General features: G+C 51.7%; 1 protein-coding gene across 1 annotated transcript; it reads left to right on the top strand.

Annotated features, from left to right (window-relative positions):
- Positions 1–696: 696 nt before the first annotated feature.
- Positions 697–33,780, top strand: CHRDL2 (chordin like 2). The gene is made up of 11 exons (XM_062578538.1): positions 697–769; positions 10,698–10,810; positions 11,302–11,395; positions 12,768–12,910; positions 16,586–16,679; positions 18,470–18,525; positions 19,903–20,071; positions 21,032–21,226; positions 24,453–24,635; positions 30,926–31,018; positions 33,701–33,780. The coding sequence occupies exons 1-11, from the start codon at positions 697–699 to the stop codon at positions 33,778–33,780; spliced, it is 1,293 nt and encodes a 430-aa protein (XP_062434522.1).
- Positions 33,781–68,507: the final 34,727 nt, after the last annotated feature.

Below are 68,507 nucleotides of genomic sequence, written 5' to 3' on the forward strand. Positions count from 1 at the left end.
CGGGACGAGGCACCCTCGAGCACCGGGACTGAGACATCCCCGGCACCGGGACCGAGACACCCGCAAGCCCCGGAACCGGCACCGACACACCCCCGGCACCAGCACCGCGGTACCTCCGAGCCCCCGGGACGAGGCACTCTCGAGCACCGGGACTGAGACATCCCCAGCACCGGGACTGAGACACCCACGAGCACCGGGACCAGCACTGACACACCCCTGGCACTGGCACCGAGACACTCTCAAGCACCGGGACCGGCACGAACACACCCCTGGCACCGGCACCACGGTACCCCTGAGCATTGGGACCGAGACACCCTCGAGCACCGGGACTGGCACCGGCACACCCCGAGGACCAGCACTGCGGTAACCCCGAGCACCAGGACTGAGGAATCCCCAGGGCATCCCTGAGCACCGGGACCAAGACATCCCTGGGACCAGGACTGGGACAGGGACCGAGGCATCCCCGGGGCATCTCTGAGCACCAGGACCGAGACATCCCTGGGACTGGGACCAGGACCAGGACCAAGGCATCCCCAGGGCATCCCTGAGCACTGGGACCAAGACATCCCTGGGACTGGGACTGAGGCATCCCCGGGGCATCCCTGAGCACCAGGACTGCGGTACCCCAGGCCCAGCACCACAGCACCCCTGGGTCCTGGGAGTGAAGCCCCTCCGGGCCTCGATTTCCAGGCTGCGATGCTTCCCGGAGCGGGCGCCCTCGCCTTCCTCCTCCGGTGCCTGCTGCTGCTCGTCGCTCCTGCCCGGACTCGTAAGTAGGCATCGGGGTCGGGCTTCCAGCTGCACTTGGGGGGTGTCTGCGGGGCTCAGCCTGGCCTCCGCACCCCCTGGCCCGGCCAGCCCCTCCATGCCTCAGTTTCCCCATTGCCAGGCTCCCCAGGGCTCTGCAATGGGACTGGCCTGGAGGGGACCCCCATTGCCTTCCCATCACCTCTAACCTCTAGGCACGGGACTGGCAGGGAGAACCCGTGTGGGCCAGGGAGGGGATGGGCAAGCCGGTGTATTTTTTTGTGGGGATGCAGTGGCAGCTCCCCCAGGGGTACCAGTCTTCCTGCTTGCCTTGCAGACCCTTCAAGTGGACCACCCCCTTGTCCCTGCATCCCCACGAAGGTGGCTGTGCCCCCCTCCACCTCCTGCTGGCCCCGGCCGCTTTCCAGGGATGTACAGCACCGAGCACACTGCTGCGCACTGGCAATGGGACCCAGTGACGGCACAGGGCTGTGGGGTTTTGGGAGCTGGAGGGGGAACAGACTGCAGCTCCAGGAAACCCTCCTGCTGGCTAAAAATCGTGCAGGGCACAGCATTGAATTGCAGCCCTTCCCCTGCTCGGTGCATCTTGCCCCCTTGGGAGCAGAGGGAATGAGCTGTCTGGGGACACGAGCCCCCAGCTGAAAGCTGGTAGATCCCTTGTTCTCCTTGTGCATCCCTTGTTCTCTCCTGCTCCTGCTCCCAGCTGGCAAACTGGGGCAGAAAAGATTTGGGACAGGGAACGGGGAGGGAGATTCAGCACTTATACGAAAAGGCTTAAAGGACTCGGCCAGGGCTGTTTAGTAGTTTGGAGGGTGATGGAGGTTGTTACTCAGGGCCAGGAGATGGGTTTGGCTTGGGCAAGGCACCGGGACCCTGCCAACAGGCACTGGGCACCCTCACAGCATCGCAAAGCTGCCCGAGTGCCAAGCAAACAAGTGCAGACCCATTGTGTCCCTACATTTATTCTCCCCTTTAATCTGTCAAAACCCCTGTGGAGCCCACTGGAACGGTCGCTGTATTAGGGTGATTTATGACTTGCCTGGTGCCAGCAGCGCATTAGGCACTAGGCAAATAATCGTCCTTCTGGAGCGCGAACCCAAAATGCAGAGCACTGAGCTGCCTTGTCCTGAACACCGGGCAAGCTGGGGGAAAGGCAGGCGGCAGTTTCGGGCTGCAAGGGGGCAGGAGGACACAGCAAAATGTGATGAGGTTTCCAGCCTTTGCTCCCCAGGGCTGTGCGGAGATCTGGAGAGCAAATTCCTGGTGTGCTTGGCTTGTTTCTCTTGCCTGGACCCACTGAAAGCTGCTGAGCTCCAGCCCGTGGCACCCGTTCCTTGTATGAGAGTGGTGGGTATGATTCCCCGCTCACCCCAGGGAGCTGCAGTAACTCTGGTACCCATGGTCAGAGGAGGATGGAGACATCCCTAGAAGGTGACTTGGATGCTGGAGATGCGTTTGCTCTTAAGAGGTGCCTGCTGATGGTGGCAAAGCCTCTAAGTTGGGCACAAGGCAGGATGAATCGAGTTTTTTGTGCTTTGGGGGAGCATGAGCCAGGTGTGTTTTGGAGATGGATGTAGCCTGGAAAGTGCTGGAGTCTGTTTGAGACAATATGAACGGTGATGTGGGCACCGCACAGCAGCGGGATGGGGCCAAGCTTGGTGGGGAGGTCATGGACTGTCCCTCAGCTCTGTGTCGCTTTGGCTTGCCTTTGGCTGTCTGCCAGACAAGCCCGTTCCCACTACGCCGAGGACTCGAGTGGGCTCCAGGTGCCAAGCGGCTGAAGACCAGAAGGTCTTGCTGAGAAGCTCCTGAGCAAATTGTGAACTCCACTGCTCACCTTGGGAACTCCCTGCTGCACGGTTTTCTTGTGGCTGAGTGCTTAGAAAGAATAAATACAGGAATAAATCAGTTACAAGCAGGCTCATCAACTGGGAGACCTACAGTGCTAAAAATAGGTGAGAAGCAGAAATGCTTGGGCTTCAAGGCAAGCCAGAGGAGAAGAATTTGCCCATAGAAACAGTCTATTTTAGGGGATTTACACTCTCAGCTGAAAAAATATCAGAGGCATAAGTTACTGGGCTGAATGTGCTGCAGGTCATCCACTATGAGTAATTCAGCAGCAATCGTTTAACGCAATGATATTTTGGCTGGAGGCATTTAAACACCGGCGTCTCCAGAGAGCACAGAGTAGGGCTTTTCCCCGGGAACTTGGAAGCTGTCTTTTCATTTTTAACTCAGCTTCCTGAGAGATGGGGCTTGTGAGATTGCCCACTCTGTCTGTCCCGCTCGGCAAATTCAATCCAACGTGACGAGGGACTCGGATCTCCAGGAGAGGAAGAACTGCCATAAAAAGCAAATCGTTCCGGCAGCCACGGTAAGGGAGAGATGAGGGCTGCCCACCTTGGTTTAGGCATCCAGGCATCACCTTGGGACCCAGCCCTCATCTGCTCTGCTGCGGGGATGCTCTGAGTGCGGGATTTCACTCTCAAGGCCATTAGGATGCAACATGCCAAAGGCCCGGTGTGTTCTAACTAATCCCTTCGCAGCTAAGTTGCATTTTAAGCCCTTCATAAATACTGGGCTGTGATACAACTGTCTGGATTTTCTGTAGTCAGACAGTGCTTCTTGCTCCTTATTTCTAGCGGCTCTTAAAACTCGCAAACTGGTTTGCGTAAACACACTCCTGCACGCTGGGCACAACACTGGCTGGCAGGTGCGTGATTTCCGAAAGGGCCATCGGAGCTGGGGACCCAGCTCGGACATGCCCTGCTCAGGGGAGGAATAAACCCGGGCTGCAGAAACGGAGGAAATCTCTGCGCCTGGGGCTAGCGGGGGCACGCGTGGAGACCGGGGCTGCGCTGCAGAAAGAATTGGGGGAGAAGCAAGGCTTCGTGTCTTTAGGCTACAGCATGTTTTGGTAGCATCTGTGCTGTGAAATCTTGGATCAGCTGGAACCTGTTTGATAGCCGACGTGCAGCTCTCCGCTGGGGAAACCGAGGCATGTCCTGTGAAGGCACCGAGCCCTGATGAGGCACCTGGACAATATCCCTCCGCATCGTCCACGATGCCCCCTTGGGTTGTGCGACTCCCTGGCCTCAAGGCTGCTCTGCGAGGCAGACTGTACAGCAGGACTGGCGGTGGCCTTCTGCGGTGGGCAAGCAAAGGAGAAGAGGTTGCTTCGCTCATTTTCTATGCCTTCAGGTCTTGCGGGAGCATTTACTCCTGCCTAACTGTGACTCAAGGCTTTATGTGTGGTAGGGGATTCACTGGTGTCTTGTAGCATAGCTGAGCTCATGGTTTAGCCCATGGTGATTTGTGTGGGTTTCTCTTTCCTCCATGCTGTTCTTTCTTGCCATTAAACAACAAGTGAGACATGAAACTAATGGAGAGAGTCCAGCATAGGGCTACGAAGATGATCAGAGGGCTGGAGCATCTGCCCTATAAGGAACGGCTGCAAGAGCTGGGCCTGTTCAGCCTGGAGAAGAGAAGACTGAGGGGGGATCTGATCAATGTGTACAAGTACCTGAAGGGAGGGTGTCAGGGGGATGGGGCCAAACTCTTTTCAGTTGCCCTGTGTGACAGGACAAGAGGCAATGGGCAGAAATTGAAGCACAGGAAGTTCTGCCTGAAGGTGAGGGGGAATTTCTTCCCTGTGAGAGTGACGGAACACTGGACCAGGTTGCCCAGAGGGGTGGTGGAGTCTCCTTCTCTGTAGACCTTCAACACCCACCTGGATGCAACCCTGTCTAACATGACATAGGTGACACTGCTTGAGCAGGGAGGTTGAACTAGATGATCTCCAGCGGTCCTTTCCAACCTCAACCATTCTGTGATTCTGTGATTTTGAACCTTAATGCACTTGCATCCTGGCTGAAGCTGGACAGGTGAGAAATGAGTTGAGGGGGACAGTCAGACAGAGAATACAGATGTGTATGGCTTGTCCTACATGAACCAGGCTGAGAACATGCAGCTGGCAGAACCAGTGGGTCAAACAGGCCCTGCACTTATCTGCTGGGATCCGGTGTAAGTCAGGAGTGATCTCCTGATCCTGCCGCTGTGATCCCATGTGTGCAGAGACTGGGCCTGGGAATAGGTGTGTGGAGAGGTGCAGTCCCCTGGGGCTGTTTGAGACACAGTGTAAATACAGCTCTAAACCTCACACAACCCATCGGGGCCCTCTGGTCAGGTCTGGAGAATCCCAGTCTCGGGGCTGGGGACGGAGGAGCAGGATCTTGTATGCATGTGTGAAAGCATACAAACATGTAGATCTTTTGCCATGCACATGTGTGTGTGACCTGACTTCCCTGGGCGTCAGTCCCTCCTGTATCCACAGACGAGTGACGTGAACATAGCTGAACCTGAGCAAGACGATGATCTGGCAGCCAGAGCCTAGTATTTCAGTAGCAGTCATGCATGCAGATTTAATAGTTTGCTTTGGTTCCTGTTAATAAACTGGCCCACCAGGCTCAAGAACAGTGTAGGAGAGCACCTCCCATCTGCCAGGAGGATTCCCAGTCTGGGCGTGTGAGTGGACCAGTACTGGGGCTACTGCTTGAGTTTGGCCAACCCTTTTTTCTGGGTTCATCTGGAAACTGAACATATTTGTGCACTGGGATTGTTCACACTGGCAAATGTCCCTGGTGGCCAGGGGATCTGTGGTCACTCCCTGTTTTGGCAGGGCAGAGTTTAGATGGCACAAAAGCTGTGCTATACTGCGTCTGCAGTTTTGGAAAATGGGCTCTAACATGTTTTAACTCCTAATTTAGTTGTAGTTGAAGTCCTCAGGTAGCAGGACAAGTTGCATGATGTTGAGGGACCTGCAGAGATGTCCTTGTCCTTACTGCCTGATGCAAATGTGGAGTATGTGCAATGAACTGGTTTGAACGGGCTGTGCCAGTGGGCAAGAAAGCTTGGAGGGACATGTCCCATGGATCTGCTAGCCTGAGAGGACTTGTCTGTGTCTGAGCCCCAGGAGATGTCTGGGGGTGGTGTGACCAACATCAGCCAGTCTGATGGGTAAGCAAGAAGTCTTGCCTGTTGTCGCTGTCCTGAGTCAGAATTAATGACCCATGAACCAGTAACCCGCCAGCAAGTTAGTAGGACCATTATGAGCACCTTGAGCTTTAGAAAAGCTAGGTCAGAGCTCATGCTCTGGTCAAGACCAGGAAACCCATGGCCATGTAGGAAATCTGGCTCCATTGCTCTTGTCTGCTCACCAGCCTGTGTTGTCCTTGGGAAGCTGAACCAAGCAGTCCTTCAAATGCAGTCATGCTGGGAGAATGCTCTGGCTGACTAACTCTTCTTTGTGCCTGTCTAAATACCCTCAGCAAAATATCTGGAGCAAATGCTAGATTTCCTTTTGTTCTACCAGAGAAATCTACCTTGAGGAATATAGATCTGAAAAAAAACATGGAGCTATGAAAAGGGAGACAGTGGGGTCTTCAGTTCATTGTCTCTCACTGTATCTAGAGTGGGAGGACAAAGACCTGGAATGGTGTCTCTTCAGCGGCTGAGGCACAAAACCATTGAGACGTTTGACACAAGGAGGCTTTGGAGGCAATTCTTGCGGTGTGAGGGAGACATCAGTGATCACCAGAGGCAGACCAGGAGGGGTTTCTCTAGGCCATTCACTTTCGATCTAGCGCATCTCGGCCATCCCTAGGAGATGCTACTCTAGCCGCTGTGTAGAGCATCTCAGAGCCTCTGCAACAGCCTACTTTGGTGCTAAATCTCCTTGTAGCTGGAAAGCTTCCTGTAATATCTGCCCTAAATCATCCTGGCTGTGCCCCACGTTGATGGCTTCTTGTTGTCCTTATTGTGGCTGGAGATTACCCTTTCGTTTGTAGCAGCTCTGTGTAGCCTTGTCCTCCCTGTTGTACTATTTGTCTCATATTACATGCCCTTCCTTTCTGTCCAGGAGGCAATTAATGATAATTGATGATAATTAATGACAATTAAAGTAAACTTGGGCTTGAGCACAGCCTCAAGTATTGTCCAGGCATGTCCAGACTCTTCATTGCTGGCACACTCCCCAGCATGAGTTGGGCTGTGCCAGCTTGGGCTTTGCCAAATGCCTGGGCATGGTCCGGGGACAGTCGAGGCCAGGGCTCTTCCAGCAGGCAGGTACAGACATGAGCTAGGCCAGACCACTTGCTCCAGGCCCTAGCCTGTGCTATTTACTGGTCTGAATGTAGCCAGGTGGTCCTCCCTCAACAAAAAAAACCAGAGCCACTGCAGAGAATGGCTGTTGGAGCAGGGGGCATTGGGGAAACCTTCCTCTCATGCATTGTCCCAGGAAAGCCCTAGGGGTGAGCAAGGTAGAGTGGCTGCTGCCCGGAGTGGTCACTCTCCACAGCATCTCCCACCCTTCCACCAGGCACAAGGACACAGGACTTGCTTGCGTGCCAGACGAATTATTTCCATGGCTTTTAGTTATTTTTTCCAGCATATATAATACATAATAACTCTCTTAAGAATGCAGTCTGTGCTGTAGTGAGAGCTCTTTTATTTGGGAAGAAACGAGCTAGGCAGGACCTGTTCTTGGAGACAACCACGGCAGATGAGCCCGTGTCCCGTATGAATGAGAACAGCCCATGTCCACTGTGGTGACTCTACGACTGCAGCCTACTTCTAGGAGCACCCTGGGCTCCAGGCTCCATTGACCAGCTGCACCAAGAAGAAACATCCACTCTTCAATAGACCAAGGAATAGGAAGGTGAGGGCTTCACCCTTGTCTTGCTTTTGTGGATAAAAGGAAGGAAATCTCTCCTTTTGCAATGGGGAGCTTGTCCCTTCCCAACTCTGCTTCCTGCTTCTGGCTCCTGCAGTACCAGCCTCAGATGCGGAGCTTCTGGATTGAGCTCAAACCCAGCCTGGGCTGTGTCTCTGCAGATGGTGTGAGGTGGGCTGCTCTGTTGTCTCCTCCTGCCCCAGGACTGCATGGAAGGAAACCCAAGACAGTAAATTTTTGGTACTGCAACCTTGAAAACGCTCTGTAGCTCAAGAGCCCTCCTTGGAAAAAGAAAAGTAAAACAACATGACTTTTGTGTGCGTGCTCATGCTATTGCTGTCGATGCAATAAATAAGGAGACTGAAAGGCACGGGAGCAATTTACTGCCACAAATGGCTTTTCACTCAGAGCAAATTGGGAAGATATCCAACGTTTGATCTCTGAAAATGAAATTAGTAGCCTGGCATGGGAAAAAATGATCCGGAGCCTCCAGCTTTTAGGCCTCTTCCTTCCATCCATCCCCAGATTGCTTTTAACCAAACATGCATGTGCTTCTTGCCAAATATGCAGCATAGTGCTGCTGAGATGCGGACAAGTGTCTGCTGCTGCCCAGTGCTGCCAGTCGTCTTTAATTTTACCAGCGGGCCCTTTGCAGACGTGAATCAGGCTTGCTTTCAAGGGCTGGATCCAAACCAGGGTTCCACTTGTGAAAGGCAAGTGATTAAATGTTTTATCGAAGCAGCCAGCTGGCATGGGAGCCAGCAAGCTGAGCAGGGCCATGTCACATGAAGGCAACTAGATTTCTTCATCCTCAGCATAATTCATGAAGATGCTGCAAGCAGGGAAAAATGAAGTCATTTTCTCACCCATTTTGCAAAATGATGGTGAGTTTTTCTTTTTCCTTTTTTTTTCTTTTTTTCCTTTTTCTCCCTGGTTTCTGCTGTTCCTAGCCATGTGCTCCCTGTTCTGGCTAGGTTTAATGGAAGCTCATGTTGTGCCTAGGCAGGGAAATGGGTTTGCTCACCTGTCAGAAGCTGGGACCGGCTATGGGAACAGTGTAGAGAGCCCTCTGCTCTGTGCTTGTGGTAGTGGAGGTTTCTGCTGGTGGTGGCAGTATCTCCTGTTAGCCAGGGATGCGGAGCCTGCTCTTTATTCAGTGTTCAAGGGATGCACCACTGTGCTTGGGCCAGGGAGTCTGCACCACTGGTGGTGGCCTCGTCTGAAGCTGCACCCTGGAGAATCACATGCTTGAACCTATCAGCGCCATGAGGACTGCTATCCTGGTCATGGTAGAGGATCCCTTGGGTTCATCCCGATGAGCAGATGGTCAGAAGCCTTGTGGACCTACACAGTCTATCTGCACAACTTGCTGGAGGTGGGGTGGCAGCACATGATGATGATTGTACGAGTTTTGCCTAGCTGATGGGAGAAACACTTATATTAAGGTGGCAGCATCTCCAGCTTTGGCAAAGTGGGGCAATGCTGGCCAGGCTAGCTCAGCCGCTGCCGTTCCGCACACGCTTACCCACAGTGATGAAGTGGGGCATGGGATGGGTTTTAGCAGCACTGAAGTGGTGAGCTCCACCAAGGTAGCTTTGGGGACCCTCTACTGCTCATTGGGGAGTCTAAACAGCAGCGTAGCAGATTCAGCACCCCCCTGACTTGCCCATCCCCAGGTTTTGTGTGATGTCCGTAGGCCGCGGGCTCAGTGGCTGGGCAGCAGCGAGGCACCCTGCCCTCCCACGGCGGGCGGTGGGAGCTGGGCACCATGCCTTGGAAAACAACCGTGTCAGCCCGCTCCCCTTCTCCCCACAGTGCTGGCGGTCCCCAGGGCAGCATAAGGTTTTAAAGGCCTGTAAATGCTTCAGGGAGCATAAATATCTCAGCTGCCTTCGAGCAACATGATCGCCCAGACTACCTCAAATCCCCTCGATGACATAACCTTTTAAATCACCTTAATTTTTTAGTGGGACTGTAAGCACTTAAACCACTAATAACATACACGGACAGGCATGTGCTTATTCACAGAAGAGCTGGAGCCTCAGTGCATCTTCTCATGATGATATGATTGGGAAGGAATAGAAAAATGGATGGTTTTGTTCAGTTCAGGGCAAAATTTGTTTTTGATCAGGCTGCAGTTTTTCAACATCCCAAGAAATATTTGTGTTAAAAATTGGGTAGTTTAAAAATCCCCTTCCTTTGCCACATGGGTATGGGATGGGTTTGTGTGTCTGCCGTGGGAACCCACGCTGGTGTCTGTAGTGTCCAGCTGTCCCCACTGGGCTTGCTGGCTGTTTAGAGGTGACAGCGGGTATTTCATGGGCAGCAGCTGGCAGGGGGAAGGTTGGCAGTGGGTTTGAGATTATCCTTCCTGCAAAAGCCACAGTTTGTTCTAAGACAGCAGCGATAAGAAGTGACTCCCGATAGCCAATAGCCACTGTATGTAGCTTTATGGTCTCAGTGGCCAAGGTGGACTTGCCATCCCCTTTGACAGACTCATAAACTAGGAATTTGGTACCAGATTTGTGCTGGGTTGAGCCCTGTGCAGCCAGTGGCTCCCTGGGGCTTACACTGGTGTGATGGGCAAGCCAGCACCACCCTGCTCCTTAGAGCAGATGCTCAGCTGCTTGTGTGCTGGCAGTGCTGGCCAAGAGATCCTTGAGAGAACAAGCTGAAGCTTGTAAGGGGAGCAAGAGGTTTTCCTTCAGAATGCTCTTCTACCCCAAAACATCTTTTTCTGGATAGCTGTGAAAATGTCCCCTAAACTCAGCTCCTTTTCTCCCTGCCACTGTTCACTCTGCTGGTCTTCCTGAGTGAAATTCAGTCCCATAGCATCACCCTGAAATCACCTTCAGATGAGCATATCTGACCTATTTGAGAGGGGTGACTTTAATTTATGCTTCAGAAATACCTGTTCTCTCCCTTGCCTGAAAGGGAATCCAGTTTGAATACAGGAGCTGCCATTTGGTCGGATAGGTCCCAACCCAAAGAAAAAAATCATAGCCAAAAAAAAAAAAAAAAAAAAAAAAACCAGAGAAGAAAAGCGTTGGAGTTGAGTGGGCAGGATACAGCCGTCAGCTTCTCATAGGTGGCGGCATGAATGCACTGAGCCATCCTTGCTCTGCTCATTATAGAGGGAGAAGAGCTCTTCCAAGGACTATCCTTTTCTTCCACAAAGCTTCTCCCCGTTGACTTTCAGGGCCAGATATGTTCTGCGATTTCAATGGCAAGAAGTACAGCCCAGGAGAGAGCTGGCACCCCTATCTGGAGCCTCAGGGGCTAATGTACTGCATCCGCTGCACCTGCACCGAGGTACGTCTCTCCACGCAGCCGTGGCAGGAGGTGGTAGTGATGCCACTGTGTTGGTGTGCTGCTTCGGCAGCCTTTAAACAGTCTGATTCTGGTGTCAAAATTTCATCAGAGAAGCCTCTTCTGGTACCAGAGGTACAATAGATTAATCTGTCTCCTTCTGAAAACCTCCTGCATTTCCCCCCATGAATATTGGGTAGGCTTTGGGAGGGACTTGACTCAGCGATGTAGGTGGGCTTTGGGTGGAGGGGGCTTAGGGCTGCAATGGGGCCAACGGTGATCTTTGATGATGAGAAATGAGCCTGTAGCCTGGCCTGGCAGGCAGGTGTGAAGCAAGGATGGTGATGTGCTTGGCTGGGAGAGTTAAACCAACACAATCTGTCACGATAACAGGGCCATCATGCAACATTTTCTTTCTCTGCTGGGAGCTGTAGACAAAGACCATGAAAGGAGCAACTTTGGGAAGCTCCAACTTTCTCTCCTTCTCTCCCCAGAATGCCAACATGAGATGCTATCGGATCCAGTGCCCAGCTCTGCAGTGTGCCAGTCCCGTCACGGACCCCCAGCAGTGCTGCCCGCGGTGTGGTGGTAGGTGACCATCCCATATCTCCATCAGACCAAAGAGGGGCTGATTGGGAGAGAAAGGGAAACACAGCAGTTTTGGGCCCATTTTGGGGCAGCTGAGCAAGAGCAAAGGGGAATTGTCTCACGTGAGAGAAGAAAACCCTTTATGTGGTTAGATCACTCCCTCAGGCCACCACGTCAGTGCTCTGCCAGGGACACAAAACCCCGTTGTCCCCTTATGTATGCCAAGGACGCAGGCAGACATCTTATACGTGGAGAAACTGAGGCATGGCACAGGGCTCGGTTGCAGTCACGCAGGTATCTCTTGATTGCACATACATGCCTAGGGCGGCTCATCAGCACTGGGTCCAGCTGTGTGGTGGGGTCACGGCAACAACGGCTGCTCGGGCTGCCCACATTGCTCTTTCCCTCCCCAAAATGTCACTTAGATGGAAATGGACTTTTTACCAGACCTCTTTCCCCAACTACCCCTCATCCTGAGAAGGCTTTTAGAGACAAACTGTTAGTTCACATTTCAATGACAAGCTAGAAACCAGCACTATATTGAGATCATTTGTCAGTAAAATGTTTTGGCTGTGGGAAAAACAAACATTTTAGTTGCACACTGAAGATTTTCACAAAATTCTTGAATTTTTCCCTTCCCAGATGTAATCTGTAAGTGACTGCCAACATCAGCCAGAGTCAGATCAAAAAGGCTTATCCCATGGGTAATTAGGTAAAAATGAAAACCACCTTTTTTTTTTCTAATTTCCCTCCCAAAATAACTGATGGTTTTTAACTAGCTTTGCCACTACTTTGGCACAAGAGCTTTGGAGGTGTGATTTCACCCTTGCAATGAGCTCAGAGCGGTCACGGCAGCCTCAGTCCCCAAAGCTTTTGCACAGCTAATTTCCAATGGGCGCTAGACTCCATCCTGCATTTGAGAGGGGCCCTAGTGCATACACACATGGGACCAGGGCCACAGGAGCAGCAGGGCCACACGGTGCCCCAGATAGTTCTCCGTGAGGACTGTGGTATGCTGGCCCTAGAAGCTGGCCCAGCAGGGAGGCATGGCTCCCCATGTGAGGTGAGGGAACTACCTCCCTTCATGCTCTTGTCCTACGGGTGCTTTGGTGTGGGATGGCTTTTCAGCGATCCTAGCCTGATTATGAGATAGGGGATCGTGCTGTGTTTACAGGACTCATACCAGGCATAGCTGGCTCATCCCAGCCTGGATCTGGTGCTGCACAGTCTGGTAAAAGTCCTCTTTGTTTATGTCTCCCTCTCGAAGATGGTCCTGGCTCCTTGTTTTTCAGCCAGGGAGCTGGCTGAGCACCCACACTATGTTGGGGCTGGGGAGGGGATGGCTCTTAGCCCACTGCTTTCTCCCTTCCAGAGCCAAATTCACCTTCTGGCCTCCGGGCACCTGTGAAGTCCTGCCAGTACAATGGGACAACATATCAGCAAGGCGAGATGTTCACCACAAGCGAGCTCTTTCCCAGCCGCCAGCCGAACCAGTGTGTGCAGTGCAGCTGCTCTGTAAGCTACTTCTGAGCTCGTGGGACGCCAAGTGTGATGGGAGGCAGCAGGGAGGCAGGGAGGGTTTGGGGTTAAGTCCTGCACCCTGGTAATATCACACTAGATGAAAAACTTCCGAGGATGGTGGAGACTGGTCTCTACCTGCAGGGCTTGTGTCTACACTGCTGTGCAGGAGCAGCCTGGGGAAACCAGCCTCATCACCTGGACACACAGCTTATTTACTGCAGATCCCATGGGCCAATTCTGGGCTGAGCCTGCTGGTGCTCCTTCGGGCGGGCAGGCAGAAAAACCCTGTCCTCAACCTTGGCTTTGAGCACACTAATGGATGTGTTTGCTTGCTGTGTGGACCAGCCTTCATGCTTTGGGCCTGTAACTGCAACATCCAGCTATCCTGCCCCACTGAGACATTGTACGAGAGATGGCCAGCAGAGAGACCAGTCTGGGAGCCTTTCTACATACACTCCTGATGCCAAGCAAATGGGATTCATAGGCAGGGGATCTGGGGGAGACGATCCTGCCTCCAAGGAGATGTGGATATGAGGTATCAGGTCTTGGGCTTTAGAGTTTTCTAGGAAGCTGAATTTGGTATTGAGCCAGCTGGTGAGACCAGACCCACTGGCCATTGCTTTGTGCATCACCAGGGTGCCTGGGTATCATAGTGCCTCCAGCAGCCAGTTTGGGACTCCTCCTGCCCAGCACAGCTTTACGTGGCAAGAACTCACTCTCGAAGCAGCCAAGGGACAATGGCAAAGATGACAGCATTTGCAACAGAGCCTCGTAGTGCTGGAGTCAGTGATGACAAAGGGCAGGTACCCAGTGAGCTTTGTCCCTTCTGCTTGTATTTAAGTGGAAGCTGGACCCAGCATTGAGATGTGTTCGGGTGCTCCAGCACTGTGGGTTTATCTTCTCTGCCTTCCCAGAGGGCAGGGACCTGTCCTGTCAACCAGACAGCAGCTGGGATGCTGTGTGGTCCATAGTACCTGGATCCGGCGGTGAATTGCCTGTCTGCCATCCATTTGCGAGTGCCTGATAGATGTTCCTCTTCCCTGAATGTTCAGGAAGCCCCCCAGGCAGGCCTTGGCTCCACTCTGCCCCATTCTCTCCCACCCGCTGCCTGCCCAGGCTGGGATCCTGTGAATGCCTGTCAAAAACTGAGTCCTGACGCTTTGCTCGAGAGGCAAGAGCCAGCCTGGCCAGGGAGGACGACGAAGGTGTGAGGAGCAGAGGGCTGTGCATGCCAGGAGCTGAGTGTTGGGAGATAAATGGAGTGGCTTCTCCTCGACAGCAAGCGAGGAAGGAGAATATAAAGGTGTGCCGTGACGATGCTGGACTTGGACGCTGCGGGGAAATGCTTGCAGCGGCTGCAGCCTCTCTGCTGTAAAAAAGAAGAAGTTTGCACAGACATGGCTTTCACTCCCTGTGTTACAGTGAGCTGTTGGACAGGGCCAGATGGCTCGTGGGGCTGGAGCCGCTCTGCTTGCCAGAGCGGCCAACGGGCCTATGCCAAGAGGCTGTTACTGCCTGCTGGCTCTTGGATGGCCTTGGTGGAAGAAGCAGAGGGGCCAAGCCCAGCGCTAGGCATGCGGGTGTGGGGATCACCACGGACAGTAGCACCCTTGTCTGTGGGGCCAGGCGGGCAGCCAGCACCGAGAGAGCCACGCAAGGTGGCCCAAGCTGTCTCAGCCTCCAGCTCAGCACAGGGAAACCAGAGAGGTGGGAGCGCTCTGCTGCGTTGGCGTTGATGCTCTTGTCTTCTTTTGCTTGGATAGCCTCCATCTCCACCAAGGCTACACAAACCTTTGCAGAGCCATGGTCCTAGACAGGCTGCTGTGTGTCGGCGGAGCAGGGGGAATACTCCATTTGTCTGTTTTGCATGCAGCAAATGCTTTGACTAAGCTTGTCCAGAAAAGAAATCGTGGTGAGCTAGTTTGAACCATCTTGCTCACACATGCCAAGAGCACACACATGGATGGTTGCTAGTGCTCAGCTGGTGCATGGTAGTCAGTAAAGCCATTACACCAGGAGAACTGGTCTGAGCCCTTGATGTTTGTGTAACCCTTGGAGACAGGTGGCTTAGAGCTAGGTGGAAAGAGGAATAGTTTAGGCTTAGAAATGATACAGCTTTGAGGCTCGCTTCTCTCTTACGGACCCCAGCTGGACACCAGCCCATCATCTGATGTAGACAAATGCTAAGTACAGAAACACTTGAACCTCAGTGTGTATGTGCCCACCTGGCCCTGCTTTCCAACTCCAGCCACCACCGTCCTCTAGAGCCTGTGGACTTGCGTGTCCCTCTTGGAGGCACTGGCTCTCGCTCAGGCTCTGTTTATTTGGTAGGATAATGCCTTGGATACAAATGGCAAAATAAAAGGAAAGCAATGAAGCCTTGCAGCAGTAGGCTCTTGCTGGGCTGTATCTGATGTTGTCAGCTGTTGGAACAGCTGCATGAACAGCTGGTCTAAACCTCTTTGAAAACTGCCCTGAGACAAAAGCCTCCAGCATAAATTCTGTTTTTTATGGCATTTGCTCTTTTCTCCCTATGGCAGGTTTTTGCCATGACCTGCAAGTCAGAAGAAGAAAGGAGGAAACAATTTCTCCATAGCCAAACCCTCTCTCCACAGGGACCATAGTCCATAGAGGTCACTTCCATTTCCAGCCCTGAACTGGACAGCAGTTTTTGGTTGTGACATCCTCCACCACATCCACTCATTTACTAGGTTTACTTCCTCCTCTGTACTGCACCTGCATGGTGACTTCGCCTCATCCAGTGTGATGGTGGAAGAAGATGCTGTGATTTCTTTTCCTGAAGACATTTTTGTATAACCTTTTGATTTCCCTCGGCTGTCAGTGTGTGGGTACCCCAGAGAAAATCGCTGCATGGAGAAGAAGACCTAATTATTCATCTGGATGCTCTTGGGCTTGTGAACATCCTTTTCTGCCCTTCTGCACTACAGCACAAACTAAACCTTGTAGCAAGTGGGTGCAAATCCATTGACTGAGGTGTGACCGTGCATGCTAAGTTCAAGACTAGACTCAGCCTGTTATTTTCAGCTTGAATCACTACAGTAGTGGCATTTTCCAGGCTAAAAACCAAGACAGTCGAAGCGGTTTTGTCCGTGAATGTCCATCCTTAGGTCTTGGCTTGATGTCTTTGTGTACTTGGTTCTGGTGATGTCAAATGACCCAACACAGAGCTGTGGGTTGGACCTAACTCTGGGTTCTGCTTCATAATTCCCCCTTTCACCTAGCTTCCCTGGGTTCTTGTCCTGAGAGAGGTTAGAGAGATGGTTCTTGTTCTGCTCTGAAATGATGAGTTTTGTGCAGGGTTTACAGGTGTCTAGTGGCTGTTTAAGATCTGGTAGCACTAATGACACCTGAGAGTAAGGCACTACCTCTGCCTCCTCGGGGAAGACCAGTCCACTCCATGTACGTGAGAGTGAATGGAGTATGTACTGGCAACTGGAGGACTAGCTGTGCTAGGAGAGGACAGCAGCTTTGTGAAACAAGTGCCTGGTCATGGCAGCCATGTGAACGAAATACCCATGGAGAGCAGAAAAAGCGTCAGGTTAAAAGTGGCTGGTACAATTTGAGGTGATGCCACCCCAGCATGAGGCAAATTTGGCCTTACTGTGACCTTGGTAATGCTGATAATGTTTTTTTGCTGCTATCTCCTAGGAAGGACAGATTTACTGTGGCTTGGTGACCTGCCCCGAGCTGTTGTGTTCCTCTCCTCTAACTGTGCCAGATTCCTGCTGCCAGGTCTGCAAAGGTAATGAGGGGTGCAGGTACTGCTCCTGGGTGAGGGCCGGGAGCCACAGGTTTTGTTATTAGCTGGCATTTCAAGCCAATTACACAGGGTTTTGGAAACCTGTGCTGTAAATTAGGCCATTCTCTGCCTCTGAATCACACCAGGAAACAAAAAACAAGGGGCTCATGTTTTTTTTGCATGCTTCCCCTCCCACATGTCCTTGTGTCTTGATTCCCTGTGGCCCCTATGCTGGCTACAGGTGAGCTCTTTGTCTTGCCACTGTGCATTGTGCAAGAGATGTGACCTGCATAGATGGCGAAATCCTTCAGATTGCTTACTCACAAGCTTGTAAGTGGTTGCATGGACGATGTAAGGATGGTGCATACAGCTGTTGCTCCAGGGAAGTTTTGGGGACAGTAATGCCCTGGGGAAATCCCCACTTCCACCCCTGTGTGGCATGGAGTTGTTTGGTTTTCACTCTCACAGGTCTCCACGGGGTGAAGCTCTTGACTTTGCTGCTGTTTCCACTAACTTGCACCTAGGGGAATGAGGAGAGAATCAAGCCTTGCATTTCTGGGTGAGACTGCAGCTCAAGAGCAAATGGGCAGGTTCACATCTTGTTACCTTGCACTAAAGCAGTGCTGGGGACAGGGCTCTGTCACACCAGGGCAATTGGAACAATGTCTTGGGAGTTACTCCAGTAAACTCATTCTAATTTAGACCAGAATTACAGAAAGCTGAAACTAGCCCCAGCGCTGGTGTTTCCCTGTGCTGCTCACTGGTAAATAAGAGATTCACATGTAACACAGAATTCGCAGTGTAAAATGACTCTTTAGTATGAGAAATATCTATGGAGCTGGAAGTCTGTAGTTGTCTCTTGGCCATGGGCACAACATAACCTTGGGGAGCATCCTTCAAACTCTTCCCTAGTTTTATTTATGTGCTAGGGTTGCTGGCAGCTGCTGAAAACTAAGCAGAGAGCTGGTATTTGGGGTTGCCACCCCTATTTGTGCTAGGTGGCATTTTTCTTAGGTTGAAACAAAAATCACTAGGTTTGGCAGAATCACAGACCCTCAGGAGATCACAGGGGTGATATATTTAGGACTCTGCAAAAATCTCATGCACGAGAGAGAAGTAGACATTTTAGAAGATGTTCTAGTGGCAGCTCTGCAACTCTGTGGCCATATTGGCCTCACCAGTAGCATACAAATTACTTCGAATGCAGGGGGGAATTCTGCTCTGGTGCAGCCAGGATTTCAGAAGAGCTCCATTTCCATAGAAAGTCCTAGATAAGATCAAAGCTAAAAGAGCTTTGTACATAGTGAGCATATCAGGAAAGACAGACAGCTTTGGTCAGACTGAGCTGGTTGTGGAACACTAAGCAAGTAACATTCATGGAGTTGTGGGCATCATCAGAGCTGTCCTTGCCCTCAGGGCATGAGTTGTTGACTTAACATTTCTGACCAACAGAAATATCTTTGGGTTTCTTTCTAATGCTACATCTGCTCCATCACCTCATAGCTCTACTTCTGGGGTGGTTTCCTGCCACCTAACTCCAGAAGTCTACAAGACAACATCTTTCTTGAAGCTCTTATTGTTATCAATGGGGATAAAAGGGTTTTGGGATGTGATGCAGACAAGCTGTGCTCCTACTTGCTTTAGGGGGATGTGAATTGTGTATTCAAAGCACCTCTGTCTCCAGTCCCAGCAGGTGTACCAGCACCCTGCAGACGATTGTGTTTAGTCATCCAGACCCTACAGAGCAAATCCTCATCCCACTGCATTCATTAGATAATGTTCTTTCCTTGCAGATGGTTCATATGAGAAGTCCACAGAAGAGGAACCCCTGCAGTTAAACAGAGGTGTTGTACGTGACGTTTGCACTTTAAAATTTGCTTATTGCTTCTGACACAGCCCCAGCAAACAGTTCAAAGAAAGCCATATGCCCATGGGTGTAATTTTCTACCAAGAAATGACCTACAGCAGCTCTACAAGGGCAGTCAGTTCCTCAGGCAGCAGAAGCATGGACACTTGGTTTGTGATTGAATTGTGTCTAGGAGTTGACTTTAACTGAGGGGTGTCAGCAGGGTCTGAGGCCTTTAACAAATCTCAGAGACTCCACTGAGGAAGCACTCTTGTTCTTTCCTCTGTGGTATTTCTAATGTCTTTGAGAGAGCACAAGACCTGCATGACCTGGACATCTTAGGCACTTCTCCTCCTTGTTGGCTAGCCTGGCTGAGGTTGACCAGTGGGTTAGAACAAACAAAAAATGGGGCGCCAGAGAGCAGACCTGGAGATGGTCACAAGCCGGAAATGATTCTCACCTGCAAAGTTGGGTGGTCCAAGTCTCTCTCTGGCAGCTTTTGCTTCAGGTGTTGGTTTCTCCCCTCCCTGTTGGGATAAAGAGTGTCCTGTCTCCCAGTCATGGCTCCCACAGAGCCAGCACTGGAGCTGGACACAAGCATGATTTCCCCAGGCTGTTTGTATCAGCAGCCCCAGCAAGGAAAAAATGACTCCCTGGCTGCTGAGAGTTAATTCATGGTGACATTTCAGAGTTGGGCGGCCCATGCCAGGTCTGTGGGATTAGGTCACTTACAGCTCCTTGTCCTTCCCTTTTCCATACTGCTGGGTGAAAAGCCAGCATCACACCTCCGCCACCTATAAAATCTCCAAATAGACACAAGGGGACCCTTTGTGCTGTATGTCTTGTCCCAGCATTTTACTCTTGGAAGCCCAAGATGTTCCAGGGATCTCAGTCCCGCTGGCTGGCAGCCCTGCACAAACCCTCCTAGGGCCATCCGGGTGAGAAGGCAAGATATGCCCTGTCCTTACCTCTCCACCCCTACCTGGGCTGTATAGAGGCAAGTCCTATCCCAGTAGGCATCTAGAAATGGCTAGTCTATTTACCTGCCTGTGTTAATGATGCAGGACCCCAGATGCCTCCCTGAGGGCATTGGGTGGAGCATGTGAAGGGGCAGGTTCTGCCCCACTGAGGGAAGATGACCCATAAATAGCTTAGGGAGGACAGTAATGTGGGGCATTGACACAAATTGCTCAGAACCTCATAGGTGATAGCAGCCACTGAGATGACTCCTGGACTGTTGCTCATCCCTATGGTCTTTGTTGCTTCCCCTCTTTATGCAAGGTACGCAGGGCACTGGATGGCTTTTTTCCAGCATGCTTTAGAGTGAGAACAACTGAACTGCGTGGGTCTGATTCTCGTGCTGTTTCTGACTGTTCACAGAGGCACTCGCAAGACCAGTGCTCAGGAGAAGCAATGGATAGGAAGCCGCTTGGAGCCACTGCATCCACCATTCTTAGTTCCTCCCTGGAGTTCATTCCCAGGAGCTTCAAACCCAAGGGAGGAGGTGGCACCACTGTCAAGATTGTTTTGAAAGAGAAGCACAAGAAAGGTAAGAGGTGGAGGGGCTGGAGTGTATGTATGTGGCCTAACTTGCCTTTTACAGGGCTTTGAGGGTTACCAGGGAGTTGCAGCAGGTTCCTACCATTGCCTCCTACCTCCTGCTTCTCCACAGCCAACCTCACCTAGCTATCTTAACCTTAGTGGCTCAGGTCCTGGACCCCAAACCCCTTCTCTGCATGAATCTGCCACTTTCTAAGAAAAGCGAGAGGAAGGCTGGTCCTCACGCTGTTTTGGAGCTCTGGGACCTGGGAAGGGAGGTGCTTGGCTGGAGGACCTCAGATGGTCCCTCCAGGGCTACCTGAGCATCCACCACAGAGTGACATGGTGGCTCCTTGCATCTACCTTCCATGTTATGGGTCTGTCCTGGTGCTGTTGTCTTCTTCCTAGGGAGAGACAAAGAAGGCAAGATGGGGAGGTAGCCCCATGGAGCCAAAGGGGAAAGGCAATTGCCTTCTCCTGTTGGGAGCTCTTCTGCCACTGTGTCTCTAGAAGAGTGTTTCCCAGCCCTGGGAGATGGAGCTCTGGAGGAAATTTTGGGACCTCCAGAAATTTGCATGGAGAAGTCAGCAGGTGGCACTCTTCACTGTGCTTCGTGCTGCCTGGCCTCATAGGGACCCTGGGCTTGCAGAGGGCTGGAGGCAGGTGAGGTCCTGCCCACACTCATCCTTCACTCCCTTCAGGGGTGTTGACCCCAGCAGCCTCCAGCTCCTGGAGCCTTGTCCGCCTGCCCCATGGCACCTCTAAGACAAGGTGGCTGCAATATCCCCATGCCCACTGCATCTGCTGCAACCAGACATGTCTCTCCATGTGCTGCCAGAGGGCCACATCTTCAAGATAGCAGGGCTACCCATTAGAAAGATGGCAAAACATGTTGAGCTCTACCATACCTTGTATGTGCAAAGAAGAAGAGGATTTACTTCTACTGGCAACTCCTTTCTTCCTCTTCCAGCTTGTGTTTACAACGGAAAGACCTACTCCCATGGGGAAGTGTGGCACCCCGTGTTCCGGCTCTACGGCCTCCTGCCCTGCATCCTATGCACTTGCAGGGATGGTGTCCAGGACTGCCAGAAGATCACATGTCCCAAGGAATATCCATGTGACTATCCAGAGAAAGTAGATGGGAAATGCTGTAAAATATGTCCAGGTATGTGGGATCTTACTGGCCTGCTCTGTCTGGTCCTGCATACTGTGTCAGCTGCTTTCCACTTCCTTCTTTTAGCCTAGGTTTTTGGCCCTGGGCATACAGATAGATGTGTAAGGGTTCATACTGCTGGTGACTTGAATTCACACTGGGCGAGTTCAGCCAAACAAGTAAGGGTTGGCCTGTCTTGGAGAGCAGCAGGACTGATCCAGAGTGAGGAAGCTGCTCTGATACTGAAAGGTTGCATGTGCTGGCTGGGTGCGGTCTGGAGAAAGAAGTCTAAGGAGGGACATGATAACAGTCTTCAAACAAGTAGAAGGTGCCTTCTGGGGAGAGGGCATGGCCTGTTCTTCAGGGCCCAACTGGCTACGACAAGAATTCACAGGGTTAAATTGTGGCAGCTGAAACACAGGTTTGAAATTAGGAGGACACTCTCTGAGTGCAGTGTAGCTCTGGCACTCGTGGTTGGGTGGTGTTCAAGTTTCCATCCCTGAGAGACCTTATGGAGGGTTAAACATACAGCTATCAGTGTGGGCCAGGTAGAACTGGGTTGGTGCTGGGACTGGGACACGGCAGAGAGAACATCTTTTCTGTGTCCTATGAATTAATGGGTTTTGGGTCTCTCAGCAGGTTTCTGGTCTTTGGAAAGCTGTTTGTCTTGAAGCATAGAACCGGCAAAGAGGTGGCAGAACATCAGACTGGCTCCTCTTCTTACTGGAGAATGTTTCCTAGGTTACACCTCTGTGTATTATCATTCAGGATCAGAAGTTTAGATGATGGACCACCCACTTCTTCCTTAGTGAGACTAAACATACCTTCAGTCTTTTTGGAGCCTGACCTCAGATGTAGTAACTGCATTGATCTTCTCTGACGTGTTGTCATGATGATTTCATGGAGAGGTCTCACCAGGGAGAACAAGCAAGGGACGGTGCCACATTAAGGAATGGGGGCAAATAGGCTGCAAACTAATTGGAGAGGTCTCACGGGGGCAAATAAGCAAGGGATGGTGCCACGTTAAGCAATAGGGGCAAACAAGCTGCAAACTAATTTCAGTTAGGATTTTCAAGGTTTCTGGCTGCCAGGCAGAGAGGTTCTGGGATGACCTCCCCCAGGGATAGAAGGGCAGAAGCCCAGATTGTTTTAATAGGGTTTCTGATACGTTTATGTGTAGGATTTATGATGTGGTGCCTGGTGGGAATGAGATGTGATGACTGAGCAGAGCCCTTCCAGTCTTGCATTCCCATTATAGTAGGTCTTTCTGGATTAAAGTCTACAGCTCTCTCTGCTAGGATCTCTTGTGTGCTGATCAGTCTTCATTTATTTCCAGTTAAATGCTGTGACCCAGCCAGAATGATTTTCTTCTTGCTTTCCAATACTCAAAGATAATGATCATACACACACGTTGCTCAGCCAAGTTACATGCTTGTCCTTCACTACGCGAAGATTTAGCCTGTCTTCTTTTCCAGGCACTTTCCATGACTGTCTTCCTCTTGCTCCTTTGTACGCAACAGCTTGGAGAGAAATGCTGACTGATTTCTGTTTGCAAAAGAAATGTTGATCAGAGCAGAATTGCTGTGGAGCATTGGTCAGACAGGGAAACCGTCACAGCTGCTCGAGGGGGAAGCCAGAACGCCTGTGTCCTCAGTCCTCTGCCCTTAACCACTGCACAGTGGGCAATCCAATGGCTCTGATGTGAAGCTCTGAGGTTGTTAAATACCTGTTGCATCTGTGAGGGCGCTTGGTTCCTCTCCTCTTGTGAAACTGGGGCTGCAGAAAACAGCCCATGAGTAGAGGAAATATAATGGCCTGGGATGGAGGTTTCCCTGCACCCAGACCCTGCGGGAGAGGGCTGGCAACAAGGATGGTGGTGGACTCTGTGTGTCCCCCTTTGTGTCATGCTGAGGCTGCAGAGCTGAATACTTGTCATCTCCTTGCTAGAAGAGCTCTGCTTTGTATTTCTTTAATTTGGGATTTCCATCTCCTCTATGCCAGCATGCATGAAGAATAGTTCAGGACCCCCTCCAGAAAGCATTGGGGAGAGCAGAATCAGACCTAAAATAACTGTCCTACTAAAATAAACCCTATGCGTCTATTTATAGCCAAACTTTCTTTCGAGTAGTGTAGAAAGCTTTAACATCCAAAATGACTGAGAGAACAAGGCTAAATTCAGCAGAGCTGAGCTCCTCTGCGTTCCAAGGACCACAACCAAAGGCAATAAATCTGCTTCCAAAACCACGGGGGATTCTTAATTACTCCAGAAAAAAAAAGTTCACAGCTCTCCTTCACCAGAGATGTTAAAAAAGTCACGTAGGGTCCTACCATTGCCTCTGACATGGGTCTCCTTACTGCCCTGCAGAGGGGCTGGAGTGAAGATGCCTTCACGCCAGGGCGTGAGCGTGGGGAGGGGAGTCGGACTGGGTCCGAGCCCACACGCGGGGCTGAGGCCGGGCGCTCTGCCCAGGCAGGCCAGCCACAGCGCTGGCTCCTGTTCCCTCGGCTCATCTCTTAGCTTAGCTGACGTTGCTCCTTTGGGATGGCAGCAGGCATGAGATGGGAACTGGGGAATCCAGCCTGGGGTTCATAACATGCTAGATAACGATAGTGCTGAAGGTCTCCTGCTGGGGATATGGCGGATCTGGGTAGAAAAACTCCCGCTTCTCCATCCCTGCTGGCTTAGAGGCTGCCAAAACCAAGGGGAATTAAAAGTATGGGGGCAAGAAGGTCCCCAGATACTTTATCAACATCTTGCTTCCCTTCGCTGTTTTTCCCAGCTCAGGATCAGATCTCTTGCCTGAAAAGACAGGATAATAACGATGTGATTGGTATTTGTCCTCTAAGGATGAAGGCACTGCTTCACCTTGATCTTCCTCCCTCCCAAGCAGTGCCTCCAGGCAGCCCTCTGCCTCACCAGCCTCCCTCTCTGCCACGGCAGGATGGCAACCTCCTGGCTTGATGGATGGCTTCTCTGGCAGTGCAGACTCCCCACCCTGGTGCTCTGGAGCTCTATCAGAATCCAAACCCAGATACACTCCTTCCCCCAGCTCAGGTGTACTCACACCCTTAGTCAGCGATGCAGCTGTGCAACATGGCATCAAATCCATCAAGCTGCCTTTCCTTCAACCTGAGTGCTGAGCTAACCTCTTCCAAGCTTGTTCCTCAGGCTCCTCTTGCCCCTTGCATGGCTCTTGAGGGCCCTGGTTAAAAAACTCTGTCTTTCTTTTTTGCCCAGAAGCCAGAGTGAAACCCACCGATGAAATAATCACCACCCAATGTGGCAAGAACCCCAACCATGTCCTAGTGTACATGTTTGTACCATCGAGCTCAGAGACCTCCAAGGAGATCCTTAGGACGATTGCGATTGAGAAGGAACCATCAGAAGAAGTGGAAATCTACAACTGGAAGCTGATTAAAGGTGAGTCGTCTAACAAAACCAGACAGCAATGGAAAAGGTGTGTGTGCACTGCTGACCTCTCCTTTCACCCAGTCTATGTGACTGGAAAGATTTATGCTCTCTTCTTTGATACTGCTTTGAGTTTGAGACTGACTTGAGCTTTTGTGACATGGCTTTGCAGTGAAGGAAGACTGTTGCCCAGCAGTTTCCAAGCTTTGTTTGATCTTTCAGGCTGTAGAGCTTTTCTATCGATGCTCCCTTCCTTGCATAGCTAGTTGAAACCTGCTAAGAGCAGGCCGGCTTTTCAAACTCTTCCTTGCACATCTGTTCACTGTAGTTGCTGAGTCCATCAGGCATGCAAGCCAGAGACTGGAAACCGCTTTTGTCCCCAGCATATACAACCAACTGCTGTAACACCATCCTGAGGCACAATACATGGGCAAACAGGGCAGAGGGCTTGGGCTTGGCCCTCAAACCATGCCTACTTTCTTGCCAGATGCACATGGAAACCACCATGGTCAAAAAATGTTCTGGTCACTCCATATTTTTCTTCTATTCTTTCTTTTTCCTGATCCACTGAGAGCAAAGCTTGCAGTGCTGTCACGAAGATGCATGCTGGGGAGATGAATTGCCCCCAGCCCACTTTTGGGGCCAGTTGATTTGAATCCTCCAGTTGGGGTGTTCTCCTGAGGTCTAAGCACAGCTAATACACCTCTGTCAAATCACACCAACTTTTTTGCTCTCTTGCAGTGTCTTTAGCTGTGCAATGCTCTTGTAGTCCAGAGTAGTCTCTCTCCACTAGAGATGCCTGGTCTAGTAGATACCTGAGTTTTGTTTCTCCTGGGCTCTGGAGGAGATCATGGGGCAGGCCGTGCCCCATCCTGAGGTCTCTATTGGACATATTCTACCCCTTGCAAACAGTTGGGCACTTCAGGTGGATCACAGCCTACCTGTGGTTACAATGACCCTCAGTCCATATAGCTGAATGTCTTCTGGACATCTATAAATAGAAATTATGATCTCTTGTGTGTTGCCTTACTCCTCTGATGGAGTTCTCAGGCCTCCTGGGACTGGCTAGGCAAGCTGCAGCAGATGGGTGTGTGGGCACAGACGGATAATTACTGCAGTAACCAGAGAAATTAACTCAAGAGACGGAGCCCTGACTGTCACCATGTCTCCATCCTCCCCCTGCCATCCTCCATCCTCCGCGGTGCCCCTCTCCCCTTCCTCCTCCCACTCCAGCAAACCTCCTTCACAATGGCACCTTGTAGCTGAAGGACAGCTCTGAGACTTCACTGTCTGGGCCCCACCGTTTCCGCTTCTCACTGTTTGGCAGAGGTCACTACCCAAACTGTCTTGCCACCTCCAAGGCCAAAAGCTTAGAGTCTGCACGGAGCTCCTGAGCCCTGCCAGCCAAGGACAGGGGAGGCCCTTGTCCCCGAGGCCAACACAGCTCTTTTGCTTGGCAGAGGGAAGTGTTACTGTTGGGAAAGAGCATGAGCTCAGTCACATATGGATTCCACCTCTCCATGGTCCATCACTCTACCAACAGAGCAGCATGTGTGGAGAAAAGAGGCTGAAAGTCATGCCTGGAGTCCATCCATCTGCCTTTGTATGGGCTTATAATACTTACGTGGCCTCATCTATTTCTGTGTCGGGGCAATTTCCTCCGTGAGGCGGTAGTCAGGAAGAGAAACCAACAGCAATACCCAGTCAAAAGCTTTACCTAGCTTGCTGATGGTTCACAACTAGTCCTCAGATGAGCCACAGTAGATGCTTTCCCACACATTAAGGGGTCTGAATACCTCACAAATTTTGAAACATGACTTTCCAATGTTTTGGGACAGGAATTATCAAGGGCAGTGAAGACAAAAGAGGAACAGGCAGAATAAGAGAGAGAGACTGGCATGGTTCATAGTCCCTTGACTCATGCCCCTCACTCAGCCTTAACTGGATGTCTCAGCTATACCTGAAGGCAAGATTTTCCCCACAGAGCTCTTTCTCATCTTTGTCCTGCCAGACTGTTGATCAGACAATGACCAAAATATTCCTTTCTGTCCTGAAAATCTGCAGCTCTGGGACCTTCAGTGATCCCCACTGTTTCACCACACTGGTGTACCCTCACACGTACATCTGGGCTGGAAGGGACCTGAAAAGGTCCAGACCAGCTGTCCTCACAGTTTTATAACATATACTTGAAAATCTGCTGCCATGGAGACACTACTGCCTATGTAATCTTCCAGAGCCACAAGGCCCTTCCTTGGAGAAAACTTTTACTGATGTCCAACCTCCTTGCAGCTCAAGCTCATGCATTCTTGTCCTATTCACCAGAGGTGTGAAGAACAGGAGACTCCTTTTCCCTGATGCATTTGAAGATGTCCTCCACTCTGGACTCTCTCCACGTCTTTCTTGAAGTCCAGAGCCCAAAACTGGATGAAGTGCCCTGGTCAAAGGTCTTCTCATTGTGCTCTGCTGGGACAGGTCTAATGCAGATGTGTGCAGCCATGTTCCTTCTCACATAAACGTGCAGGCTGGCTGGCTGGGCATCTCCACTGACAGTCTCAGGTTCACATGTTCCCTGGGACGCTCTGGGAGGTTTATAATGTGCAGGTGTGCCTTGTACTGTGAGCTGCTGGGAGAGAAGCTGTAGAAAGACCTTTTGCCTACTGAGCACGGTAGATCTCTCATTCTTATCTCATTGTTTACCATCCTACGCTCTTTTTGGGTCAGCCACAAGTTTTATCAGGAGTGGTTCTGTGGTTGCTTCCAGGGTATCTGTGAGGATGCGCTCACTTGTCCTCAAGTTAGACAACTTAGTGTTGTCTAACACTGTTCTAAGGCTCATCCTGTGAGAACTGCTGTAGAAATACCTGTTTTGTTGATACTCAGTAACTACTGACACCAATTTCTTGAATCAGACCACATCTAAACAGTCATTTTGCCTCCCTTCATAGTCAGTAGAGAGAAATAGTTACATTTATCCCATCCACCTATTTTTCATAGGATCATAGAATCATAGAATCAGTAAGGTTGGAAGGGACCTCTGGAGATCACATAGCCCAACCTCGGCAGGGTCACCTACAGCATGTTAGACAGGGTTGCATCCAGGCGGGCCTTGAAGATCTCCACAGAAGGAGACTCCACCACCTCTCTGGGCAACCTGGTCCAGGGCTCCGTCACTCTCACAGGGAAGAAATTCCCCCTCACGGTCAGGCAGAACTTCCTGTGCTTCAATTTCTGCCCATTGCCTCTTGTCCTGTCACACGGGGCAACTGAAAAGAGTTTGTCCCTGTCCCCTTCACACCCTCCCTTCAGGTACTTGTGCACATTGAGAAGATCCCCCCTCAGTCTTCTCTTCCCCAGGCTGAACAGGCCCAGCTCTCGCAGCCGTTCCTCATAGGGCAGGTGCTCCAGCCCTCGGATCATCTTTGTAGCCCTACGCTGGACTCTCTGCAGTAGCTCCATGTCTCTCTTGGACTGGGGAGCCCAGAAATGGACATGGTACTTGAGATGAGGCCTCCCCCAGGCTGAGGAGAGGGGCAGGATCACCTCCCTCCACCTGCTCGCAACACTCTTCCAAACGCAGCCCAGGAGACCATTGGCTTTCTTGGCCACGAGGGCACGTTGCTGGCTCATGGTCAACCTGTCATCCACCAGCACTCCCAGGTCCTTCTCTGCAGAGCTGCTCTCCAGCAGGTCAGCCCCCAGCTTGTACTGGTGCCTAGGGTTATTTTTCCCTAGGTGCAGAACTCTGTACTTGCCCTTGTTAAAGGGTGGTTTTGGGTGAACAGAATGGCTCTCCAGAAGAGCTGATCCTCAATTCATTTCTCTTTTGCTCTGTGGTACTGGCCTGTGTTCATTTTTTGGTTCTGAGATGGTGCATAAAGCTCCAAGAAAAGTGATAAATGCATGGCAGCCCCATCACTTCCCTCCATCTCTCATACTCATAAGCCTTGTCAAGAGTGAACCAAGGTCTGTTGGACAGGATCTGCCCACTGTGAAAGGAATTTGTCCAGCCTTAGCTATCCCAAATGCTCTAATTCTTTATCAGCTTAATCCCATATTGGCTTTTCCACGGATGGTGAGCTGAGTGGGCTATTCTTATCTGTGCCACTTCACTCTCTCGTTGTGCATACTGGCACAACATCTGCATTCTTCCACTGCTTTGCAGCTTCCCAGCTCCTGACATTTGTCAAAAATGACCATCCAGGGGCCAAAGGTCTCAGCCAGCTCTCTGAGGGCTCTTGGGTGAAAATTATCTAAGTCGGTTGATTAAAAGATGTTTATCTCTTGTAGTTCTTGTTTAAACTGTCCTCTTGGTTACTAATGTACTGGAAAGTGCTTCATGAGCCACAGGGACTATATGCACACCCTCCTGCTCCTTTCTAAGTATAGACCAGAAGGATTTATTGAACACTTCTGACTTTCTTGCGTCATTAACAATTTTATTACCTCTATCCCATATCTTCTTTTGTTACTGGTAGGACTTCTTTTCCTGGCCCACTTAAATGACTTATATTAATAGTCCAACTAGGCACATATTTTTCTCGATGTCTTTGACTTCCCGTGTTAATTTTCCACACTTTGTAACATCTCGTTTATATGGATTACTAGTCAGTTCCCATTTGTTACATATTCTTTTTATGTGTAACTGCTGCTGGGAATCAGGAAAGTCTCTTAACCGAATATGGGGGACCACGTTGCCTCTGACGTCTGCGAACAGTAAGGTGCTGGATGCGAAGGGTGCCTGCAGTGGGTGGGAGGTCAAGTGAGACATAGGAAGGATATGCCAGGCATACCTGCTCTCTTTGTCACATTTTGCAGACCAATATGAATATTATACCCCTTATTCCTGCAGAAAGGTCACTTCTGTTGCTAAATACAAGTTCTGGTTTTCTGGTGTCAAACTTCTGACTCAGGCATCTCCACTGACAGGATGATGCTGGCACAAAAAGAAATATCAATCTGTGCTGAAATAATTTTGGTGTTTCCTGTCCTGGTGAAGTTACAGAGCAGGCAGGGGAATGGAAAAACCTCAATCTTGGCAGCTTTGAGGAAAGCAAAGTCTGAGGACAGAGGCATTGCTACGACAAAGGAAGATGGGGAGAGAGGTGGTCAGCCCGGGGAGAGCAAAGCAGGGCATCCTGGGATACCCCTCCTTATAGTTTCAGGGGAAATCAGACCTTCTCTGGTGTGAAACACTTTTCAGAGCAACAAAGTGTTGCTACTTTCACCTGTTTCATGTTGTTGTTACTCCTGTGAGCACTTATCATTTTCAAATATGATTAACTTCTGTTGTGATGAGAATTGGCATCAACATGATGTGATGGGTATTCCAAGGGCCACAGCAGTGCAGCTTGATGCAGGGATTTTCAGGCCAGAGAAGGACCTGGGAGTGCTGGTGGATGACAAGTTGACCATGAGCCAGCAATGTGCCCTCGTGGCCAAGAAAGCCAATGGTCTCCTGGGGTGCATTAGGCAGAGTGTCGCCATCAGGTGGAGGGAGGTGATCCTGCCCCTCTCCTCAGCCCTGGGGAGGCCTCATCTCAAGTACTGTGTCCATTTCTGGGCTCCCCAGTCCAAGAGAGACATGGAGCTACTGGAGAGAGTCCAGCGCAGGGCTACAATTATGATCCGAGGGCTGGAGCACCTGCCCTATGAGGAACGGCTGCGAGAGCTGGGCCTGTTCAGCCTGGGGAAGAGAAGCCTGAGGGGGGATCTTCTCAACGTGCACAAGTACCTGAAGGGAGGGTGTGAAGGGGACAGGGACAAACTCTTTTCAGTTGCCCCGTGTGACAGGACAAGAGGCAATGGGCAGAAATTGAAGCACAGGAAGTTCTGCCTGACCGTGAGGGGGAATTTCTTCCCTGTGAGAGTGACAGAGCACTGGACCAGGTTGCCCAGAGAGGTTGTGGAGTCTCCTTCTGTGGAGATCTTCAAGGCCTGCCTGGATGCAACCCTGTCTACCATGCTGTAGGTGACCCTGCCGAGCAAGGGGGTTGGCCTAGATGATCTCCGGAGGTCTCTTCCAACCTTACTGATTCCATGATTCTATGATTTATCCAGCAGTGTGGAGCCCAGATGGTGCTCAGAGCACAGGCACAACCCTGGATTCACTCCTAAACTTCCAGCAGGTATTTGTGACTGGTCGTGGACCAAGCCAGGACTGTGGGCACATCCAGGGCAGCCTTTCCCATGCAATGTCCCGTGGTTTTGCTTCCCAGGAGGGGACAGGGAAGCATGCTTTAAAACCAAGCTGATCTTTAAAATGAGTGCAGCATAGACTGATGCCTCTGTGTTTCTGTCTGCAGGGATATTTCATTTAATACAGACCAAGAAGATTAGCAAACAGGAATTCAAGCAAGAAGCGCAGAACTTCAGGCTGATCACCAGGACAAATGAAGGTAAAGAAAAATAACCCCATTTCTCCAGTCCTCCAGACAGGCCCTGCCTGCCGCAGTCTCCTGGCGTGAATGCCCCATATTCTGCTGACGTGCCCTAGCTTCTCAGTAAAGGCCGTGTAAATCACTGCACAGTGTGTGTAGTGAACCACAGGGAGAAGACTTGTGCAAATGTAACCAGTCAGAGCTGACCTGTCTTTACAGGCATGTGCAATACTCCTGGTTAGCAGTGACATTCTCACTTTATGATATTGGAAAGGGCAGCCAACTTTCTAAAAGTGGACGCACACTTGTGAAATCCAAAGGTTACATCTGTCCAAAGCCCATAAAACTGTTTGATTTTTATATCTAATCCATCTGGCAATATGGGGGAAAAAAGTTATGCAAGAGATTTTAAAAAAATAAACTCTGAAATATTAAAAAAATCTTTCTTAATGTTCTTGGATGAGCATAAATGTTACAGAAAGCAGGAATTCCAGTGCACATGCCGAGGGTGCCTGTTTAGAGTGAAACTGCATTGCTATTTCCCACTGGCTGCCACTTCACTTCGACTGGATTAGAGTCTAATGGATTAAATTTGAATCAAACCCGTTCCCATATTGTTCATTTGATAGCACTCCAGCACCTGTGGGCCAGGGTCTCGGTTCAGTCGTCAAAGGGCTCTGCTGCCCAGTATGTACCAGTACAACCAATGCTAGTTGAGTGCTTGCAGGGAGGGTGGCCAGAACTTGTTTTTGCCTTTGGTTCACACAAGATAACACCTCTGGGCCAAACCCTGGGGGAGCTGATCTGTCTTCAGAAAAGTGGGCACTTCCCAGCATTCTCCTTCCCAGCTGTTTCTCACCCAAAGGCGTGGAGGAGCTGCTTTCTTACCCTCTTTACAGGGTGCTCTCAAAATCTCTGGCCCATGCTCCCTTCTTGCCTTCGTTTCCCCTTAGCCCAGTTCAGCTCTGTGGCTGTGTCTTTCCCCCAGGCAGCTTTGGGGCAATGCGGACGCCCTTCCCAACTGGTCTCTCTTTGAAGAGCGATGCTTGGCTTCAGTCATGCCCAGCAGAGATTTTGTGAGCAAAACTAAATTGGGCTCCAAATGTCGAAGGCAGCAATGCCTAAAATAACTGTTTAAAATCCCTGTCACTCATCCTCCTTTCACATGCAGTGGGATTAACACCATGACACAGTGAGCCTGTTTTTCCGGCAGAAGCTCCTGATGACTTAAGCACTGCGCTCTGCGTGACTTCATGGGGGCACCATTTTGAGAGGGACTGTGATGTGAGAGAAAAAAAGAAAGACAAATAACCCTGTTGTGAAATCATCTCTCTGCTGTTACTGCAAGTTCTAGGAAAGCATTGGCCGGTGATTTCTCCACAACAGGAGATTAATTCAGCTAGAAAATATGCCTCCCAGGGATGACGACATTAGAGCTGCATAATCCTTCCTGGGATCACAAGGGCTGTGACCACCTAGGGGGAAAACAAGGAAGGTTTCAAGCCACCTTCTGAGCTCTGGAGTTGGACTTCAGCAGTATTGCCGGAGGGTTGAGGTGGAGGGCCCAGGGGTGCTGCTGTTTTGGGGGAGTGGGAGAGGGCTTGGCGAGTTTTGAGTCTGTTGTTGTGGCATCGCTCAACTCTCAGGTACATTTGCTTTGCAGGGTGTTTGTGGCTTACTGATGAGGCTGAGGGTTGGGGCATGGAGGGTTTCTTTAGAAGCAGGAGCTTCTCCTAACTTAGGTTGTTGCAAAGCCCTGCCTGACTTGCCAGGGCCGGAGTGACAGCTGGAGTAGCCAGCAGAAAAGCAATTGTAAACGCGGGACTTTTCGGTGCTCACCCCAAGAAACGAGCCTAATATAAACCCACACATTGCCAACAAAATGTGAATTTTGGCTTTCTGATGATGAGCTAGAGGACAAACAAAATTCTTCTCCCCTGGAAGGCACAGAGCCATATCTAATCACAGATACCTCTGTGGAGGTGCTGGGGGCTGCATGAGAGGCAGCTTATTTGCTGCATTAACTGACCACGCTGATTGAGGACGTGTCCCTAACCACTCAAGTTAAAACATACTTTTGGGAGACAGAGATGTGAGACTGATCCGTGTTTCAGATGGAGCGGCTTTGCTTTTGAGAGCACGTGAGTGATTTGCCAGGGAAAGAATATGAAATACCATTGATTGCCTCGCCTATGTGTTAGTTGTATTTCAGGAGGTCTGTAGGGGCCCTGTTTGAAAGCAGGGTCCGTAACTGGAGCAGGATGGAGGGGATAGGGGAAAGGAACTTTCTTGGCCACAGCTGGAGCTGTTAACTGGTGCTTCTGAGGAGCAGATACCCAAGCTCTTCAGTATCTCTTTATCTTAGAGACCTTTCTAATTGCAAGATCTGTGTAAGGGCATGTGGTCTGAACACAGCGCTTGCGTAGCGTTTCTAATTTCTTCTGCTGCTTGACTGAGGAGAGAAGGTCAAGCCATGCCCAGATGGCAAAACCTATTACTTCAGTTTATGGGATCACTGATGAGCCAGTCTGACAGTGGCCCATGTTGTGGCCAGACCTCTCTCACCACCTCTTTCCCAAAATGGTTCCTGAAGGTCTGCCAGCACAGAGATGCTATGCATGGGGGAAAAAAATGTTGTCTTCCTGATATGGCAATTTTCTGAGAGTCATGGCTAATCAATGCCCATCTCTCTTAATCCAGGTCACTGGAATATCTTTCGAGCCCAAACATCAGACCTGAAGATGACAGAGAGTCCAGAGAAAGAAACTAAGAACTTGTAAAGAAAAAACTTTCCTCTAGCTTTTGATTTATCTACACACATACACACACACACACACACACACACACACATACACACACACGCATATATATGAAAAGATTGCATTACTAAATAGACTGGCACATCTATAAAAGGAAAAGTACACCAACGTAAATTACAGAAACTCAAACAAACAAACCAAACTGTAACACCACCACCATGTCCTAAATATGGCCATAGCTATGGACATGACACCCTTTGGAGCACTCTAGCCGATGAGTGGAGGAGGCTGTTTGTTGTCTTCTGCTATCAAAAATTTCAGGTGTGCAAGGAAAGGAAGAAGAGACAAGAGAGAAATGTGAGGCCTGCTGCAATCCCCACCATTTCTGAAGACCATCAGGAGCTAACAGCAAAACAAGACAAGACCATTCTTTCTTCCACTACCAGCCTAAAGACGATCTACAAAGAGAGAAAGTCATCTCAATTTCCTCTCTTGGAGACCCTGTGATCCAGGGCTTGCTGAAAGTCCCCTCAAAGGGTACTTCCCTAAAATTCTCAGATCTTCTCCTCTCTGTTTTAGCTGGAAGAATACTTGGAGGAATGGAGGACTAGAGATGCTTTAGTACTGCAAGATAAGTGGGCCCCAATTCAGCCAGGACTTAGGCCTGGTCAGACTTAAATCCCATGAGTGGTCATGCTTCTGTCTGTAGAAATCTTTATTTTCTCCAGGTTCATGACATGCATCAGCACCTGGTTGGACTGGAGCCCTGAACAACGGCAGAGGAGGAGGAAGAGGAGTTTTATTTCAGGAGATTCCCATATCTGACTTTGTATTTTCCACTTGTCATCTCTTTAAATCAAATTCCCAGCCACAAGGAAAAGAAATATGTCTCCCCTGACAGAAGACTGAAAGTCTTTTTTCTCTTGGTCAGCAGATGACTGCACAGCCTCATTCTCCAGCTTTCTCAAGAAGAAAAGCAAGACCTGATCTTCCTGCTGGGGAGAAAAGGAACGAAGCACAAAAAATCCTGGAAGCCAACCCGTAAAGGAGACCTCTGTGCCTTCCTTGTACATCCGGAGGAGGCAAAGCACAGAACTGGTGGGAGGTTTTAGGGCTCTTTTCCTTCTTTGCAGGTCACTTGAAGATGCACTTTTTGAGAAGACAGATTTAGTCTCTGAAACCCATTGCATCAGTGCAGAGTGCAGAGGGAGAAGTGAGGCAGGAGGTCCCACAGCCCCTGACCTTCCTTCTAACATCGCTGCTCTGGGCTGGACCTGGCTGAAGCTGTCCATCGTCAACTCCATAATTTTCTCTCCCTTCAGCTCCACTTTCCCTTCCCAGCAAAAATTGCTGTTCTTTTTGGCTGTGAAGCTTTGGGAGTCCCATCCATGGTGGTGCCCGCACTCCTGGATGCAACAGCAGAGCAGCAGTGTGCCTTCCCTCCTACACCATCTCCCCCACTCTCCAGCAGGAATGCCCTCCTCCTGCTGGAATTTGCTTTTCAAGGGTGGTATTTGGGCACTGCAGCATCACTTTGTTGCTCCTAACTCCCCTTCCCCACCCGGTAGGGCGCCTTGCTGATGCTGGAGGGGAGAATGGGGCCCTGGGTGGTGATGTTGCCCTGTCACTGTGGTGGGAGGATGCTGAAGGGGAAAAATGCAGTGTTGGCCACCACCATGGCTGCTTTCAGCTGTAGTTTTCTCCTGCAAGAGCATCCTGGGCTGTGCTGGTCACCTTCAAGTGGTGGTGCTGCTGCTGGGCTCTTGGGGACACCTTCTAGTGCCGTTGCCACTGTGGCCATCAGAGGTGAATGGCAACCAGGACTGGTCTGGGTAAGGGAGCCAGGGCCGCTCTGTCCTCCCATCCTCTGTTTCCTTCTCCACGTTATGCTCTTAGTGTTTGGTGAGAGACATGAAGCAAAGTTCCTGCAAGCCCAGGGAAGTCCACATGTGCTGGTGGGATGTCACAGCCTGTCCAGGTGTTGGTACGCAGCCACGCACCTGAACCCACACACCACCCCTTTCCACTGCCCCAGGGCAGCTGGGGTAAACACTATGATTGTCCTCAATTTCAGTAAAATTTTACTTTAATTTATACTGCAGCAAAGGATTTATATACCAACATATATACCAATCCTGCTCCCGGCAAATTCAGCAGCAAAACCGCTGCTTGTTTCAGGGCTGGGGGACCCAGCTGGGCCTGGGGGATGAAATCCCGCCCTGATCACTGGCGTCACCCTGATCAGATGCCCATCGTCCCCGGAGCCCCCCAAGCAAGTCAACGTCCCTCATGGGAGGCTCCGTCCCCTTGCCATGGTAGTCTGCAAAATTGTAACTTCTGGCACTAGCAGCTAGCTGGGTCTGAGACCCTAAAAACTGCACTAAGGTAGCTATTAAGCATGTTATTATGCTATATATTTATATATATCCTACATAATATCTACTGTGCTGTATTCACAGGAGGGGTATCTCCCAAAGAGCAAACAGGACCATTTCTGCAGCATTGGGGAGGAGGTTGTGCAGCAGCACAGCTGTCACCCGGACTGGAAATAGCTTTGGGGGATTTTCAGGTTGTTTTGGTACATGTATTTATCCCTGGTTTCTTGTTTTATTCTGTTTTGATAAATCTATTTATTTGGAGATCCAGATCTGTCTGATAAAGCTGATTAAAGCGCCTTCTCAATTCACCACCCCGTGCTGGCTCTCCTTTCCCTGGCAGGCTCGAGGGTTTCTCATGGGTCCACGTTACGGCTCCAGGGCCATGCCAGGATCCCATCCCAACAGGGTCTGCTGCTCCGGCTCCCGTAGTCGCTCACATGCCCTCCTCGGGGTCGGGACAGGGGAACCATGGCCTGGGCAATGTCTCCTTCACCTCCGGCTCCTGTGCAGGAGGGTGGCAGCTCGGCCACGCTCCCTTGGACACATGGTGCAGCTGAGGACCACCCTGGTCTTGCTCTGCTGCAAACGGATGTCTGTGGACTACTGATGGAGGGAGTGGGAGGTGGGGACATGAGGAAAAGATTCCCCAAAGCCCACATATGGTTCCCCTGGCTGCAGAGTCATGCAGGGACGGAGAGGGTGGATGACCCCCACTTTGGCTCAGCATGGTCAGAGAGCCCCATTAAATCCCTTCGGCAAATGCTAGCTGAGATAAGTGGACATCTCTTGCCCTCACAACGCAGCTAGGTGCCCCAGCTGCCTCTGGCTGCTGCTGCTGCTGCTCATCAGCCCCATCTACAGAGGAGGCCGTGCTGGAGGAGAGATACAGGCCTGTCAATGGAGGGGTGGGAGGTTCTCTGGTGGATGTTCAGGTCAGGACATGGGACAGGACTGGCTGGTCCCATTGGATCACTCTTCAGCACGTAGACAGCCATCACCCAGGCACAAGGCTGGCTGCTGCAGGGGCCAAGGATGCTGGGCGTGAGGTTATTACCTGGAGGATATTGCACTGATGAGAAGCTGGAGTTTTGCAGAGCAACGTCCCAGTGATGACGTAGCCACATTTGCATGCCACGTGGATGCTTTGCTCATTGTGAACTTGTCTTTGGGGGCTGGCGGGCGGAGGATAGCATCCCGCTGCGTGGGGTGGCACCGGCACAGCCCTGACCCCACCTGGGTACAGTCTGCAGTTGGTTTGGGGCTGAAAACTGAGCTCAGCACTGGCAGCTGGCACGAGGGTCAGGCAAAGGCTGGGGGCAAACTTGGGCCAGGAAACGGGAGGTTCTGGCGTGCTGGAAGGACGCCTAAGAAAGCTGTTAAGTGAGTGCAGGTGCTCTCTCTTGGAGAGGCAAGTGCTCATGTGGGGCTATAAAAGGATCAATAGCAAGAGTAGCTCCCACCCCGGGAATGGTTGTGCCTTCTCCTTCTCTCTTCATTATGCTCCAAAAGGCCAGGGGTTGCTGCCACGCGCTTGGGATGTGGACCGACACCAGGCCTGCGCGCATGCAAAGGACGGCGGACTTGGCGCGGGAGGCTTGCAGGCGCGCGTGGAGCCTTGGCCTTGGAGCCAGCAGGAGACCAGGCGCGTCTCCAGCTCCCGGCCTCGGCTGCTCCAGGCCTGCAGCAAAGAGCAACCAGGGAGAAATGCAGCAGCGAGAATGCCGGGACGCCGGCACACGTAGACCTGGTACTGCTGCACCGGGCACTTCCATTTCAGCAAGGTGGAGGCACAGTTCAACACTGCTCAGGCTAATGACAGCTAAAGTGGCAGGGAGCGGTGGCCTGCAGCCTGTATCCATGGATCGGGGAACGATGGATCCAAGGGATTTTCTGAGCTCTGTTGGCAGGACTGGCATCACAACCACGTTGCAAGGGTACGTTCCCTTGATCCCTGCCACAGCTCTCCCAGTGAAGGATCCCCAACATCCCCATGCTGCTCCGTGCCAGGTTCCTGCCCCCAGTGCTCCCCACCGCACTGTGTCTAGCCGTGGCTTGCAAGGCTGCGCAATGCACTGGGATGTGTGTCTGATCTAGTTAGATTTACCCAAGGAAAAACAAGGACCCCATCAAACTGGTGATGCTTTTGGGGCTGGTTGCCTGTTGGACATCCCAGCGGCCAAATGGAGAGGGGGTAAGTCCCAGGTCTCGGCTCATGGCCGGAGCAAGGCTGCTGAGTGCCTGACTGCAGGTGAGAGCTTGCGGGGAGGATGCTGCCAGTTCGCTGGCAGAGGCTGACCCTTCTCTCGTCAGCCTAATTAACTCACATTTGCAAGCTCTAATTGAAGCAGAGCTAAGGCCCAATTTAAGCTTATTTACCAGAAGCAGTGGATATTTGAAATGAGGTTGCCCAGTTGGGTTCCTAGGGATGGCCTCATTCCTAGGAGAAAATTTACCCAAACCCTGCACTGTCCAGCCTAGATGAGGTTTCCTGTAGGTAGCTATAGGTTATCAAGCCCAAATGCAGACAGGAACTGTCTCCACAGAATCACAAAATGGTTGAAGTTGGAAGGGACTTCTGGAGATCACTTAGTCCAACCCCTCTGCCCAAGCAGAGTCACCTAGAGCATGTCACCGTCACCATAAAGAAGTTCCTCCTCCTGTCCAGATAGAACTTGTTTCAGTTTGTGCCCATTGCCTCCCATCCTGTCGCTGGGGACCACTGGAAAGAGTCCGGCCCCACCCTCCTGACACCCTCCCTTCAGATACTTGGACACATTGATAAGATCCCCCCTCAGTTTGCTCTTCTCCAGGCTAAGCAGGCCCAGCTCTTGCAGCCTCTCCTCCTAAGAGATGCTCCAGTTCCTTCATCATCTTAGTAGCCTTTCTCAGGACTTATTCCAATAGGCCCATGTCTCTTGTACTGGGGAGTGCAGAACGAGACACAGCACTCCAGGTGAGGCCTCACTGAGGCTGAGCAGAGAGGGAGGATCACCTCCCTTGACCTGCTGGCAATGCTCTTCCTAATGTAACCAGGGATACCACTGCTTTTTTGCCCTGCTTCCTCCTTGCAGGATCCTGAACTCTACCATCTTATAATGACCAGTATGGGGTACAACTCAGTGAATAACATAAGTGCCACGGAAACAGAGCCTCTCTAACGTCTCCTTATTACTCTTGGTAGTTCTGAGATAGATTGACTTACAGTCTGGGGATTGGTTTTTCAGATAATGCCGTTTCGTAGCAGAGCATGGGCACCAATCACTGCACTGGAGGGCTGGAAACGAGGTCCTGGCTCTAGTTCCTGCCAGCGTCCTGGAGCCCTTCTATGCACTGTCCCAGTGATGCTGGACAGTGGTTAGTACTGGGTGCTCCATGGCCAGAAGAAACCCTGCAGCAAGCAGGTATGGAGAAATCTACCTGGGATGAGATCCCTCCTTGGCTTCCATCCCTTACTAACTTATAACTAGAACATGGTGCATTGCCCTGGTTTCTTGGCTGGTGCTGTTGTTCTCTTGTGGCCTGGGTGCATTCTTTTGCTGTCGCTGCTGTTGGTGGTGGTTGCAATGAAGTTGGTTCAAGGACCCGCGTTTACCAGCCTGTGTGCTGTGGGGTTAGGTGCTGCGTGCACCCATCACGACAGGAGGAGCTTAAAGGCTGAGATGATGCTCTTTTCATGGGGTAATCACAAATGTGACTGATCTGCACTTCTAGAGAAGTGGAGCTTTTTTCATCTCTTAGATTCATCATATTGCCCTGGTGCTGGATACCTCTAAGCAGCATCTCATCTTCTTAGGTGTCAGTTTTTTCCACTGTCTTCAGTTCGTTAGGACATGGCCAGCTTCCTGTTGCCTGCAGGTCAGGTTTTCTGCTGTGTTTTGTCTATCCCTTTATTGCAGCCCTGCTTTGGGACATGGTCATAAAAGGCACACCATAAATTTTATACTGATCAGTAAAGCACTTTCTTGGCTGCTGTTCCCCCTCCCTCACCCTGCACAAACCAAAGGGATGAGCTTGTGTTAGGCAGCAACCTGCTACCGCGCAGTCCAGCTGTCTGATCTCCACGGCCCAGCTCCAGGCATGGGCCAGAGAAAACCAAGCTGACATTGCCTCTTGCTAGTTTGGTTGGAGGAACGATCTTGGAGACGGATCTGCTGGTGCAAGGCATCTCACCAGCTCTACGCTCCGAGCAGCGTGCTGTCAGAGGGATACAGCAAAGTGGGGGCACAACACAGCATTTCTCAGCCTAAGGAAGCCCAAAGCATCCCTTCTGCTTACTGTGATGAGGCATGAAGGCCCTTATCCATCTGAAGTGATTCCTGAGGGATGAGACACCCTGAGCTAAGGGGTAGGCTTGGATCTCCTTCTAGATAACAGAGTTGCATGAGTAGGTTTCTTGGGTGGATTCCTCATTCTTCTCCACCCATCCTTCTCCAGCCATAACCTTTCGAGCTGTCTGGCTTTTTCTTCTCCACAGTGGCACAAGAGGGAGAAGACATCAGCTTTATCTTGGATTACTGTGAATGCCAGAGACCTTCATCTCTCCCAGGACTATAAAAATGAGCCCAGTACCAGTAACCTATCACACAGGAGAACAGGAGATGCACACACGGGCCATGAGGGGTGGTAATAAGCTTCCCATGCAGCACTCCCTTGTGACGTGCTGCTGAGGAGAGTCAGAGATTTGCTCCAGGAGTAAAACAGGCTGTGGATAATCAACTGCAGCAGTTTCAGTGATATGCCAGAGCTGGCTTCCCCTGGGATCCTGCCCTAATGACCATGCCTCCCCTTGGGGGTCCTCTTAGAGGCTGCTTTCCCTGCAGGGGCATTTCTGGAGATTAGCCCTTTTAATTGGATCAGCAGCTGGTGTTTTAAACCCATCATTTCACAGTTGATCGTATCAGCTCCCTCTCCTCCAGGACTTGCGTCTGTGGCTCTCTGTTTACCTCTGCAAGAATTAGGCCATTTTCATCCTGAGCTATGAGGACAGGGTTAATTTGGGGACAGAGCTGGTACCTGACACTGGAAAGCCTTTCATCTCTTGCAACAGCGAGTTCCTAGGGCATGCCCAGGCTTTCTGTGTTGGGTTTGCACATTCGCTGGCGTGGAAAGGACCTGCTCTGTGGCGGCGACTTGTGATGCTGCTTCTGGTGTTTGCTGGGAGAGATTCCCTGGGAAGGAGCTGCAGCCACAACACTTCTCGCCTCTGCCTGCTTGTGCACCAGGAGCCAACCCTCAGCAAAGTGCCACTAAAGTGCCCATCCCTCATCCCACTGTCACCCTGGCTGGCGTGGAGTGTCCTGAGCCCACAGGCATGGTACTAGGCAGCCTGTAGCCATGGTTTGGGATCCAGTGTGGATGGAGCCATTCCTGGTGGGCAGCAGGGCTGGGACAGCACTGATTTGCAGCTCACAGAGCCATATGCTGGAGAAAATCCTTCTGTTTCCTCTCCCACATGTTTCAGCCCTTTTCTTGGGGTTCTCCTGGTGCAAAGGCTGAGGTTGATTATGATAATGACTTTTTCATCCAGCTCCATTTGTGCAACCAGCTTGGCACTTGCTGGGGGTGTTAAGGGTTTTCAAACTTCTCCTCCTCCAAGCTCAAGAGCAGTGCATCCCTATGAGTAAGAAGTGCAGCAAAAGGGGCAGGAGACCTGAATGGGTGAGCAAGGAGCTCCTGGCCAAATTCAGTCAGAAGAAGAAAGTACACAGACTGTGGAAGAGGTGACAGGCTACTTGGGAGAATTACAGGAATGCTGTCAGAGTATGTAGAGATGCTGTGAGGAAGGCTAAGGCCCAGTTGGAATTGAGTCTGGCAAGGGATGTCAAGGACAACAGGAAGGGCTTCTTCAAATACATCAGCAGCAAGAGGAGGACTCGGGAAAATGTGAACCCTCTCCTGAATGGGGCGGGGGCCGTGGTGACAAGGGATGCAGAGAAGGCAGAATTACTGAATGCCTTCTGTGCTTCAGTCTTCACTGCTGAGGGCAGCCCTCAAGAATCCTGCAGCCTGGATGTGAGGGAGAAAGTCCAGAGAAGGGAAGACTTTCCTTTGGTTGAGGAGGAAAGGATTAGAGACCTTCTGGGCAGGCTAGACATCCGCAAATCCATGGGCCCGGATGGGATGCACCACGGTTACTGAGGTAGCTGGCGGATGTTGTTGCCAGGCCGCTCTCCATCATCTTTGAAAGGTCCTGGAAAACTGGAGAGGTGCCTGAGGACTGGAAGAAAGCTAGCCTTCAAAAAGGGCCAGAAGGAGAACCCAGGCAACTATAGGCCAGTCAGACTCACCTCCATCGCTGGTAAGGTGATGGAACAGCTCCTTCTGGATGTCATCTACAGACACATGGAGGAGAAGAAGGTGATCAGGAGTAGCCAGCATGAATTCACCAAGGGGAAATCCTGCTTAACCAACCTGATAGCTTTCTATGATGGAATGACTGGCTGGGTAGAGGAGGGCAGAGCAGTGGATGTTGTGTACCTTGACTTCAGCAAGGCTTTTGACACTGTCTCCCATAACATCCTCCTAGGCAAGCTCGGGAAGTATGGGTTAGATGAGTGGACAGTGAGGTGGATTGAGAATTGGCTGAAAAGCAGAGCTCAGAGGGTCGTCATCAGTGGCGTGGAGTCTAGTTGGAGGCCTGTGGCTAGTGGCGTCCCTCAGGGCTCAGTATTGGGTCCCATCCTGTTCAACTTCTTCATCAGTGACCTGGATGAGGGGACAGAGTGCCTCCTCAGCAAGTTTGCTGAGGATCCCAAGCTGGGAGGATTTTGTGGCTGACACACCTGAGGGCTGTGCTGCCATTCAGAGAGACCTGGACAGGCTGGAGAGCTGGACAGAGAGGAACCTCCTGAGGTTCCACAAGGGCAAGTGCAGGGTCCTGCACCTAGGGAGAAATAACCCTGTGCACCAGTACAAGGTTGGCGCTGACCTGCTGGAGAGCAGCTCTGCTGAGAAGGACCTGGGAGTGCTGGTGGATGACAAGTTGACCATGAGCCAGCAATGTGCCCTTGTGGCCAGGAAGGCCAATGGTCTCCTGGGCTGCGTTTGGAAGAGTGTTGCGAGCAGGTGGAGGGAGGTGATCCTGCCCCTCTCCTCAGCCCTGGGGAGGCCTCATCTCGAACAGTGTGTCCAGTTCTGGGCTCCCCAGTCCAAGAGAGACATGGAGCTACTGCAGAGAGTCCAGCGCAGGGCTACGAGGATGATCCGAGGGCTGGAGCACCTGCCCTATGAGGAACGGCTGCGAGAGCTGGGCCTGTTCAGCCTGGGGAAGAGAAGCCTGAGGGGGGATCTGATCAACGTGTACAAGTACCTGAAGGGAGGGTGTCAAGGGAATGGGGACAAACTCTTTTCAGTTGTCCCATGTGACAGGACAAGAGGCAATGGGCAGAAACTGAAGCACAGGAAGTTCTGCCTGACCGTGAGGGGGAATTTCTTCCCTGTGAGAGTGACGGAGCACTGGACCAGGTTGCCCAGAGAGGTGGTGGAGTCTCCTTCTGTGGAGATCTTCAAGGCCAGCCTGGATGCAACCCTGTCTACCATGCTGTAGGTGACCCTGCTGAGCTAGGGAGCTAGGTGATCTCTGGTGGTCCCTTCCAACCTTACCAATTCTGTGATTCTGTGAAGGGTAGGTTCGGTCTGGGAATCATCGCTACCACTTGTGTTTGCTCTCCTTACTCAGGGGCAGCTCAGCATCTTAGTACCCTTTCTTTACAGGTAGGCCAGCTCCCTTTCAGCTTCTGAGTGGGTTTTACAGCCCTGTCACTCTCCAGCATTGCTGGTTGTGGCTTGCATTTCTGATCTGCTCAGGGAACTAGAACAAAACCTTGTATTTGTGGCTGTGTTTGCACAGCCACAAGCAAGGAGGCATCTCAGTTCAGGTAAACTGTGCTTACCTGAAGCATTGAGAGAAGAAACTCAGCAAATACCCAAATACAATTTATCTATATGGTACCAAGAGCTCTGGAGGTTCAAAGGGAAGTTCCCTTAGTTCAAGGGAACCTGGCATAGACTAGGACACTAGACCTGGCCTGGAGGAGGAAGAGACATCAGCACCCAAGCCATCCAAAGAGAAGGGCTCTCACCCAAAGGCTGAGATGACAGTTGATGGGTTTTACCACCCTGCCTGCATGTGCCCGATCTCTGACAGCACTTTTTTGGGGGGGGTAGAATGACAATTGTTCTGAGTGCTGCTGGCTAGCTGCTCTGTTTAACTTGCTGGGAACTTCCTGGGACATTTACAGGTCCATCCGTGCAATTACCACAGCAGCATCTCTCCGTCTGAGAGGAGAAGAATGTGGCTCCAGGAGGCAATACTAATGCCCAGACATGTTTAATGTGGCCTCTCTGGTTGGTGCAGTAGTTCTCTGCTCACTGCAGACCCTTCTTCTTGCCCCTCAGGGAAGCTGCTTTTTATCATGTGTATGTAGGAGACTTTCATCCTTACAGTGGTTCTTCCACCAGTCACCTCTTGCTGCCAGTTAACATGAGGCCTTGCCTGTATACGCGGTGCAGAGGAGGAGCTGATCCTGGTGCTCAGTTGTCTTTACACCGGGACTTCAGTATGCCAGGCTCAGGCAAGGCACTGGAGAACTTATTTTCACCCTGCAAAGTTGGTCCAGAGAAGCTTCCTGTGTTTTTGGGGCCTTTGGACCACAGTCTACCCTCAGCGCTGCTCACAGACAAGCAAGCTTGGGCTGGAAGCCTTTGAGAGTGGCTTCGTATGATCCCACAGCCTGGTAGGTGGACCACAAAGCTGCCAGTGGATCCACTAGCTAGGGGACACAGTGGCTGGCAAAGCCACCTACCAAAACATCTTTCAGGAGAAGCCCTTCATAATTCACAAGCAAGTACATGAAATTGAAAAGGCACCAGACGTGGGAGCAGAAAACACACATGAGCTGTAATTGCAGCTTCTTCTGCAGGCCCTGTAGCTCCTGCTGGCTCTTCTTCAATCACTGCACAGCTACCTCTCTTCTTCTGTTATGATCAACTGTGTGTGTAATAACTGTATTGCGTGTCCCAGGGCCAGCGTAGATGAGCTGAGATGCTTTCACTCTCCGTAGACCATGTTTGGGGACGGGGTCCAGTCTGGGTCCACCAGCACTAGGCAGCTGCTGACAGGCTGGAGTGAACCCAGTGCAGCCCAAAGCTGGTCGGGGCTGGAGCCCAGGATGTGTGAGGAGTGGCTGAGAGCTGGGACTGTGCAGTTAGAGAGGAGAAGTTCAAGGGGGACTTCATTGCCATCTGCAACTCCCTGTTGGAATGGTGCACAGGAGCTGGACTTGTCTTGGAGGTGCTTCGGGCAGGACAAGAGTTGGCAGAACAAATTTTAACAAAATACTAGATACACTGAAAAGACTTTTGCCTGGAAGGTGGTTAAAACTTGAATAAGGATCATGAGAAGCAAGAGGATCTCCATCCTCGGAGCTACTCAGACCTTGCCTGGACACAGTCCTGAATAACCTAATGTAGGTTCAGCATTGTCCCTTCTTGGAGCAGGAGACTGGATTAGAGACCTCCTGAGGTCCCTTCCAACCTGAATTATCGTGTGGTTCTGTGCTCCAGGACGGATGGCAAGTCACCATCAGAAATCTTGGCTGTACCTCTGGGATCTTAGGGTTTTTTTTACGTCAGAGCCATGCTATTTCATGCTCTATTATCAGGTTAGTCAAAACACTTCTCTAAACTATATATCTATATAATTGCCAGCTACACTCACTTCCCTGGCTCCTGCTGTTTTCCATTGCATCGGATTTTCAGTCATGCAAAATATCTACTTTCACCTTAATCTGCATGAAGCCCTCCTTCTCTGCAGGAGGCTCGGGAATGAAGAGGAAGCCAACATCTCTCGGCTACTTTTATTGGAGTCTTATTTCCCATCTGGAAAGATGGGAAAGACAAGTCTACCCAGACCAGTGACATTCATTTCTCAATTCCTATAGCTGTGCTGGAGACCTCCTCGGGGCTCTGCTCTTCTCAGATCCTGTGGGCTCTGCCTGGGTCAATTTTTGGTTAGGAGACTCCATGTCTCCTTCTTCTGGGGTCTGTAGCAGATCAGGGTGTTGCAGTGCTGTTAGTGTCCTGCTATGGGAGACTTACTTAAGTCACACAGAAAAGAGGATTTGGGTGGGTTAGGTGCTACAGTGGCTCTGGAAACAGCTTGAATTCTGGGTCCTAGATGAAGCATCTCCCAGTGAATGGTGGAAATGTCATATTCCCCCGATTCTTCCCCACTGGCCCTTGTTCCCCAAAAGACTGGGATTTTTCTTAGCAAAACATACCTGTGGCTCTTCGTAGTGCCTGTTTAATCCAGCAGCGTTCCTCTCTTGAAGCTGAGACCCTCATGTTTCCTCCTATCTTCTTCCAATCTGCTGAGCTTTGCACATCCCTTTCTTTTGCAGTGGTGAGAAATGGAGAAACCAGAGTATTGTCTGTATTAAATAGCTCGCAGGCTGTTTTCATGCCACTGCGAACCTGTCTCCTCTCCAGACTAAACAGTCCTAATATTTCCTGTCTCTTCTCACATAGAAACGTGTCTGTAATCACTCTCTCTCCCTGTTTCTGCACCTTTTTGGATGCCGTAGCAGTTCAGGATATACCTAATCTGGCTGGTTATATACTCCGGCAGAGCTGCTGGGGGAACAAGATCACATTTCCCTGTTTTCAGCTTTGTCAAAGACTGACACCCCCAAACTGGAAAACAAAAAAGAAGAAAGATTTGTCAAAGGTTTGGGATCATACAGATGCTGGAAAAAGCCCCCTCTTGTCTGTGGTGCTGGGAGGATGGGCCTGTGCCCAGCCGAAGGGGTGATGAGAAAAACAGGGAAATCCTCGGAGTCTGGCCATCCTGGAGCCAAAGGAGGGATCAGAGATGTAGGAAACGTGACCAGCAAGGCCAGACTGAAGCTCGGAGGAAAGGGGGTGAAAAGGAGCTGTCTCTGCGCCGCGTACGTGCAACATTGCCAGTCACGCGTGCGGGATGTCCATAGGGCTTCGCCTTCCGTGGGTAAATGTTAGGGAGCCCGCAGAAAGCCTGGGAAGGGGCTGGTACCGGGAGAAAACAACGGGACAGGAAAGTTCTCAAGCACAAAACGTCAGTGGAAAGAGATAGGGAATAATCTGTTTTCCGTGGGTTGAGGGTCTCTTAGTCTGGAAACTGCAGCCATGGAGGCAGAAGCTAGACCATAGGAAGAGTTTTTTTTTTCTTTTTTTTTTTTTTTTTCCCCAGGAAGGACACTCTCCCCTGCATAAGGAAGCAGGCTAAAAAGAGTATAAAGGATCCAGAGGAGCATCCTATGGCACTCTTGCTCCTACCTGAGCCTCCCGGAGGCTTTTGCCCCATAGGATCCCAGGGAGCTACATTGGCACCTTCAGCCGGGCGCGACTCCCCGAAGCTGGAGTCTCCAGCCCAAGCTCGGTGATGCACTGAGATTGCATTTCTCGCTCTCTTCTTTTTTGCTTATGTTGCCTCAAAGATATGGGAGCTGGTAGGAACTACTCAGCCCCTGGGTGAGAGTCCGGTTTGTGTGCGCTGGATAAATCCAAAGGAAACTGCTTACAAGTCCTTCTCACCAGCACTGCCAAAAGGCCATGATTCAGTGCTTTTTTTTTGCTGTTTTTTGGTAGAAATTAATTAGTTCGGGCCCATCACAATTATCTAACTCAATGAGCACAACAATAACCCACTGTTTAAAGGTTGTTCATGGCCGTTTAGCACCATCTGGGTCCTCTGATCAGTGGCTTTGAAAACAGTTGAAAATGAAGTAAGAAGGATTGCTTGGCCCAGACACCCCTTTTTGTATCCCAGCTGCACAGACGATGAAAATAACCCCGATGGACACATCAGACATGAGGAGAGGGACTGCGGAGCAAATGTCACCCTGTATCTCACAGCATGTCTCTGAGCCACAGGTCTTATTTCCCCACCTCTTGCAAATGGGAAAGCGGTGGCCTTGGCGGGGGGAGCAGGGTTGAAAAGCCAGGCCTAAACCCCAAATTGGCAAGAAACTGCACTGAGTGTGTGGCCTCCCTGGGCCTTGAGTGAAATGTCTGATGCCCCAAGAAAGTAACACTTGAGGCATTCCCAAAGGAAAAGATGGATACCCTCAAAGGGACATGGTTACTAGTGGGCTGGTTTCTGCAGATGATCAGAGGAGCTGGCTATTCGGTTGTCCTGGAAATCATGTTGTTTCTCATCGGATGCTAAAACATGGACTTTGGGGCTTACCAGATTGCTGCTTTGCTTTGGAAGCTGCTTGAGAGAAATGGGCTAGAGTGAGCCCAGCCACCCCACGGAGTAAGCTGGAAAGCAGGGGTGAGTGAGGAGCCTGACTGTTTCTTAAGGGTGAGTGGCTACTCCCCAGGTCCCAGCCTATCCAGAAAGGGACTGAGAGGCTGCAGGAAACTTGGAACAGAGTAGAGTTGCACACCAAGGGTGGAGATAAGAAGTAATATTCCCCAATAGCTGGTCTCTGGTTGCCCTGATCTCCCAGTTGTGCCATGAACAGACACACACACATGCAGATGAATCTCTGCTAGCTTGTGCAGACCTATGGCCTTATCATTAAGCAATCCCTCAGATTCCCTGGTCCCCCCAGGAGCTGGCTAGGACCCTGTTGTCCCTCTAGTAATCAACTCTCAGACCCTCTGATTACTCTAGCATCCAGCCCAGACTTTCAGCTGTTCCAATACCTGTAACCCAAGCCTCTTACCTTACTCACAGGCTACTCTTGCTTCATGCAGAGTGAGACATGAATTTCCATGTCCAGTGGGATTCCCTGCACTGGGTGGGGTGGTCTTGGGACAGCTTTGGCCAGTTAACTGTGTGATCCCACCACTTTCCTCTCACCTTTACATCAGGGAACATGTCCCCTTGGCCCATGAACCCCTCAGCATGGGAGGAGCGGTGGTGGTATGATGGGCTTTGGTGTCCCCATCATCACCACCCTGCAATTGCTTGCATGACCAGTTGGTAGCACCACTCAAGTACAAACTTTTCTTGGATGTCTACTAGACAATCTTGAAACTTGTTCATCTGATAGATTTTTGGTCATGTGATGAGGAAGAGGCTTGTGGGAAGTGGTGGATTTCAGGTGGTCAGAGGAACACAACTAACGTTCTTTGCTTTGGGGAAGGGACAGGTCCTGACCTGGCTGGGGTGGTGAGATTCAACCCACGGGCTGGAGGTCAGCCACTGACCTCCCAGGGTGGGTGAGACTAGCCCAACACTATTCTCAGCCTCTCCTGACAAGCTGGTGGCTCTGGAGACAACGGTTGTGTTGTGTGGGTGTGCACACGTGAGGCAGGAAAACAATGAGTCATGCTGAACACATGGGGCTCGGGGCTGGCGTCCCCTTGGCCTCCTTTCCCGGTCGGGGAGGGTTGCAGCCCGCCTGTTCAGGGCCCGTTTCCAGTCTGTATGCCCTAATCCCTTTGCAAACACGATGAGGTAGGGCAGCAGCTCGGCCAAAAAGGGAAGGCGACACCAGCTCCCGCGGCGGGTGGTAGGAGGGCTCGGCTGACTGCAGTGGACAGTCTCCAAACACTTTGATAACTCCCCCGTCCTACGGTTGCACAGTGTCCTCCTAGCACAGAATGAGGAGGTCCGAACTGGGGAGGTAAAACAAAAGAAATGCACCAATTTGGCTATGCCATAACAATCATTTCCCATGTGCTATACACGCCTGTTCGACAAGGTTATCCTGCCATGAACCCTCCAAGACCAGCCAGTGGCTTGTTTGGTTCCTTGTCTGGTTCAGACTGAGCCAACAGACACCAAAATCGACCAGCATGGCAAAGCGTCCCCCACCAAGGACTGCATCTCTCCTGGAGGCCAGGTTTCCTGGGGCTCAGCCCTACTACTGCGAAGGTAGTGTCATCTGACGTGTTCAGGATAAGGGGAAAGGAAACATCACTGGGCCAACGCAGCATTAAATAATCGATCAAAAATCTATCTAGTCCTCCAAGGAATATAGCTGCCCATTTTTGTCTCTATATGCAACATCTTTATTAAAGGATATCAAAACCCATGAGTCTTGTAGTGATAGCTCAGTCCTCTGAGCCAAGAGAACTGGATTCAGGCCACTTCTGTGGGATTATTTAGCACCCAGCAAGCACAGACAGAGCAGGGAGCTGGTGGTTCTTGCAATGGCCGGTAGTTATATGAGCTCAAAAGGGATCAGAGACAAATTAATGGAGTGGGCTGCTGTGAAATGTGACTGTCCAGTGGTGACCTCTGGCTCAGGAAGCCCCTTACCCACATCAGCCTGGGTGGTATGATGGGGCATGAATACCCTATAGGCCCTGTTCTTTTCTTCTGGCCTAAGTGACTTCTACAGGGTTGGGTGGTCTTTAGTCCAGCCCAGCATGCAAGCTCCTGTGTGCGTGGCCAACATTGCTGTTTGCAATGGTGTTGAGATGGGACTGCCTCCCAGAGGAGGTAGGCTGCATCTCACCACACCTTTGCCCATAAGGAGCAGGAAAGGGAACATGTCAGATGTCTCTGGAGCATCTGATTTTGGGTGAACTGTGCCCTTGAAGCAGCTTTTCTCCTTGCTGGTTATTGAGAGGATCTAAGGAGAAAGCAGCATCTGCATTTAAACATGGCTGTTTAGTTGGATGAGCCCCACTCGCGGCATCCCAGGCCATGCTGAGAGGGACACAGAGGGCTGAAGGGGGGAACCTTGCAGCCTCTGGGCTCTCCCTAGGTGCTGGAAGCAGCAGGGTAAATGTGGCAGCATGTGTGATACCGTGGTGCAAATTCACGATATGGCCGTCCCAACGGCTTTCAAGAGAATAATGCGGGGAAATAGGAGGAAATCCTGAATGAGGTTTCAGGTAGTTGAACCTGTCACACCATAAGCTTAAGTGCTCACTCTGGGATCACAAGGAATTGGCAAAAACACCCTGCTCTGCAGGCCTCGCCGGCCGTCTGACGGCTTTGCCAGTGAGGACAGAGTTCAGTAGTTTCTCTTCGCAGGGCTTGGGCTGCTGGGCTGCCAGCTGGAGCGGAGCGGTGTCCTGCCAGGCATGGAGGCTGTACGCGTCGTGCTGCTCCTGCATCGCGGCTCAGCGAAGGGGAAAATCCCAAAGCCCTTTTAACACCAAAAGAAAAAAGGCCCTTGCTAAGAAAACATTGTGTGCGAGTGATTCATGTCAGCGGGAGTCCTGCTCCCGCTGCTGGATGCCTGATTCCGAGAGGAGGCGAATCCATCTCTGAAATGGTCGCAGCGGCTCCTGTTTGCAATAGAAAATACGATATTTCTTAGTGTTTATGGCCAGGAATGGCTCTTCCTAGGTGATTCCCTCAAGTGTTGCAGACAAGATTGAACCTGGACCAGCCAGTAGCTCCAGCCAAGCGCTGTGCTCCATGTGTTGTGTCTCAGTCCTGCCTGGCTTCCAAGGATGGGATGGGAGATTTTTTGCATCAACTGGCCTGTTATCCAATGTGTCTTTCCCTTCTCTGTGGTGTGAAGGCCCTTTTATGAGGGATTCAGTCCAATTTCCTGCTGGGACTGGAGACCTCTTGGAGAAAGTTGGGCAAGTCACTGTGGTCTTGCATGCTAGCTAGGAAGTGCTCCTGCTAGGTGGGGGGCCTATTTCCCTCTTCCAGCTCTTGTTGCAAGTCCAGTTCCCACCCAGTGTTCATCCTGGGGAAGAGTGGGCCTGGGAGACCACCCCATGATCATTCTAGTCTGCTCTCTGGCTGGCCCCATTTCGCTCCCATGGTGGGATGCACAGCCACCCAACTTCTGGAGGACAAGGATAGTTATTCCACCCATGATACCTATGGTGCGATGGGTAGGGGATGCAGGACCTACTCCCACCAGTGAGGCTGAGAAAGGGATAAACTTCAGGACAGCTTCAACAGTGAATCCTCTGACCTCCGGGTGTTTGTACCCGGAGAAGAGGAACCACAGAGTATTAAACCTCTGGCTTAGAGATGGGGTGGACAGGCTGGGCCTAAGCTGATAGTGATATCTACCCTTTCACAGGGCTCTTCATGGGTGCATCTCACCCAAACTGGATTCCACTGCTGAGCGAAAAAGGGAGGGAGCTTTCGACATTAGAGGGACTGGATCCACTCCTGCAGGTCTTCAAAAAACCTACCTGTGTGGGAAATGCAGGCAGGTGTCCTCTACCAGGGTCCCCCACCACCAGGCACCTACCATTTCCTTGAGTCAGCGCCATAGTTAAATGTGTGTTAAATCCAAATAGGCCAGCTGAGGGTGCAAATTTGAATAAATCTATTTTTTTTCATGTTTAAATGGCAGGTTTCTGCTAGGTGCTGAGCACTCTACACTCCAATTTGCTTCGGGGAGAACATAGGTGTCTCAGTCTCTTGCAGGACTCTGCAGGTCTGATCCTCTCTCCCTTGACTGGAGTTTTTCCACTGATGGAAGAGGACACTGAATGCAGTCCTTGTAACATAGCCTCTTGTGCTTGAGGTACATCTCCACGACAGGAAAGCCTGGTAAAATAGTCTTTTGTTCATCAGTTGACTGCCTGAGACAAGGGTTTGCTGAGGATTATCTATAGAGCTGCAAATAAGGATTTGGCATAGGATTACAGAGGGACTCGCTGAGGTTCCTCCAAACGTCGTCAGACTTCCGGCTCCTGTTTCATGGCAGGAGAATCAGCACTAAGTAATGAACGGAAACATTGATCCACATCCAGGCTGCTTTTAACGCGTCCTAAGAAGCTGCACACACGTCTGTGAGGGTTTCTTCTCCTATTGTGTGGAATATAGAAATCTCGAGTCTATTGACGCAACGGCCCAGATGTGACATAGACAAGAATTGCACGTTGTCCTTTCCTGATGACCTTCCCTGTAAGTCAAGAGGACCTAGCAGAGCAAGAAGTTACACAATGGAGAAATGAAATGCTTTCAATAAGTGATGCAAAAAGCCTGTAGCTATTAGCGATTGCTACCTGAGCCAAGACTTTTTCAGGGGAAAACTGCAAACTATTTTGCTGACTTCCTGAAAAGGATTATTGGCATTTGAAACTGAATATGAATCATCAAAACCAACAAATAGAGCGTAGAGATCAACATAATTTGGCCCTTCATCTAGACAACCATTAACTTGGGGTAGATTCCAAACATTATTAGAACAAACTCTCCAGACAGTATTCATCTGCTAATAAGCAAGAAATCTATGATTGACACTGGATTTCCAGATCGGAATAGGTAACCACTGGCCTAAGATAACCAGATCTCCTAAAGTATTTCTGGGGTCTCTTGTCCAATCACTCTTGAGGAGTTAAACATTGAATTCACTCTACAGATGTGAACAGATCAGGAGAAAAAGCTGAAATCCGAGGGAGCTTTGCTGTTCACATTAGCATGGCCCAGTTTAACCCTAAGCGCACCAAAGGATTTTGAGGTAGGTTTTGTCTATGAAAAGCTATGTCTAGTTGGTCAATGCCTTGGAGGAATGATTTTTTCATGACCCTAAATTTGAGTTTTATCTGTCTTTGTGGAGTGACCCATGTCTGAGCGAGGCAGTGCTCCTAAGGAACATATTGCAAATTCTAGGAAGGGATAGATGATGGACTGGAAGGGGAGATAACCCTTGGCTCCCAGAAAGCAGTGGGAGCCTAGGGCTGCAGCTGTAGCTAGAGGTCCCAATGCAATTTTTTTCAGTGAGACCAGCAGGAGAAATGTGGCCTGATCTCAGCCTGGGGCTCCAAAATGAGCCTTGAATGATGATCTTACCGCTGCTGGGATCATCTTGGGGATGGTCCCTCTTCCCCTGCGAAGTTTCTCACCCGCGGGAGCAGCCAGTGCTAGCACACCTGGTCTGGAGCACCCTGGGGAGGTGGGATAACGTTATCGAGTTAACGCTGCCCAGCTCCCTTGCACAAAGGCACTGCAAAATACCTGCCAGCAGGATGGAAAAGAGGCCAGTTAGAGGGCAAAATTATGGGTGCCAAGTCTTCCATCCTGGAACAGGTGGGAGGACCCAAATCTTGCTTTATGTAGAGTCAGTAGCTTTACTCTGTCTACACCAAGGTAAGGGGAGTGAAGCCTCTTTGTAACCCAAACACCCTTGGATTTCTTCTTCTCTCCTACAAAAGAAAAAGAAACAGAGATGGATTAAAAGAGAGAAGATGAAAAAAATAACTGAGAGGTATAATTTTTACATGCCCGAATGTGGTGGGAGACACCATACCAGGGCAAGGAGAGATTGTCCCCAGGTGCTGTCCCACCCCTGACACGGTATAGTGCAATGTGTGAGCAGGAAAATTTGGGGAAACAACATCTGGGTGTCCATGTGGGACATTCAATGGGGCCCTGGGTGCGATCGCCTCTGAGCATGCTCCTCTCCTATGTTCTCCTCTCCTCTCTCCCTTCCTGTCTTTTCAGAGATTTTAATATACATCGTGGTGGCTCATGAAACTCTCTGGGGTCTGATGCAGGGTGCAACCCTTTCTTTGATGTGGGAGGGACACATTCTGCTCCCTTTTCCAGCTGGTGGTCCAGGCTCAAAACCCTGGTTTCTTGGGCAGCGTATGGGCATTAGTTTGTATTTTTCCTCTGAAATGAGTTTTGAATTTGTCCCAAACAGGCAATAAAAATTCCCAGATCTCCATGTATGCTGTCTCAGCCAACCCTGTGCCTGCAGCCTTCCCTTGTCCTGAGGCATCTTTGCATTGAACAGCCATGATGAGTCATGACAACCACCATAGCCCTCCCCATTCCCACTCCCATGACCATTTTCTGTGGTCATTCAATACCCTCAGGGTATTGTAATAGCCCCAAGGAGCCTTCCCATCCCCATAAACACAATCCATCTTCTGGCCTCGGCCCCGTGCGCTGTAATCTCCTTTCCTGCCTGGGGAGTGCCTCGTGGCATGGTGCCAAGGCTTGTGAAATGATGCAAAACCCTGTGAAACGGTGCCAAGTCTCCTGAAACAGGGCCAAGTCCTGCAAAACGGTGCCAAGCGCTGGCCATGGCACTGCTCATCCCACTGAGGGGGAGCGCGCTGAAAGGCTGGAGGTGCCGTGCCAAAGCTGTGTGCTCTTGGAGGCGGCTCCCCGAAAGTGACACGAGTTCTGCCCAGATCCGCTGATTGATCCGTATTGATCTTCTCAGCATTTGCTGGAAGTGGCAAGATCCCAATGGCATCACTTGGCTGAGGATGAGTGTGAGCATGTGTCCCCTTGCAGTCCATGAAACCCCAAGTGCTGTGCGAGTCAGACGGGTGCCTTGGGCAGACAACCCATCTGTCAGGCTTGACTTCCTAAGGAGTCAGCAGCTCAGATTTGAGGAAGAGCACACGAAATGGGCCGGTGGGGAATGCCCCTTCACTGGGAGGCTCCTTTCCCAGTTCCTGGCACAAGCTGGGTCTGGACCACTAAGGTGGATATTGATTCTGAAACCTTCCTCTTCCACAGCCACCAGCAGCTCCACGAATGTAAGCAGCCCCTCTTGAACCTCTCTGGATCCTTGGCCTCTGTAAGGTCTTCAAGAAGGTCTTAATTTGTGGGGGTGGGAAAGGCACTGCTGCTCCCTTCCTTGCGTGCTGCGTAGTCTGTACGGTCCCGCATCCTTCAATTCAATTTACTTCTGCAGAGCCCCAGGAGTGCCTTTGGCCCCAAGGTGACCACTCGTGGTTGGCACTGGAACAAGTGAGCTCCTGGGACTCGGAGCCTCCCCGGTGCCAGTCCCTGGAGCAGCAATCGCGAAGGGTCTCACGCCGGGACTCGGCTCCCCAGGAGTATCGTTGTCAAGCCCAGCGAGCGCACCTGACCGTCCCCATCGGGAGCTCGCAGGGCTGCCGGCTGAGCTGCTGCAGCTGGCCAATGTCCATGCCAAATATCTGCCTCAGGTTGAATTGAAAACAAAAAAAAGATCAGCAGAAACAGCTTAGCTGTTCCTCGGAATAAACTCAGGAGGTAAATAGCCATTGCAAAACAGCAGCTTCGCCAAAGGAGGACTTTAAATTAAAAGCACAACAGAGCACTTCTTAAGGGTTTTCTTTTTGTTTGTTTGAAATGCTGTGTGTTTGAATTGTGTCTGAAACAGTGAAAAACATGACCAAAACTGCCTCAGGTGTGTGTGGAACAGACCATACACAATATATTCTATATAATTTAGCATTTCACTAACATTGCAGGCATACAGATGTTTCAGTGAGGGCTTTTTTTTTTTCTTTTTCTTTCTTTCTTTCTTTCCTTTTTAATGTTTCTGAATTTTCCATCTCAGGAAGTACTTTGAGGCTTTGACCGTTTCGCTAGCCCAGCTGAGTATCAGGGGAAACATCAGGATATTAGACCAGCCCTGGATACTGAAACGTCTGCCCCCACCACTCTATCCCAGCCCTAATCTGCGGGGAAGGGGAATAATTCTGCTCTTAGGTGCTGGCATCTTGAATCATGGCATTTCCTATCGTGGAGAGCTCTGGCAACGCCAGCCATCCTTTCACCACTTGCGAAAGCGGGATGGTGTTGCAAACGTGAGGAAGGGAAACTGGAGTGAGATGACCTGACATCAGATCACGCAGCAGGTCCTCTGGGAAGTCGCTCTCAGGAACATCAAGGGTGAGAAGGGCACGAGGAGCAGCCAGCATGGATCTGCCAAGGGCTGTCTGCAATGCAGTGACTGCACGGATGAGGGGAGAGCCGTAGACGTGGTCCACCTGGATTATAACAAGACTTCCCTCACCATCGCGTCCTCACTGCCAAACTGGGGAGATGAGGATGGCACTACAGGGTGGGTGGGAAAGAGGATGGACCATCTGGTTCCAAGAGCAGTGGTCATAAGTTTGAAGTTTAACTGGGCGACTGTTAGGGGCAGTGTTCCTCAGGGGCTGGACTGCTGCCACATCTTCACTGCTGCCTGGCCACACTGCAGAAATTGCCCTGGGGGCCGCAAATCGATCGCGAGCCAGCAGCGAGCTCTCCCCAAAGGTGTCTGAACAGGCAGCGAAAGCGAGCCCGCGGCCGCCCGCCTTCCCAGCGGGATGGATGCGTGTCTCCGGACGGCGCGGCGGAGCCGTCCTTCCGCTAGGAAGAGTGTGAACTTGCAGAAATCAGATAGGCTTTGGCTTCACCACTTTGTTCTGCCTTATGTCACTCAGCACTCAAGGTAACGCTGCTCCCTGCCAAGGAACAGCCTGTAATAACTTCCCACAGACACCGCACCGCTCGAACAAATGTATTTATATAAACTCGCCCTGTCAATAAACCCTGACACTTAATGGCAAGTGTGGTGTCTGCTGGGAGGGGAGGCTGTGGAAAGCAGAGCTGTGCTCAGCCACAGTCTCCTGCAGCGGCTGGGTAGATGTGGGACTGCAGTCCTGCCTTTGGGAGCGGGGAAAAGGCTGGGGATGCTGCCGGGGAAGGGCTGCTCCTGAAGAACCAGACCCCGTGAGGTGTTAGGCACCTCCACCGCAGAGACTGCAGTGGGAGCTGAGGCACCTCATTAGGGCTGTGATGTCTCAGTGTCTTTTTTGGACCTGGTCCTAGCTTTGAGCGCTGGAAAAAAGGAAAAAGAAAAGAAAAGAAAGAGCAAGGAATAAAAAAAAAAAGGCCTGTCTGGGAGATCATACATGAAGATCTGAAGTCCAGGCAAAATGATTGCTGGGCTCTGCTTTGCCACGTGCATCCCGTGGCCTTGCATCTGCTGGAGCAAATGTTGGTGCTGCTTTTTGCAGGAAGGCAGAGCAATGCAAGCCTGGCAGCCTGCCCTCACTGAAACATGAGTGACACCAAGAGCAATTGGGCAAGAATGGGGTGCCTACCCCTGTAGCCAGGTTTCTCCCAGTTGCTGGAGGTGTTTCAGCTTCATCCTTTGAGAAACTGTCTTTGCAGCAGGGCTTAAGCTTTCCAACCGCTTCAAGCATTTGCTAATTTTTCTGTCCTTGCCTTGACAGCTTAGCTGCTATCCTTTCTTTGCTGATTTTTGCGGTGAAAGAGCATGCACAGGCGGTTCTTGCGCGATGCAAAGCCTGTGAGCCTGAGCGTGGCTCGCACGTCAGGTATATGCCTAGAACTGAAGGATGGGAGAAGGAAAGGACAGCTAGGGCTAATGCTGCTGGGCTTCTTTGAGATGCAGTGTCCTCTCAAAAAATGCAGCCTTTCATGCTCAGCACCGGTGACAGGTAAGTGCTGATAAAGTGTTGTCTAGATGAGGCCCCTTTGGCTTGTTCATTGCCATGTAGAGTGGGATGAATGCCAGAAATCAGTCCCTGGCCTTTATGCGGTTATTAAAATCTTGTGGGGATGGCTGCCCCAGCAGGAGACATGAGAGTGGTGGACGCGAGGCAGATCAGCGCTGTGCTGGACTCCTCTGATGGGTGAGCAGGGCTGGATGAGCAGGCAGTTGGAGGAAGAGGCACCTCGACTAGGTCAAGTATATGCTCAAACGGGCTCGAAGTCCTCATCACCTAAAATGAGCTAGTCTTGGGACATGGAGAAGTGCAGGACATGCAGAGAAAAGGTGGCCCACCGGGCGCTCAGCTAGGCAAAATGGTGCATGGAGCACTGATGCAAATGCTCCACTGTCATCTCTGGAGAAGGCCTTTTCCACCCTGCCTCTGGGCCTGTTTTGCAGCTACCTGCCTTTCTTTTTCTTTTTGTAGCTTCAGTCCCCAAGATGTGAGACTGTTCCTATGCCCTTGGACAGAAGCCATCCCCGGGGATCATCTCCACTGCCATTTCCCATCCTCTGAGCCACCCCATGCTGAAAAGGAAAGCACCCAAAGAAAAAAGGGATGCAAGCAGAGCCCATCCAAAATGGGCCGGTGCTCCCGCTGCCGGGTCGGGCAGACTGAGCGTCGAGCAGAAGAGCTGTCAGCATTCCCAGGGCGGGAGAGGCTGCGAATGCCGCGAGGTTGTTTTATTGCTGGAGTTACGATAACATCGCCGTAAGTTAATTCCAGGAATCCTAAGCCTTGGCACGGGGAGGTGCTGGCGCGGGTGCTGTGCCACTATGCAATGAGGGGGCCGTCTTGTTTTAATGCACCGTTGGGAGGCAGCACGGCCGAGCCCTCTGCCAGCCCGGCGCTGGGGGACGCTTCCAAGCTGACCATCTCCCAAGTAAACAAGGGCCGGGGATTGCTGCCGGCTGACGCAGTCGCTGGCGGTGGAAGTACGTAGCGGCACTCTTTGCCCAGCGGAAGTGGAAAACACGGCCAGCGAGAGCTTGGGGAGCACCCTGCTCTCTGCAATCAGGACCTGGAGACACCATCCCTACACTGTGTCCCCCCAAACCCTGGGTGCCCACTGCGCCATGCAGCCCGGACATCCACCAGCTCTCACTATAGGTGTTGCAAACTCCCTGTCACTGATACAACCCAGCTCCTCTTTCAGGTCCCGTTTGGTGCCCTCTCCAGTGGGCTACATCTCCCAGTGTCTCCTCTGATGACAGAGCAGGGAGGTGTTCCCATGGCCAAAAGAGTGAGTCCCACCATCTTTTGTAGACACAATGATGAGGACAGTCATGGGGAACCAGCCAGTCTTGAGGTGGGCCATCATACTCAATGCATGAGTAGGTGCCCTCATGCCCATGGGTGCTGAGCATGGCTTCACCGCTGCTGATGGTGATTCACACCCAAACTATGGGGCAGAGGACACACATGGATGTCAAAAAGGTGAGAAAAGCAGGGAGGAGGGAAGGAGGAATAGCTGGCTTTGCCCCAGCCAGTCCAGGTGAGCAGGGAGCGTGTGTTTAGGTATTTGCTTTCCTGGGTGTTCGCAGATGTTCAGGTGGGTGCTGTTTTGCTACAAGCCCTGTCTCCATGTGAGTGCCCAGTACCCTGGCACTTACACTTTTCCCTTCCTGCCGTTGAAATTGGAACTGGGTCACTGCGCTGAGCTCCCTGCGTAATCGATTGGGGCGCGCTTGGCTTCGGCGCTGTGGGAGCCTGACGTCATGCTGGGGCAATGAGCAATGCTCCCCGGGCCCAATCGATTCCTCGGCAAATTTGTGCTCCGCATTACGCCCGCCTTACATGAAAGAGTCGGGAAAAACAGCAGGGCCGTGGGCATCGAGGTGGGGGGCAGCAGAAAGCTGGCCAAGATGGAGAGCTCTGCTGATAAGGAGCGACACGCAGGCTCCTTGGCTGAACCAGATGTGGGCTGAGATGCCCATTGGTGGTGGTCGCTGCTGCGAGGGGTACGCCAGAAAGGACCAAGTCGTCCTGCAGCAGGGCAGTCCCCAAGGACTGACCCACTGTGGATTCTTGGATGTCTCGTAAAGGTTGCGTCCACCTTATGACCTTTCCTGTGGTGCTTGGTAGTGGTTTTTTTACCCTTCAGTAGGCAAGCTGTAATCAAACTTGGAGACTTCTGCGCTTTATTTAAATCAGTTACGACTGAGCTAAAAAGTTGTGGGGGAGAGGTGAAGATGGGACAGCTAGACATACACAGCACAGCCACAACCTTATAATCCTTGGACAACTGGACTGAAGAAGGGCTACTACATACACACGGAGAAGGGGTATTGGCCACAGTGCCTGGTCCTGCTAGTGGATGTATCCCTCTGCTCTTACTGGGTTTCTGCTATTTCTCATTGTGGGTTCGTTAAGGAGGTTGGGAACAAAAACCCTCCGTGGCCATGCTATGCCCCACCACTTCCTCCAGGAGGAATGAGGCTCTTTTCCCAGTTGTGGCTTATTGGAAGGTCCTTCACAAGATCATTGCGTGGTGGGTCAAAGACAGCTCCTGCTGCCCTGCAGCCTCCCACCTCTCCCTGCACAGGACAAGCCATCACACCACTGCCACCTGGCATCTTAACCCTTTGAGCCCAGTCTTCACCAAACATTTACTGCTTTTTTGGTGAAGGAGGCTGACCTGGGGCCAAGGTTCATGGAAACATCACCAACATGCAATTCACATTGTAGGGCAAGGGATGAGCAGCGGTTACAAGGGCTTCAGGGTGAGCTGGATCTCCAGCTGCATGAGGGAGCCCATAGAAAATGCTGATGGCAGTGTTACCCCACTGGGACCCCAAAGACCCATCTTTCCCTCCAGAAATCTCCCCTCTTTTCCGTTTTCCTCATTGGCTCCCCCACAGTTTAGTGGTTCAGGAGGGGAACTCAAAAGAGTTTCCCATGGTCAGATGTGGAGCAAGCAGGGGACAGGGGACTTGAATCCCCAAATCTCAACTCTCTGCACTGCTTTCTTACGGAGAGAGACAGCGAAGAAAGTCTCCCTGGGGCTTTTTTTGTACAGGGGTAGTTTAAATGTGGAGCTTCTTGCCACAGGAAAGTATGTATGCTGACAGTGTGCAAGGGCTGGAAAAGCACTTAATTAAAATGAGGATATCCCACTCATATCCTCTTCCCAGGCATTTGCTATTAGCCACCAGTGGAGACAGCAGATGGACTTTTCATGGTGCCTGTGATGGTTGTTCCCAAGATCCTACCTGGAGAGGCCAGCAGAGGTGTTTACTGAGGGACTCGCGAGGTGTGAGGGATCAGTGCATTGAGGTGCGTCTGTCCTCAGTAACAAACCCCCATGAGACACCAGCTCAAAGTCATTTGGAGGGATAACTCTGAGAGCAAAGGTTTTAAAGAGTGGAACTCCTCATCAGAAGAAAGAGGTCCAGAGGGGCCACACCAGGAGAGCTTTGACTGTTGCCTTGTCCCATAGAGCTGGTAGGAAATCAGATCAACTATTCACACTCTCCTCCCTGAACACCTTCAGGCCCCTTTAGATTTTACATACTTCTGTTGTATCCCCTTCAGTAACCTCTTTCCCATGGCTGGAGATTTGTCCTCCATTCAGCAGTTTCTTCGCATGGAGGCAATCATAGAATCAATAAGGTTGGAAGGGACCTCTGGAGATCATCTAGTCCAACCTCCCTGCTCAGCAGGGTCACCTACAGCATGGTAGACAGGGTTGCATCCAGGCGGGCCTTGAAGATCTCCAGAGAAGGAGACTCCACCACCTCTCTGGGCAACCTGGTCCAGTGCTCCGTCACTCTCACAGGGAAGAAATCACCCCTCACCTTCAAGCAGAACTTCCTGTGCTTCAATTTCTGCCCATTGCCTCTTGTCCTGTCACACGGGGCAACTGAAAAGAGTCTGTCCTCATCCCCTTGACACCCTCCCTTCAGGTACGTGTACACATTGATCAGATCCCCCCTCAGTCTGCTCTTCCCCAGGCTGAACAGGCCCAGCTCTCGCAGCCGTTCCTCACAGGGCAGGTGCTCCAGCCCTCGGATCATCCTCGCAGCCCTGCGCTGGACTCTCTCCAGTAGCTCCATGTCTCTCTTGGACTGGGGAGCCCAGAACTGGATGCAGTACTCGAGATGAGGCCTCCCCTGGGCTGAGGAGAGGGGCAGGGTCACCTCCCTCCACCTGCTGGCAACACTCTTCTCAATGCACCCCAGGAGACCATTGGCCTCTTGGCCACAAGGGCACATTGCTGGCTCATGGTCAACTTGTCATCCACCAGCACTCCCAGGTCCTTCTCTGCAGAGCTGCTCTCTAGCAGGTCAGCCCCCAGCTTGTACTGGTCCACAGGGTTATTTCTCCCTAGGTGCAGGACCCTGCACTTGCCCTTGTTGAACCTCAGGAGGTTCCTCTCCGCCCAGCTCTCCAGCCTCTCCAGGTCTCTCTGAATGGCAGCACAGCCCTCAGGTGTGTCAGCCACAAAATCCTCCCAGCTTGGGATCCTCAGTAAACTTGCTGAGGAGGCACTCTGTCCCCTCATCCAGGTCGTTGATGAAGAAGTTGAACAGGATGGGACCCAATACTGAGCCCTAAGGGACGCCACTAGCCACAGGCCTCCAACTGGACTCCACACCACTGACAACGACACTATGAGCTCTGCCTTTCAGCCAGTTCTCAGTCCACCTCACTGTCCACTCGTCTAACCCACACTTCCTGAGCTTGCCTAGGAGGATGTTATGGGATCTTATCCTCATTGTCCTTCTGCAATTGCATCATATCCTTCCTGAGATGGGAGGTCCTGTGCTGGGAAAGCCACTGTAGAGAAGTGCATCAGGGTTTCTCCTAGGCAAGACGTAATGGGAGCACACACATGTCATGTAGTGATGAGGAAGCTGGAAAATTCAGTTCAGGGAGAAGGAAATGGAGTTTAAGGCATGAGGGATGTTTTTCTGCTGGAGCAATCTCTTTCCAGGTAGTGTGAATCTCTTCTTCCTTTGATGCCTTCAAGCCCATATGGTGCTCTTCTAGGCAGACTGCCATGTAATGCAGGAAATCAGCTGAGATGGGCCCCAAAAGCTCTCTTTCACCTGATGTGGTCAGATGCCTGGGCTGGAGGATGTGCTATATTTTTTTCCCCTGAGGGGGACTCAAGGTAACTCTGCTCCTGAATCCCCTGGGAGGAGCCACCAGCGCATACAAAGGACCATGCCCACAGTTGCAGAGGGGCCGAAAGGATCGTGTTTTACTGGTGCTGGAGCAGTGCTGTGATGCTTTTCTGCCCTAGCCCACTCCAACTTCTGACCTTTTTCTGTTCTGGGATGTATGGCTTTTTCTGAAGCTTTTCTCTCCTTCCTAGGCAGCTCCAGCTAGCACCGACCTTTGAAAGTGGAGCAGTCTGGCACTGGATGTGTCAAAAGGCTTTATGGTGCCAGTAAAATGCAATGAAGAGGGTCATGGTGCTATTCTCTGGTTAAGGTGTGAAAAACAAAGCAAGCAGCAATAGTGGGCATCTGCTTCCTGAGCTGGGAGGAGGATCGTGGGCTGATTTCTTGGAGCATTGCAAGCTGGTGGGACTTGGCCCACCTTGACTTCAGCTGGGGATTGAAAAAGCAAAACAAAGCCCAGCAGCAAAGGTCTAAGGTTGTCTGGGTGACAGCTTAACTGCCAGAGAGGAGGCATGGACATCTTCAGCAGAGTAGAGTGGTCCGTGCCATGGTTGGCACCTCTGAGCTTCCAGGTACTTCAGCTTAATGGAAAAACTCAGGTCCTGCTGGACCTTATTTTGCCTGAATGGGAAAGGTGTGTGCGGGGAGAACTGTGACTTTGTTTGAGTTATTAAAGGTCAGCAACAGCCTTTGCCTCCCATTGGCTTTGGAGACCCAGAATCCGCTACATGGGATCCCCTACCCATGTGTGTGGCTTGAAGGGCAGCAGGAGGCCCAGGACAGAGTGTGCGGTGGATGTGGTCCTGAGACCCATACTGAACCTGGAAGCACGCTCTTTCCACCTGAAAGGCTGCTGAGATATTAGCGGTGCTGTAGCATCTTCAGGACTGAGATAGGACCCTGGGGTGAGGTGCTGTGTGGGCATGAAGGAGAGGTTTGCCTGGCTGAACTGAGGGGCCTCGGGCACTGCATGGCACTCTAGATGGGCGTCCTTCGTCCCGTGTCACGTCGCTGGTCGCAGACACAGCCCAGGACACATTGCAGGATGGACTGGTCCAACTGCCCGGGGGAGGAAGAGCATCATCTTCCACCTTCCTGCAGCCCCTTCCTCCACTCTACCTGACCCACCAGTGTTGGGGTATCTCTTAGGTACTCAGTCCTGCTTTTCCATAGGGATTTGGGCAGTTCCTGTTTATTTTTTTTTGTGCACACCCATGACTAGTGCGGGGAGGGGAAGAAGTCTGCCAGGAGCCCTGAAAACACCCACAGCCTTCGCTAATTCGCCTCTGCTGTGTGACGGAGCGAGAGCCGTGAAATGCGTGAGTCACCGGGGAGCCTGTGGCAGCTGTTTCACAGTGCTGGGACAGCTTCTCCTGGATGAATCCAAGTGTCTTCTCTGCGTCTTGCCCTCCCAGGGAGCCGCGTGAGCAGGGATTGAACAGTTGCTGTCTGAACAAGCACACCCACAGCGTGCGCGGCTCTACTCCGATAGCACTGCCTGACCCAGTTTCTCTCCCAGAGAAACTCCCCCAAAGTACCTCCAGTTGAGGATCTCCAAGGTCCCCGCCAAGCAAAAGGGGAACTGAAGGAGGGAGGCATCCCCAGCAGCGCAGCCACCGTTAACGTGGCTGAGTGGAGTGAGACGGGGTCATACGTCCCCGGTCGAGGTGAATCTGTTCCTGTTTTGGAGAAGCAGAGCCAGAATGCTCCCAGGTTTCTGCTAGGGGAAATGCTGGTCCTTGCTGGGCACATGGAGATGGCGCAACTGCAGTGTAACCCAGCCGAGCCTTGTCAGTCTTGTTTGGAAAATGAGATTTGTCCCATCCCTGCAGGCACATGGAGACCCACAGGGACTCTCACTGTATCTGCCTGGGTGAGCTCAGCTGTTATGGGTGGCAAAAAATCCCAAATGGGGGTGTTTGTGCTCTGCAGACACCCAGAGACCTGGTGGGTGGATGGACCCATCTGGATGGACTTCAGGATGGAAATGGGTATGGTCAGGAGTTGGGGCAGGATGACTGGATGGGATCTGGGGATGGTTAGGAGCTGGGGCAGGATGACTGGATGGACATGGGCATGGTCAGGAGCTGGAGCAGGATGGTTGTATGGGATGTAGGGATGGTCATGATCTGGAGCAACACAGCTGGATGGGACATACGGCTGATCAGGATGGAGACAGGACAGCTGGAAGGGACCTGGAGGCATCGCAGGGGGATGAGAGCAGGCACAGGGCTGGGATCCCAGGTTTAGGGGCCTGACCGGCCCTGTTGGCACCTTGCTGCCCACGCTCAGGTTCTGCTTGGCTCGCTCACGTCCCTGCCCTTGCCGGGGCATTTTGAGGGCAGGACAGCATCTGCCGTCCTGTGGGGCTCAGCACCAGGGGCACGCTCGTGGCTGTCCCACACCCCGTGAGGACCCGGGGGGAGCAGGGTCCGCACCCACCGGGTGCACACACGCACACACCCGTACGCACGGCCCCACATCCCCCCCCACCTCTCCCACCCTCCGGAGCTGGGAGCAGGAGCCTGTGCTAGGACCAGAAGCCACATTTCGTCCTGCTGGGGAATATAATAAAATTAAAGCTCATTAAGCACTTAGAGCAGGGTTTGTGTTGCGGGGTTGGGGCTGGGGGCAGGGAGGGCCGCGGGGCCGTGCAGGGCCGCGCGTCTCAATACTGGGCTATTTAGAAGCGAGAATTTAATAGCAGGGGGGGTTGATTTTTATGGCAATAGATTTATTCCACCTGGGCTAAGAAATACATTCCACATCTGCTGAGCCGTGTAACCAGACTCTAATTAAAATCGTATGCCAAGCGCGGTCCCGGCTGTAAAACACAAAGCTGGCTTTTAGAGAGGCTGGGAACCGCGGCTCGCGCCGCGCCGCGGGCCCTCGGCCAGGCTGCGGGGAGGCATCGCGCCCGCGGGACGGGGCAGGAGCTCGGGGGTCGGGGCAAATGGGCCGGCATTAACCCCCCCCCCTCCCCGCGGCTCTCCCGCCGGCCTCATCAGAGCCTCCTGTAGCTCATCCCGGTCCTGCTCCTGGGGCTCCTCATGGCCTCTCCAGCCTCTCCTTGCTCGCATGGGTGGTGTCCACATGTGCGTGGTGACCGTGGGATGACTTGAGGTCTGTGCCATGGGGAAAGGGTGACATCCATGTGCGCAGTGACCATGCGGTTGGGGTAACGTCCAGGCGTACTTAATGCCATGGGGGTGAGGTGGTGTCCACGCAAATGTGGTGATATGGGGTGACATATGCGTGTGTAGTGACCACAGGGACAGGGTAAGTCCTTACACATGCACTAAGTGTGGGGATGGGGTGATGTCCACGTGTGTGTAGAGATCACTGGGACAGGGTGACATTTGTGTGCACGTAGAGACCATGGAGACATCGTGACACTCGTATGTACACAGCAATCAGGGGGACGGGGTGACATTCATGTGTGCATAGTGCCATGGGGATGAGGTGATGTCTACGTGCACATGATGACCGTGGGGATAGGGTGATGTCCTTGTGGATGGAGAGACCACAGGGGTTGGGTGGTATCCGTGTGTGCATAGCGCCATGGGGGTAGGGTGACGTCTGTGCTTATGCAGCAAGGGACAGGGTGACGTCCACGTGTGTGCAGTGACCACGGAGGTGGGGCAATGTCCATCGGTGGTGACCACAGGGACACCATCCACATTTGTGCAGTGGGATCCACAGGGACCTGGGGCCAGGCCACCCCCTTGTTTGCTCAGGAAGGGACCGGCCGCGTTAGCCGGCAGCGAGGGCTCTGCAGAGGCCACCAGCGAGAGGCTCGATCTATTCGAGGCTTTTTACCACCTCCCGACGCCGCGACCCACAGCGAGACCTGCTGGTACCGCTCACTTTCTCCCTGGTGGGCTCCGGCCCCGTCCCCTGGCGAGGGCACAAGGGCCGTATTGACGGACGCGATTTGGTCATCCCCGCTGCCGGGCGAGCTGAGCTCAGCGGCAGCGGCTTTTAACGAGGCCCCGCGGGTTTCGGCCCTGGGGGAGCGCGGTGGCGGCGGCGATCCCTCTCCGGGGCCACCGCCAGCCCCACGCATGACATAACCCTCTCCGCTGCCGCGCTCCTCGCTTCCCCGGCTGCGGGAAAACAGCCGGCCGAGCCGGGTGCGGGACACGGGAGCCTTCAGCCTCCTCTTAATCCAAGCCCCGTCCTCTTGCAGAGAGCGATTTTTCCCGCGTTTGTGCAGAAAGGGCTCGATCCGTGCAGAAAAGCCGAGGAGAGCATCCTTTTTCCAGCAGCAAATGCCGAGGACGAGGGCTGCGAAGACGCCCGCTGCGCTGCGGCGCGGCTCGGAAACCCGGCTTTCACCTCCGCTCCGAAGCGGAGCTGGCTTTGGAAATTATCTGTTTTGCAGCAGGAGTGTTTTGCGGGACGGGCAAGCGTCTTACCGAACGGTTTTCCCTTATCGCGGGGGGCAGGAGGCACCGAACCGCCCGGCCGCTTTCCTCCGAGAGCATCCGAGAGCTGTCCCAAAGCCGCGGCGGGGGTTAAGGGAGCGTGTCGATCCGGCCGGCAGGATAACCCCATTTTCCTCGGAGAAAAGAAGAAAAAGGAGCAAAAAAAAAAAAAAAAAAAAAAAAAGTAGTTTTTGCGTTTGACGCGGATGATCCCGCGGGCACCAGGCCGGCCGCGCGAGCAGCTCTTGAGCGGCACTTTAACGAGGCCGGGCTCTGAATGGGTCCCCTGTGCGCGGCCCATCAGGACACCCGCTCTATAATTTTACGGTGCTGCGAAGTCCCGGCTAATATTTGCTGAACAAATAGAGGTTCTGTCTCTGGTTTAATAGACCGGTCCTCCAGACAGAAGCAAAAAGTGCCAATTCTGATGAAGAAACTAATGAGACCTTCGAAATAGCTTGTACGGGAGTAGAGAGAGAGAGAGGGAGAAGAAAAAAAAAACCCCAATATGCGCTCAATGCCAAGGAAAATACACTTACCTAGTAAAGTATGAGTAATAAGTGGCACTTTTTACAGTGTGAAGATATAACTTTTCATGAAAATACCAAATACGGCTCCATGTGAAAGGTGGACGGCCTTTTTAATTTCGTTTT

Source organism: Rhea pennata, chromosome 1 (assembly GCF_028389875.1).
Source record: "Rhea pennata isolate bPtePen1 chromosome 1, bPtePen1.pri, whole genome shotgun sequence".
Taxonomy (NCBI): Eukaryota; Metazoa; Chordata; class Aves; order Rheiformes; family Rheidae; genus Rhea; species Rhea pennata.

What these genes read in the sequence shown, in the direction of transcription:
- CHRDL2 (XM_062578538.1), top strand. Translation starts at nt 697, where the DNA reads ATGCTTCCCGGAGCGGGCGCCCTCGCCTTCCTCCTCCGGTGCCTGCTG. An exon ending in GTGCTGCCCGCGGTGTGGTG is followed by an intron (nt 11,396 to 12,767) that starts GTAGGTGACCAT and finishes TCTCCCTTCCAG; the next exon opens with AGCCAAATTCACCTTCTGGC. An exon ending in CAACTGGAAGCTGATTAAAG is followed by an intron (nt 24,636 to 30,925) that starts GTGAGTCGTCTA and finishes TTCTGTCTGCAG; the next exon opens with GGATATTTCATTTAATACAG.